At 37.1% G+C, this 62702-nt stretch overlaps 1 protein-coding gene across 1 annotated transcript; it reads left to right on the top strand.

Annotated features, from left to right (window-relative positions):
* The first annotated feature begins 4568 nt into the window (after positions 1-4568).
* Positions 4569-58572, top strand: DHX15 (DEAH (Asp-Glu-Ala-His) box helicase 15). Its single transcript, XM_010839916.1, has 14 exons — positions 4569-4820; positions 11676-12111; positions 16894-17087; positions 31542-31701; positions 33255-33473; positions 39109-39276; positions 47130-47216; positions 48180-48329; positions 48718-48826; positions 49343-49534; positions 52489-52611; positions 54029-54219; positions 56638-56807; positions 58005-58572. Exons 1-14 carry the CDS (start codon positions 4750-4752, stop codon positions 58120-58122), a joined length of 2388 nt encoding a protein of 795 aa, XP_010838218.1. The 5' UTR covers positions 4569-4749; the 3' UTR covers positions 58123-58572.
* Positions 58573-62702: the final 4130 nt, after the last annotated feature.

The following is a 62702-nucleotide window of genomic DNA, read 5'->3' as shown; positions in this document are numbered from 1 at the left end:
TCTTGAGCATCTTTTCATGTGTTTGTAAGCCATCTGTATGTCTTCTTTGGAGAAATGTCTGTTTAGTTCTTTGGCCCATTTTTTTATTGGGTCGTTTATTTTTCTGGAATTGAGCTGCAGGAGTTGCTTGTATATTTTTGAGATTAATTCTTTGTCAGTTGCTTCATTTGCTATTAGTTTCTCCCATTCTGAAGGCTGTCTTTTCACCTTGCTTATAGTTTCCTTTGTAGTGCAGAAGCTTTTAATTTTAATTAGGTCCCATCTATTTATTTTTGCTTTTATTTCCAATATACTGAGAGGTGGGTCATAGAGGATCCTGCTGTGATGTATGTCGGAGAGTGTTCTGCCTATGTTCTCCTCTAGAAGTTTTATAATTTCTGGTCTTACGTTTAGATCTTTAATCCATTTTGAGTTTATTTTTGTTTATTGTGTTAGAATGTGTTCTAGTTTCATTCTTTTACAAGTGGTTAACCAGTTTTCCAAGCACCACTTGTTAAAGAGATTGTCTTTTCTCCATTGTATATTCTTGCCTCCTTTGTCGAAGATAGCACCATCTTTTAGGATTTGAAATAGCTCAACTGGAATTCCATCACCTCCACTAGCTTTGTTTGCAGTGATGCTTCCTAAGGCCCACTTGACATCACAGTCCAGGATGTCTGGCTCTAGGTGAGTGATCACACCATCGTGATTATGTGAGTCATGAAGATCTTTTTTGTATAGTTCTTCTGTGTATTCTTGCCACCTCTTCTTAATATTTTCTGCTTCTGTTAGGTCCACACCATTTCTGTCCTTTATTGTGCCCATCTTTGCATGAAAAATGCCCTTGGTATCTTTATTTTTTAAAAAAGAGATCTCTAGTCTTTCCCATTCTATTGTTTTCCTCTATTTCTTTGCATTGATCAATGAGGAAGTCTTTCTTATCTCTCCCTGCTATTCTTTGAAACTCTGCATTGACAACAGAGGATGAGATGGTTGGATGGCATCACCTACTCAATGGACATGAGTTTGAGTAAACTCCAGGAATTGGTGATGGACAGGGGGAACTGGCGTGGCAGTCCATGGGGTTGCAAAGAGTCAGACACAACTGAGTGACTGAACTGAACTGATTCAAATTGGTATATCTTTCCTTTTCTCCTTTGCCTTTCACTTCTCTTCTTTTCATAGCTATTTGTAAGGCCTCTTCAGACAACCATTTTGCCTTTTTATATTTTCCTTGGGGATGGTCTTGATCACCACTTCCTGTACAATGTCATGAACCTCAGTTCATAGTTCTTTAGGCACTCTATCAGATCTAGTTCTTTGAATCTATTTGTCACTTCCACTGTATAATCGTAAGGGATTTGATTTAGGTCATATCTTAATGGTCTACTGGTTTTCCATACTTTCTTCAACTTAAGTCTGAATTTGGCAATAAGGAGTTCACGATCTGAGCCACAGTCAGCTCCTGGTCTTGTTTTTACTGATTGTATAGAGCTTCTCCATCTTTGGCTGCAAAGAATACAATCAATTTGATTTCAGTATTGACCATCTGGTGATGTCCATGTATAGAGTCTTCTCATGTGTTACTGGAAGAGGGTGTTTGCTATGACCAGTGTGTTTTCTTTAAGCCTTTGCCCTGCTTCATTTTGTACTCCAAGGCCAAATTTGTCTGTTACTCCAGATAGTTCTTGACTTCCTACTTTTGCATTCTAGTCCCCAATAATGGAAAGGACATCTTTTTTGGGTGTTAGTTCTAGAAGGTCTTGTAGGTCTTCATAGAACCATTCAACTTCAGCTTCTTCAGCATTACTGGTCAGGGCATAGACTTGGGTTACTGTGATATTGAATGGTTTGCCTTGGAAATGAACAGAGATCATTCTGCCGTTTTTGAGACTGCACCCAAATACTGCAGTTTGGACTCTTTTGTTGACTATGGACCTACAAGACCTTCTAGAACTAAACACAATCACAGAAAACTAACCAATCTGATCACATGGACCACAACCTTGTCTAACTCAACGAAACTATGAGCCATGCCATGTAGGGCCACCCAAGACGGATGGGTCATAGTGGAGAGTTCTGACAAAACATGGTCCACTGGAGAAGGGAATGGCAAATCACTTCAGTATTCTTGCCTTGAGAACCCCATAAACAGTATGAAAAGGCAAAAAATATAGGACACTGAAAGATGAACTCCCCAGGTTGGTAGGTGCCCAATATGCTACTCGAGATCAATAAACTAACTCCAGAAAGAATGAAGAGACTGAACCAAGGCAAAACCAACACCCAGTTGTGGATGTGACTGGTGATGGACATAATGCCTGATGCTGTAAAGAGCAATATTGCATAGGAACCTGGAATGTTAGGTCCCAGAATCAAGGCAAATTGGAAGCAGTCAAACAGGAGATGGCAAGAGTGAACATTGACATTTTAAAAATCAGCTAACTAAAATGGACGAGAGCGGGGGATGAGGGGGTCAAGCTGGTTTTCGAAAAGGCAGAGGAACCAGAGATCAAATTGCCAAAAATCCGCTGGATCATTGCAAAAGCAAGAGAGTTTCAGAAAAACATCTATTTCTGCTTTAGAGACTATGCCAAAGCCTTTGACTGTGTGGATCACAGTAAACTGTGGAAAATTCTGAAAGAGATGGGAATACCAGACTACCTAACCTGCCTTTTGAGAAACCTATATGCAGGTCAGGAAGCAACAGGTAGAACTGGACATGGAACAACAGACTGGTTCCAAATAGGAAAAGGAGTACATCAAGGCTGTATATTGTCACCCTGCTTATTTAACTTATATGCAGAGTACATCATGAGAAACGCTGGGCTGGAAGAAGCACAAGCTGTGATCAAGATTGTCGGGAGAAAGATCAATAACCTCAGATATGCAGATGACACCAGCCTTATGGCAGAAAGTGAAGAGGAACTAAAAAGCCTCTTGATGAAAGTGAAAGAGGAGAGTTAAAAAGTTGGCTTAAAGCTGAACATTCAGGAAACTAAGATCATGGCATCTGGTCCCATCATTTCATGGGAAATAGATGGGGAAACAGTGGAAACAGTGTCAGACTTTATTTTTCTGGGCTCCAAAATCACTGCAGATGGTGACTGCAGCCGTGAAATTAAAAGACGCTTACTCCTTGGAAGGAAAGTTATGACCAACCTAGATAGTATATTCAAAAGCAGAGACATTACTTTGCCAATAAAGGTCCGTCTAGTCAAGGCTATGGTTTTTCCAGTAGTCATGTATGGATGTGAGAGTTGGACTATGAAGAAGACTGAGCGCCGAAGAATTGATGCTTTTGAACTGTGGTGTTGGAGAAGACTCTTGAGAGTCCCTTGGACTGCAAAGAGATCCAACCAGTCCATTCTAAAGGAAATCAGTCCTGGATGTGCTTTGGAAGAAATGACGCTAAAACTGAAACTCCAGTACTTTGGCCACCTCATGCGAAGAGTTGACTCATTGGGAAAGACTCTGATGCTGGGAGGGATTGGGGGCAGGAGGAGAAAGGGACGACAGAGGATGAGATGGCTGGATGGCATCACCGACTCGATGGACGTGAGTTTGAGTGAACTCCGGGACTTGGTGATGTACAGGGAGGCCTTGCGTGCTGCAATCCATGGGGTCGCAAAGAGTCAGACACGACTGTGCGACTGAACTGAACTAAAATGGACTGGAATGGGTGAATTTAATTCAGATGACCATTATATCTACCACTGTGGGCAAGAATCCCTTGAGGTAGGTAAGTCGCTTCAGTCGTGTCTGACTCTGTGCGACCCCAAAGACGACAGCCCATCAGGCTCCACCTTCCCTGGGATTCTCCAGGCAAGAACACTGGAGTGGGTTGCCATTTCCTTCTCCAATGTATGAAAGCGAAAAGTGAAAGTGAAGTCGCTCAGTCTTCGACTTAGCGATCCCATGGACTGCAGCCTACCAGGCTCATCTGTCCATGGGATTTTCCAGGCAAGAGTACTGGAGTGGGGTGCCATTGCCTTCTCCATAATAGGCACGCAAGAAAAAGTTACACCTTTATTGCCAACTTTCCCTATTCCAGTAAAAACATCGATAGACTGAATGCATATTGTCCTTTTCTAAGACAAAATGTTAAATCAACTGTACTCTGATAGAAAAAAAATTTTTTTTAAAGGCAAAACTGATTACGGTAAGTCTTGAAATTTTCTCAATTCAGTTTCCTCACTGCAGCTGAGCTCAGCAGTTTCAAGTTCCAGACCTGGAGGTATAATTGGGTTCCAGTCCTAGCTCTGTCCCCCTAATGCCAGGGTAATACAGATGGATAGAACCACCTACCCAGGATTAGACTTTCTCTTTTCTCAATTTCCAAAATCAGAGGGGCATGAAAGACCCAAAGGCTCAACCCGCCTAGCACCCACCAAGAGGGCGGAAAGTGGTGGCAAGAGGGCGGAAAGTGGTGGCAAGAGGGCGGAAAGTGGTGGCAAGAGGGAGAAGACAGGCACGGAGGAATAAAGGCGGGCCCACGAGGCAGAGGGCGGGGCTGGAGTTCCCGCCTCCGCTGCGCGCGCGCGCACTACAGACGCACGCACGCACATCATACCGCGGAAGCGCGCGCGCAGGCCCAGCCCTCGTCGCCGCCGCCATTTTAGCTCCTGGTTCCGGCCGCACGGTGTAGGCTGTTGTAGCGGGAGGGGTGGGGGTCCTCCAGAGTTTAGTAGGTGCCCTCGACTGCGCCGATAGAGCCGCCAGGGTTTGTTTCTTCCTTCCTTCATAACCGCCTGCTCGAAGAGTTCGAAAATGTCTAAGCGACACCGGTTGGACCTGGGGGAGGATTACCCCTCCGGCAAGAAGCGTGCGGGGACCGATGGGTAAGCCAGGCCGGGGGCGCGAGGCAAGGGCTCGGGCTTTGTTGGGGTCCCGGCGGCGGACGGGCCAGGGAGGGCCAGGCCGAGCGGACTCCGGGGCCCGACGCTTTGTTTCCCTTTCGGCTTGGGTCATTGGCGGCGGGGCACGGGAGAGCGGTGCCACTCCCGGCGTTCGGCCCGGCAAGGGCGCGGGGAGCTGAGTGGCGCGGCCGCCGCCCGCCCAGTCGGGAGAGCGGAGAGGCCTGGCGTGGTCACTGGGCGCCTCCTCCCCGGGCGGAGTCGAGCGAGAGTCACTTCGAGGGGAGCGGACGGGAGGGAACCGCGGACCTCGTGGTCTGGGCTCCCGGTAAGGCCTGGATCCGGAGGAGAGAGTGGGGGAGGGCGCGGCAGGAGTAGTCGCTTCCAAGGGCACTAGGTACTTCTCGGGCAGCGGGGTCTGGAAGAGGGCCTTGGCGGGAGGTTGAGTGCCCAGCAAGGGGAGAAGCGGAGGCCGAAAAGTGAGAGAAGCGCGTGGATTCTGGTGTAGGCGGGGGTGGAGGTGGTGGAAGTTGAGTGAGGCGTGCAGACGAGGAGTTACCGGCGGGTGGGAGAGTAGAGGGCCCGCCTTGAGAATAGAAACTGTGGAATATACCTTTTGGGCAGCAGCTGGTGATTTGAGGCCGCTGAGTTTATACTTTGGCGGGAGAGCGCGTGCCTCGGTCCATTCAAACACTTCAAAGTAGGTACGAGGCAAACTTCCACTCTCTGCCCACGCTCCCGCCATCTCCTTTATTTCCTGCTTTGGCCGAAACAGTAGTTACAGGGTTATCCCTGGGATAGATACTAGAAGATAGTCTTTCTCTCTCTCTTTTTCCTGTGAGTTCTTGTTTTCTGTCCCTCTTCCCCGCCCTCCTTCGTAAGGAGCTTTTGAAACAAGACCCATTTCAAAAGTGTCTAGTAGTTAAAACGGCAAAATGTCGCCCTTGGGGAGATTGCTTGGGAGTTGAAATACACAGGTGTTTTCAGATTTCTTTCTACTCAGCCTTTTCTTCAAGATGCAGAGGAATTTAACAATTGACTTTCGCAATTGCATGAAAATAAGTTTTTGTTCAGTGTGTACTTTCTTCCCTGATGTACAGAGATTTATTTGAATAATTCAGGCAGAGACTTGAAAGTCTGGATACCTTCAATACTTTGCATAATTTTGCCTATTATTGTGTGTATACTTGTGCAGAATCGCTGTGTCAAGTGTGTATAACTTTTTTGAATTTCTCTTCACTCAGAGTCCTTCCTTTGGGTTGATTGAGGTGTCTGGGGAGTATAAGCCAGGATAGGGTGTACTTTTTGATATCTTTTCATGTATTGAATACGGGAAGTATAAGTATGTAAGATTTTAATCTGGTAAATTTTTTAGTTTGCAGTGTTACATGTCAACTTTGTCGTTTTCGGCAGTGGACCCTCACTCCCCCCAACACACACAGCAAAATTTTAGCTCCTTACACGTCACAAACTCTTTAGACCTGGAAGTGACTTGAAAGAGAGTATAATTGTTTACACTCAAGGGATGGGGAATGGAGATCCAGAGTTGTTAAGGTGGCTTGTGCAACCTTTCAGTTTACAGCTGAATTTAGAACCTTGATCTTTTGATTTGCCTCTTGCTTTTTCCAATACAGCACACAGACATGACTAGTTCAGAGTCATTACAGCCTATTTTAATGACATTTATATTGGGTTAGTAAAGTAGGGAACACTTGGTTCTTTGTTCCTGTGAAGCAACAATAAGTTGCTTGTCATCTGGTTAAGGAGCAACTTAGCATCTTAATCTCTCTCACAGAGTTGAAATTGGAAAACAAATACATTGTAAACGAATGAATTCACTTATATTATAATGTATGTGCACCATTCAAATGCTTGGAATTAGTGGTCCCATGATAGGGACACGGATTTGCGCCTTTTTTCTTGTAAATCTGGCCTCTTTAGTAAAAATATTAACTTTTCGGGTCTTTGATGGTGAACTTATGATTCACCCGGGTATTATAAGTGACATCTACCTTAGATGAAGGAGAGTTCATCTTTGAAATAAAGCTCAAGTTCTGAGATGTTTTGGTGGGGCATTTGTATAGTAATTACTATGTCACCTGAATGCCATTTCTCATAGAACTTTCTCTAGCAGTGAGTTTACAGTGTTTGTAAGTGCTTGGGATTCCCACCCCCTACCCCATTTAATAATTTTAAGTTACTTTTGTTACTGTCATGCAGCCTTGCGGGTTTTTTTTTTTTTTTAAGCCCTGCTAGTTACAGTTAACAGGTGGCTTTACCTGGGAGAGTAGGCTTGTCGGTCATGTGAACTCCACTGCCAAACATGAATGTCCCATTTTCCCCATTCCTGAGAAGTGAAGGTAATTTCAGTGAGAGATTGTACTCAGATTCATGCTCCTAACTATATTTGGCTTTGTTTACTCGTGCTATATTTTAGTTTTGGAGTCAGGTAGAGACGTTGAAGGTTTCTGTTACATATTGACTTTCTTTTTTCCATTATTCACAACATTTTCTGTGTAAAATTATTAACCAAGAGACAACTTACTGTTGAGGTATGGAAAAAATTTTTGAAAATAGGGACTTTTTCATCTTAATATTTGTTTTTGTTATTACTGCCTGATAAGTTTTTTCTGTTAAAAATGTGAAGCAAATATAGTGATAAAATAACATGTGTAGTTCCCAAAATATTTTAGGTACTATATGTGTGTGTGTGTATATATATATATGTGTGTGTGTGTATATGTTTTTTTCACTGAAGTTTTGCAATGTAGGTGAGGTTAAGTAATTTGCCCCAGGGAACACAAGAAATGTCCATTCATAAAAATGTAAAGTAAAAGTAAAGTAAAAGGCAAAAAATTCTCAGATGCCTTCATCCCCTTCTTTATTTAATCTCTTGATGAAAATTTGTTTTACTTATATGTCTGCATATTTATTCACAGGTATGAACTATAATATTTGATAGCCATAGGATCTTTTTCTTTTATTTCATTGGGAGGTACTTGCTTTACAGTATTGGGCTAATTTCTGTCATGCATCAACATGAATCAGCCACAGGTATACATATGTCCCCCACTCTTGAACCTCCCTCCCATCTCCCGTCCCATCCCACTCGTCTAGGTTGTCACAGAGCCCTGGGTTGAGTTCTTTGTGTCACAGCAAATACCTACTGGCTGGGTATTTTACATAGGGTAATGTATATGTTTTCACGCTACTCTCAGTTAATCCCAACTTCTCCCTCCCACACTGTATCTACAAGTCTGATTTCTACGTCTGCTTCTCCATTGCTGCCTTTTAATATGTATTATTTAGGCTTTGATTTTTTTTTTTTAATTCACCCAGAAATGTGTCATAAGCTGTGGAATAGATATACATTATTCTTTTCATTGGCTGCATAGTATTCCATTTGTAAAGGAGTATCATAATTTATTTAACTAGTTTCCTGTTCACTGATTTTTTTGGGTAGTTTTCCAATCTTTTAAGTAAAAAGTGCGATGAACATCCTTATGTGTACTTAGTAATATATCTTAAAAGTCCAGTATATCCTTGGAAAGTGAGAATGCCAGATTAAGAGCAGTGCTTATTTAAAATACTTGGATAAACAGGTTACATCTTTAGAGCGTTTCTGTTATTCTGTGTAGAATTTTAACCTGGTATTTTAAATTAAAAAATACGATAACCAATGTTATATTGGACATTTATTATGTTCCAGGCTCTATTTTAAGCACATTACGTATATTAACTCATTTAATCCTTGCATTACCCCATGAGATTTTTATCGATGAGGAAAGAAATATCTGATTATATAGTTAGCTTAAGTGCTGAGGCTGAGGATTAAGCTGAGATAGAATACTGAACCCTGTGCTCAACAACTGTGTCCTGTTGTGTCTCTTCCTGTCAGTATTGTGGCTAAGTGATTATAGTGCACTGCTTTGATAATTGGTTTTTTAAGCATTAGACCTCAATTAGTATATCTTCTAAATAACAAACTCCTTTATAGTAAGAGTACTTGTGTTAAAAAGGAAACATGCATATATACAATATCCTACATATATTTATGAAGCGGTGAGTTTGAGCCCTCCTTAACTGGCCCTTTTATCTTCCCTGTCCTGTTGAAGTTAGAGAGTTAGAATCATAGGCAACATTTCAAGGTGATTGAATTTGCTTTCTTGTTTTAAGACTCTTAATACTGTTCACTTTGCAGATTAGTACACCGAGGCTTATATATTTCCGGTGGATATGCAACTGTGATCTTGGTGCTCCTTTTACACTTACATCAGAGTTAAACCCCAGTATGTGGTCAGCAGTTAATCTTTGTGTCTTCAGAATGTATTTATTCCTTCCTCTGTTGTGGTTGTTTTTGGTAATAAAGTTTCTGGTGAAGAAGGCCCCTGAAAAACACGCCAGGCCGCCCTGTCCCTCACCAGTTCCTGGAGTTTACTCAAACTCACGTCCATTGAGTCGGTGATGCCATCCACCCTTCTCATCCTCTGTTGTCCCCTTCTCCTCCTGCCCTCAATCTTTCCTAGCATCAGGGTCTTTTCGAATGAGTCAGCTCTTCACATCAGGTAGCTGAAGTATTGGAGTTTCAGCTTCAACATCAGTCCTTCCAATGAACACACAGGATTGATCTCCTTTAGGATGGGCTGGCTGGATCTCCTTACAGTCCAAGGGACTGTTAAGAATCTTCTCCAACACCACAGTTCAAAAGCATCAATTCTTCTGCACTCAACTTTCTTTATAGTCCAGCTCACATCCATACATGACTACTGGAAAAACCATAGCCTTGACTAGACAGACCTTTGTTGACAAAGTAATGTCTCTGCTTTTGAATATGCTGTCTAGGTTGGTCATAACTTTCTTCCCAAGGAGTAAGCATCTTTTAATTTCATGGCTGCAGTCACCATCTGCAGTGATTTTGGAGCCCCCCAAAATAAAGTCAGCCACTGTTTCCCCATCTATTTGCCATGAAGTGATGGGACTGGATACAAATAAATGGCTGTCTGAGGAGCCCTTACAAACAGTTGTGAAAAGAAGAGAAGCGAAAAGCAAAGGAGAAAAGATATACCCATTTGAATACAGAGTTCCCAAGAAAGGATGGTTGGTGGTTTATTTTGAAGTTAGGCCAGGAAGCTTAAGTTCTGAACTGGTGGGGCTTCATTTTGTATGCTAGGTAGATTATCCTTTAGATTCCTTTGATTTCTTTCTTTTTATGCCAGATGGGATGAGAAGTTTCAGTTTTAGCTTGTATATCTTATAGTTCTGTAAAAGGTGAACACTGGGATGAGAGAAGGGAGAAATCACTTTTTATAGATACGTGTATGAAAAGATTTTGTGTGAAAAGTATGTGTGTGTGAATATTTGTGTACGTGTAATAAGATTTTTCTCTCTAGGCAAGTTTCTGTAGAATAGAATTTTATTTTCAAAAGGACAAGAACAAATAAAATTGGTCAGCTTATCATTTTTTGTAATTGGGGAACCATTGTAACTCATGCTGGGTTCAGCATTTTAGCTGTATTCTCCTAAGGGGAGTAACTGTTGCCCAGCCAATATGCTCTTACAGAGAGTGAATGGTTTTCCCTTGTCTGCTGCCGATAATTGGGGCATCAGAAATTCATGACTTTTGTGTGTTGTGGATAAGGAACAGTGACATATTTAGCAGCTTGTTTCATGGTTCCATGTTGCCTCACTGTTTCAAGTCTGAGTCCAAATACCTTGTACATTGTCTGCTGTAGAATTTGGTCTGAAGTAAACCAGATTAGTTCCCAAGAGTAGGAGATGGCAACCCACTCCAGTTATTTTTGCCTGAAAAATTCCATGGACAGAGGAGCCTGGCGGGCTACAGTCTATGGAGTCAAAGAGTGGGACACGACTGAGCACACACACATACACACACTAGATTTGTAGAATGAATAAACATAGATAACTTTAAAATTCTTACTGTATTAGGGATCGTCTCTAGTCAAAGAGTTGGACCCAAATTAGCGACTAAGACACAACAGTTAGTAATTAAAAGTAGATAATAGAATTGACTAAATGACCTAAGATTAATATACTGGTCATCTGCATGATTTTAAAATTTTAAATAACTTAATAGTAACCCATGATTTTTTTTTTAATGGGCTACTTTTCACTTTATGGATGATTAACGTATACATAGGTTCTACGGAGTATTTTCAATATTTTACTATTGCTGTTAATGACAGATGCAAGAGTAAACAGTGAAAACCAGAGTAAAAAGTTTTAGTTTTTCTTGTAGAGTAATATATGCTTTTTAAACAAAATCTGGAAACTATAACTTAAGAAAGCAAACTTACTTGTTCTTCAACTCATATTTGTGTGACTGTAATGTGAGGTGGAATTATCTTTGAGGCTGAAGCAACAAGATTTATTTCTTGTTAAGTTTTAAATACACTTTCAGTGCAAAAATACATTTTCACATAACCTGAAGGAGAGTTTGGGAAGGACTGATGCCATTCTCTTTGCCTAATTTGTCCCTGCCTTTTTCCCACATTGCCCTTTGTCTTTAACTTCTAAGAAGGTAAGGATTTTACTTGCAAAACGAATTCTTGTGTTACTTCAGCTGATGGGTAAAAGGTGGAGAGACACTGTTGTTACCAGAATTTGAATCATCATCAAAGAAGGGAAAGATGGTTATGAATGAGGCATGGAGAATCCTTGATTAAAAGTTCTTTCTCATTGTTTCTAATACTTTTGAGTTTTATATCAGTTTATTTATTTGGTTTTTGGACTTTTACTTTCTTGTGACTATAATGCTGCTGTGAACATTTTGCATAGAATTTGGAATCTGAATTGTAAGATTTTTTTTTCTTCTATTTTTAGGAAGGATCGGGATCGTGACCGTGACCGTGAAGATCGGTCTAAAGATCGAGACCGAGAAAGAGATAGAGGAGATAGAGAGCGGGAAAGGGAGAAAGAAAAGGAGAAGGAATTGCGAGCTTCGACAAATGCTATGCTTATCAGTGCTGGATTACCACCTTTAAAAGCTTCCCATTCAGCTCACTCAACCCACTCGGCACATTCAACACATTCGACACATTCTGCGCATTCAACACACACCGGACATGCAGGACACACGTCACTTCCACAGTGCATTAATCCATTTACCAACTTACCCCACACACCTCGATACTATGATATTCTGAAGAAACGACTTCAGCTCCCTGTTTGGGAATACAAAGATAGGTTTACAGATATTCTGGTTAGACATCAGTCCTTTGTACTTGTTGGTGAGACTGGGTCTGGTAAAACAACACAGGTGAGTTACTGCATACCATGGTACGTAGTTTATTAATGTTTGTGTTTACTAAGTGTTGTGAATTTGGTCCTGGCAGTTATTCTCATTGGCTGGGCTGTCAGAATATTTTGAGGCATAGCTGCTTTCTCTAGCACTTTTTAGTGACTTACAGGGTGGAGATTCTGTAGGGAGTACCTATTTTCCTGAGTCTCTTTGGGAAAACAGCAGTACTGGTTTTGATACCCACCCCCCCGTTTTATTATGTAAATTATGACAGTGACACTCTCCCACCCACTCTGAATTTGGGGTGGTACATACTTGGGGGTGCCAAGGTGAGGAGATCTGAACCATTGGAGTGATTTTTGTTTTTGTCATTTTCATTTGTTTTTATAATTGTTTTGAACTATGCGAATGATACCTATTCTTTTTAAAAAGAAGAAGAGCTAAGTAAAATCTCTTTACTTATGATCTCCATCCAGTAGTGTCCCCATCCTCCCCACTCCTGAACTAAACATACATATTAGTGTTGTGTTAGTAATTAGGATATTTCTCAAACATGGATGAGCCCTTATTTGCTAGGTCCATATCATAGACATCTAGGCTGTTTCTGATGATTGTTTTGCATGGGCAAGTATGTATTTAGGATAAATTTCCAGATATTGCTGGGTCAGAGGAGGATTAATTGTAATTTTGGTACATACAGCCAAATAGCCTTTCATAGGCAATAGGCAACATAGTTTACCCTTCCATGAGCATGTATTAGAACAGATGTGGGAAACCACTAGAGTGTGTTACTCAACTTTTGCAAATGTGATAGGTGGAAAGTGGTATTTCAGTGTAATTTTTAACTTGCATTCTCTTGAGAAGTGAGGTAACTGTATTTTCAGATGCTTGATCCTGACCTATCAGAACATTTCTTAGATTTTACAAAAATAGTAGTCCCTGGCTATTGTAGAAAATTTGGAAAATTCGGGAAAATGTTGGAATGAGTTTATTATTCCTCATGCTGAAATAATTACATTGTTTCCTACTGGCCTGTTTTTCCATATTTATCTATGATAGGTGTTCACATTTGAGTGTACTGCATTTGCAAGATAACATTTTTTTAAGGTTACATGACACAAATTATTAATTATTTCATGGAGACATTTTGAAGACTACAATAGCAACCCAAATTGAAAGTTTTTGTTATTTAAAAGACTGAGCTTTCGTTAATATGATATTTCTTTTAAAGTGGAGGAAATGCAGTGTTGATGTTAGAAACTAAAACTGTTGCTTTATTTTTATCACCTTATGGAAATGTAAAGAATTAAATACATGGAACGATATAACTCTGAACTTATTAGTTTAATGTTTTTAATAATTATTTCAGTGGTTTATGTAGTTTGTTTCATCAGCAGTTGAGTAAAGCCAGGCACTGTGTACTGTGTATTAATGCATTTTTTCAGCAGCCATGCAAGGAAGTTGTTAGTTACCATTTTACAGATGAGCAAAAGGAGATTGAGATTTATGAGAGGTTTAGTAGGTTGCCCTAAACTACATAGTAGGTATGATTGGGTTCAGTATTTAAAACTTTTTACCTTTGTCTCATAGCCAAAGTTACTTCATATTGCTCTTCTAGGGTCTTACATGGTTAACATTATTTCAGAGATGAGCTTATTTAGAAGCAGTTAGTAGAGAAGAAGGTCAGGTGAACTCAGAACAAGAGGTTTGTGATTATTTGGATTGTTACTTGGGATTTTTTGTTTGTTTTTAATACTTAAGATACTTGGATACTTAGGGTTGCAGGGCATTTGGGGGATTTGAAGGGAACTCTTCAAATAATGAATTTGATGCAAATACTTTTTTTGGCATACTTCTACTGAATTTTGACTCAAAACCGTTAAGAATTGTCAGCCATTTTGAGTAATTTTTGTGTGTGTGTGCCTGGCAGAAAATGAAATTCTCCAAACAAAATCTACCGTAGTTTAACTTTTGACTGAGATTGATAGTGAAGACATTGTACATTGCAATTTGGTATGCATATACTATAGCCAAATAAAAAACTAAAGCTAATTCAGCCAAAGGGACAGCATGAGAAAGGGCATATGTTTAGAGAGAAGAGAAAGCATATCCCCTGGCCAGAGTGTATAGTGTGTGTTTGGAGACGGAGGTGGGGCTGGGGAGACTGAAACAGTAGCTTTCTTGCTGTAGATCAAGGGGCCAGCAGAACCTTTAGGTTGAAGGGAAATGACAAGGAATTTTATAGAAATGTCCCGTCTAGTGAGAATTTTGATGACAGGCTTTGTAGGAAGTCATAAAATTTGATTTTGTATAGAGTGGTAGAATGGAGAATAAAGGACAGGTTGATGACTTCTGTCAGTCCAGTGGTTAAGACCCAATGCTTCCACTGCAGGGAGCATTGGTTCAGTCCCGCTTAGGGAACTAAGACCTCCCATGCTGTGTAGCCAGGAAAAAAAAGACAGATTGGAGTTAAGATGTTACTATTGTTGAGTAGGAGACATGGGAGGGATTTTTAAGTATTTGGAGAAAGGTGAGAAGTGGTGTTGGTTTTAAACTTGTTGGATTCAGGATACCAAAAAATCAGCCATTCTTCAAGTGAAATGATAAGGTCAGGTGTAGGACTAGGGTTGGGATTGACATTTATGTATGACAAGAATAAATAAATCACTCAGGATGATATATAAAACAAGGAGACTGAGGGCTATGGATCACTTTTTAGGTAGATGGTCACAATTGAAGGAAGGGAAGAAGCTTAGGGAAGGGATGGCTTAGAACTGATATCTGGCTTGAGCAAGTCAGTAGCATATTTCATGATGTACTTCCCTTCTTAATGCTATTCTTAGAAATATGGATAGGTATATTGATGGAGCCAGGTTCCAAATCTTGTCTAGAAACCTTGGAAGTTCCTGAAATCCTTTCAGAGTTCCTGAGATTTTTTTATATACTTAAAACAAATATTGTAGTACATTCAAAATAGAAGCAATTAACTGTCTTCTGTTAAGCCAGACATTAGAGATAAGCAGATCTAAAACAGTGTAGTCTCTTGCTAAATTTTGTTTTTTAGGATGTACTTTCTTCATAGAAACTGTTAAGGCTAACATAGAATGGGGTTTTACTGTTAAGGAATTAATAAATATTTTAACAAGTTTTCAGTTTTAATTTCCTAACACAAGGAATGTATTAGTTGTTGGGTATCCTGGGTTATTTTAAAAGTATAAAGAGGTCCTGAGATCAAAAGTTCAAAAACTGATGAATTAGCCAAAGTTGTTCCTATCTTATTTTTAAAGTGGGAGTAAGCTATTTGTTTCACTAGAGTGAATTTAAAAATCTGTGAATGTTCTTGCCTTGAGAGTTCTGAATTAAGTTTTAATAACTTTAATTGACCAATGAATGTTTATTTGAATTCCATTTTGTTTGATCATATGAAGTACATTTTGCCTTTGTAGGCAGTTTGCTGAAATGAAGATACATATAAAACTTTTCTGGAAAGCCACATAAACTTCGATCTGTTGGTTTACAAGTCCAGAGATGCCCTTCTATTTTAGTTTAGTATTTGTGTTCATTTTAAGTCCTTTAAAGATACGCATATTTACATTCCTAGAGAAGCAGCATAATCTCTCCTTTCCCCTTTCAGATACTTGTCAATGACAGCAGTTATCCCAAAATTGCAGAAAACCTGACTACAGTGCAATAATAGTACAACAGCCAGTGTTCTTCAAATATCACTGTACAAATTCTATACCAAAAAAATTCCCATGTTTCCTGTAACATTAAAACCAGATAGACTTGAGGGCTTTGATGGAGACCCATTGTGTCTTTGTAGCAGTGGGTTCCAGTTTAATGTAGTAAGCACTTAAGATTTTTCCCATGGTTCTTTTTCGGGTAGATGGGTGGAGAAAGAACCATTAAATTAGAGGATCTCTGAGCTTCTGTTGATAATGAAACAGCCAGGAAATGCACTGTCATCATGGCAACAACCAGCTGCTTATATCTGTTGGTCTCCCCCTCCCCTTCTGTACCCTTCATTGCACTCCTTCAGGGAAGTGCTATTGCTACTTCTCTAGGTTCTATTGAGTTTGAGATTGAGAGTTAATTTTAAGATCTTCCTAAAATTAACCTTTAGGATGTTACTGTTGTGTATACTTCTGAGGGGAAAAGGATAGGAGTTAGATTCTCTTGACTTAGCTGTTTTTTTTTTTTTTTTTTAACATTTTGAATGTGCTTCACAGCATGTAGGATCTTAGTTCCCCAACCAGGAATAGAGCCTGTGCTCCCTGCATTGGAATAGTGGAGTCTTAACCACTGGGCTGCCAGGGAAATCCCTAACATAACAAATTTGAATTGAATTGAAAGATGCAACTTTATAACTGCAAATAGATATTATTTCTACTTTTATGTGCATTACTTTGTAACTGAAATTGTATAAGAATTTAAGTTAACAGTTTCTTAGAATATTTTGGGGAACTAACATTTGTTAGAAACCTAGAATTTTCCTAAGTTGAATTTTTTCCCCCTGTGTATAGAAAAATGCTTGATGGTGGAACATTGATACCATACAGCATATTCAGCTTAGTGTACTTAGCTCACTGAGGTGTGGTTTACATCATATCAGTGTTGTCTATGACCTTTCCTTGCCTTGGAGAGCTCATGCTATTAAAAGTTGGAGTCGTAAATAATAACTGTGATGTGCCTAAATTGAATTTTGTCTTAAATTTTTAGAATGAGATAAAACACTTCATGTTAAACATACTCGATGTGTAGGCAGAGTAGAATTAATTGAAATGTGAAATTATTTGATAGATTCCACAGTGGTGTGTGGAGTACATGCGATCATTACCAGGACCCAAAAGAGGAGTTGCCTGTACCCAACCCAGGAGAGTGGCTGCAATGAGTGTGGCTCAGAGAGTTGCTGATGAAATGGATGTGATGTTGGGCCAGGAAGTTGGTTACTCCATTCGATTTGAAGACTGCAGTAGTGCAAAAACCATTCTTAAGTAAGTACTGTCTTTAAAAATGGACACTATTTCCCTTCTGCTTTTAGTTTTCTGCCACCAGATAGCAGACCTTGCTAGTGGAGTCTCAAGTTATCCAGTTTTAGAATAATCCAGATTAAACCTTCTTATGCTTACTAGATGACTTTTTAATATGGATTCTTTTTTTTTTTGTTAGTAATATATATAGCTGTTCAGTAGACACTGAAGTTCATAGGTCAGATTTTAGTTACTTGGTGCTATATCTTAGGTGAAGTGTATCATTTCAATATGACAGAAAGGTAGATGATATATCTTAGTAAAGGAAAAATATTTGTAGAAAGAAGGATGTATGGGAAGGGATATGATTTATTTGGGGTAGAGGGCTTTTGATACTAATTACACTGGTGTTACCATGGATGTGTTTTGAACTAAAAGGAGCAATCTTTTGTAATACACTCTTATTAGAGTCTCCTCAAAAACCTCTTCGTTATACCGTATTGAACTTCTTTCTAATATGATTGACAACCATATTGAGCTTCTTTCTAATACTTTAACTTCCCTGATTTCTCATCTTCATCTTCACACTTGCATTCAGCATAAATAGTGTGATGTTTGTTGCCTGATGGTAATTCTTTTGAAAATCTTTTGTTCATTCCGTGTGTATGTGTATGACAGTTCATTCATTTTTTTAAAATGAGTTCTTTGTCTTGATACAGTCTTCCCCCTGAGGTTGTTTTTAGAAGACAGTGGTGGGTAAGATGTTACATAGACAGTGACAGGAGTCTTTGATGGCAGACTTTGATACAGCGTTACAGGGGAAGCTATGTATTTTACAGAAAACTTCAAATGTATGTAAAAGTAGAATAATGCTGTAATAAACTTATATTTATTTGTCTTGCATCTTCAGAGTTGACTCATCTTATTTCATCCATATCTCAACCCATTTCTGTGTCCCCCAAAATAAGAAGCAAATCCTAGGCATCATATACTTTTGATCTGTAAATATTTCAGTGCATCTGTCTCAAAAATAAGATTTCTCTAAATGTAACTGTGCTATCACAACTTAAAATTTTTTTCCATAATCAAAACCTTGTTACCTTTAAGATTTCATCTCAGTTTCTTTGATTTATTATTTTATTATAATTTCCAATTAATTGCTTTATTAATTAGTTGTTAATAGTAATTGAACTTAAGTGTTTACTTCAGTCAGCTTGTCTTTATGACTTTATGAGGTGTGTTTTTGACTTAGACCTTAATCTTTACTGAATAAATTTTTAGTGACAGTCATGGTATTTATCAGTTGTAAATACAGTATAATTGACAAAAGTGTTACCTAAAATCTAAACTTATTTTTTATTACTTTAAGATTAGATAATGTCAAGGAATTGAGGATAATAAAGTGCAGATTTTGCTCACCTTTAGGAGAAACAATATGACATTTGATTTACTGTGTGTTGAATTTTTTTTTAAGTAAGCCATAGTTGAGCAGGGAGAGCAGAATTTAGGAATTGGGAGATGAGAAAGTTACATGCAATATTAGGGCAAAATGTATAAATGTTTATAATAGGAAGTGGTAGGCTTTCAAAAGATGCGTGCTTGGGAAAGATTTTAGTTCAGTTAATAGGGAAAGAATGACAACAGATTTGAGAGCTCTGTCTTTGGCATTGTGATGTTTTTTACGGAATGGTTTCTAGAGGCTTTATTTAAATTTAAAAAGAAACCTTAATTCTTATAGGGTAAGCTTATTGGAATTTCTTCTGGAATCTTCTGAAGAGCTAGAAGGTAACCTAGTATTGTCTTTAAGTGATATCACATCCTATTAGTATGGAGTGAGTGGTAGTTTTAACTAATGGGAGTGCTTTATTAAGTGCAGTGTCTTATGAATCCCTAGATATATTTTGTGTAGTCATCCATCAACTTGTTTCTTGAGAACCCAGATGTTCAAAATAGCTAAAGCTTTAACTTAGAATTAGTTATGTAGTTAATTGGGTAGGAAGAGTGAATACATCAGACAAGTATCAGATGACTATTTGAGCCCTCCATTGAGCCCTACATTAACTGTTTTCATGTGTAGATATAAAATGCCTGTGTATCTACTTTGTAGCCAGAAGAAGCCTTTAATCTTCACTGTAGAAGGATGGTGATGAGGACTAACTCATAAAGATTCTGCTTGAGGAGCTGAGAATTTAACCATATCCTTCCTGATTCATTGTGTACACTACATAAATGCTGGTTTACTAATTAATTTGTTTGAGACTACTTTAGCTTCATCTTTATACGCTAATGGTCCAAAGATAGTTTCTCCAGTGTTTGGGACACATAAGTGTCTACATTATAGGTCTTAATATTGCTCTACTTAGGATTGGATCTAGTGTAAATTTGTGTACACTGTGTTAAACTAGCCTTAAATAGCTATCCAGTCCCAGTAGGCAAGTTACTTTTCAAAACCACCACTGCTAAATGGTTTTTATAATTTGCTGTGTGTTTGCCTGCTCCCATCTTTTTTTTCTCCTAAAGTATTGCTTTTGCAATGTACGTATGTTCCTTTGGCCATCTTGGAATGGAAGTTATTGGGGCGGGGGGGGGTACCTCAATGAGGTAGTTAAAATATTTAATATTTACATTATTATTTTGGTAGCTAATTTCACTATTATTTTTGGTGATATGCTTCCTATTTGTTTTTTCCTCAAACTATAAAATTACTGAGAGATCGTGATACTGAGGGAACCTAGTAACTTTAACTTACGCAAGTAATGCTTAGTCATTCATTCAGTCAGCTAATAACTGAGTACCTTCTGTGTGTTGGGCAGTGCTAAGTATAGTAGTAAAAGTAAAACTGGCCCCGTCCACATTAAGCAAATACACAGTAAATATAAAATTTCAAATTGTGATTAGGCTTTGAAAGAATTTTGAAGTGTATTTGAAAGCATGATTTGAGAATTCACTTGAGGTTGGAAAAGAGAAGGCAGAATTTCAGTCAAGAACTGAAGTAAAAGTAATGGTTTGCCAGGAGTAGCAATAGGGGTACAGACTTTAGGCACATGGAACACCATTTTTAAAAACCCTTTTTGGAGTGGCATCAGTCCAATTCACTGTGCAGCAGCAGGAGCACACCCCAAATGCCTGGAACTTCTCATCCAGGCGGGAAAAAAAAATAAATAAATAAAAACCCTTTTTTTCTGAATGGAAAAAAAAGCATACTTTTTGCTTGAAGGCACTGTGGTCTTCATGTTACTTACACTGATTTGTGTAAGTCAGCATTTCTAAGGCAGAACAGTTTTGAGATGGTTCAGGACAGGTTTATAGACAGTATGGATAATCAAAGATAGGTTTGATTCTTTTTCTTAACGTGATTGGAACATAAACCCATTGGGAAGGGAGTTTGTATCTGTATACTTGTGCGTGGATCCTTTTTTAAAAAAAAAGTGACATGGAAGGGGCAGCAGAGGAGTGTGAAAATTTGTCACTACAGTGTACACTATCAGTGAACACTATCAGTGAACATAATTGTGGAAAGGGTAGAGTTTTCACAGAAAGACATTTTCCCTGATTGTTTAAACTTGCCTTGGTGGAGAAGGTACAGTGATAGGTTGATTTGGTGTATATAATTTGCCTTTTATTCTGAATTGTTTGCTTTTAAGTATCAGTTTCATTTCAGTTTTGGAATTTGTCAGAAGGCTAGGAACTCAATCTGGGATAATGTGTATGAAGCAGAAAGTGTTGCAGCTCTTTCTTGGAGGACACATGCTGTTAGCTCTGTAAGAGTAGGTAAGCATCTTGAGATGTTTATCTTTTATATAACTTAAGGACAAGCTGCTGGAAATCAGGAACAATTAAGATAGGACATAGTCTAGATCTAATTGAGTGATGGGGAAAATAAACAGCCTGGGTTTTAAGATATGATAAACCCTTTGTAAAACCTAAGGGAGAGATGTTTTGAACAAACCAACTAAAGAAGTACTATTTCACAGAACATGGTTCAGAAACTTGGGGAATTTTTTAATTTCCAAAAGGCAATCGAGGTGAGAAGATGAAAGAGAACCTAAAAGTACATAACAAATACAAGAGCCTAGTATAACAGAACCTCTAAGGTTGCTACTTGGGGAGGATTTACCAGCCATTGCCATAGCAGATTCTTTGGGACCTCAGGAAACAGTTTGAAGGACCAGCTGCATGACTACTTAGAGTTTCCAGAGTGAATTTCTACAAGGCAGTCTTGTTCTAAAAACTTGAGAAAAGAATCAAAAGGAAACAGATTGTAGAGCACAGACTCTAGGATCATAGTGCCTAGTTGTGTCCTAGTTCTGCCACTTACTGGCTGTGACTTTGTCCACGTTAATTAACCTCCTTGAGCTTACGGCTTTTTCAGAAGATGGAGCTGACAATAACAGCTACATCTTAGGATTGTTCTCAAATATGTAATTTTTGTGTGTCCCTTAGAATAATACCTGTAACACAGCAAGTGCTAAGTCAACGTTTCTTCTCTTGCTGCTGCTGATAGTGGTGGTAGATTTTCACTGTGAGAAATTGTTGTATTTTATTAACCAGTTAACCTGGTTAATTTAAAATGGACTTACAAAGCTAGTTTAATGAAGTCCCTTTTAATACAGTATTTGAATTACAATGTGAATTACAATTACAATGAATTAAACATTGATATTACTTGTCAATATGAAATGAATGAATGAATCCAAATATTCTTTTAGGGTTGAAGGTAAGATGTGGAAACAAATCTGGTCTTTAGAGATTATTATATAACCATCAATTATAAACTAATTTATTGAGCATCTGTTGTATGGTGGGCTTTGTTCTAATTCAAGTGCATCTCTGAATTAGGGAAAAGTAGTTTTACTGGATCTTCAGAAAGGAGTAGGTGTAAAGAATAAATGTGGTTATTTACCACTTCAGCAGTTCCTGTCATAGAAACTAAAAAAATCAGTTGTCACCTTAGAAAAAAAGTCTGTTGACTTTAAATTCATACAAAGCTAACTTGATTTCCTAAAGGTCTACATATAGTATTACATTTGACCTTTGTATTTAAAGCACTTGCAAGGGATTAGTTATAGAAGTTTCTCTTTGTTTATAGTGCCAACACCTTTTAAGAAAATACTAAGAACATACACGTCCATCCTAGCTTTCTGTAAATTCTGTTGTAAAGATAAGAGATCATTTCCTTCAAAAGTTATGAAAATGTGAGGAATAAGCAGTATATTTTGAAAAAATGATTTAATTTCCTTGTATGCTCAGTGGCTCAGTTGTGTCTGACGCTTTGCAACCCCATGAACTGTATAGCCTGCCAGGCTCCTCTGTCCATGGGATTTTCCAGGCAAGGATAGTAGAGTGGGTTGCCATATCGTTTCCTTATTTCTTGTTAATTTCTTAGGTGTTTCTTTAGCTTGATTAGATCTCTAATTCTGAAACACATACCAAATGTATTTTGGCTGTTTGCCAAAATAAAGCTGTATGCTTAGGCTGCTGATCTTCAGCATGTAAGTTAATAACTAGGAGGCTATGTATTTGATAAATAAGATGTGATGTTTTCTGTTTGGCTTTTTTTAAGTGTTGGAATTGCATTAAAACATTTTAGATTCCACATTATTCAGAATACCATATGGCACCTTTCCATATGACTGTTCACATTTGATGGTTTGTACTCATTGTAGCCAATATAATGCTACATAGTGTTGTGGCTATAGTAAGATTAGTGTTATTCATAAGGGGTAATGCTTTTGCTGAGAATGTCAAATTAAACTTCAACCTATATAAATCTTTATTCCTTTACAAATGAAAGGAGCATTATGTTTATTAAGGAGCTATGTCAGTGTCGTTGACTCTTTCCTGACTTGATAGAGAGGAGGTATGCTGTGAAGCAATTAAGGTAGTTTGAATGTCACATGAATTGTATAGATGATTTCACAAAAGAGGAAGTACTTCATTTGAGCTGAGAAGAATGGCGAGACCTAGATAGGCAAGTTAACTAGGTGGATAAGTTGGATTTTAAGTAGAGTAGACGTTCTCATGCTGCTTTGGTTTATAGCATGCTTAATGTCAGGAGTTTTTCATGGCACTCTAGGCCTAAAGAAATAACTCAAAATTTTAATAAGAATTTACGTTCTAACAATCTAATAGTCCATTAAACAAATGTTGGACATTGAAAGAAAAAGCTTAGTAATTGATTTCATTCTTATTCACCATTATTTATTAATGGATGTCTTTGCTATTGGAACACAGCAGTTTCTTACACTTTCGAATCAGATTGGATGCTGCCACCTTTATTTTTCTACACAGTAATGTAAACCTAGATTGTGCTAGGGAATTGTATGTGAGCTGTGTAAGTTAGAGGTGAGTCCGGAAATAGCCAGATCACTTGAAAGAGGTGTGTTAGTTGCTCAGTCGTGTCCAGCTCTTTGTGACCCCATGGACTGTAGTCCACCAGGCTCTGTCCATGAGATTCTCCAGGCAAAAGAATACTGGAGTGGATTGCCATTCCCTTCTTTAGGGATCTTCCCAATCCAGGGATTGAACCCAGGTCTCCCACGTGGCAGGCAGATTCTTTTCCGTCTGAGCCACCAGGGAAGCCCTATGAAAGAGGTAAAAAAAACTTTATTTTTTAAACTGATTTGTATATATACTTAAAATACATGATCAACTCTTTGTACCCATGTCATATGGAAGTACTAATTGACACAAGAAAACAGTTGTTTTGATGGATGAAGGTCATTTGATGAGTTTTATCAGTAGCTGTTCAGTAAGTATAATAGCTTTCACTCTAAACATGTTTAAAAATTGTTGACTTTTTGGGGGATGATCAACCATTTCATCAGAGAAGGCATTGGCACCCCACTCCAGTACTCTTGCCTGGAAAATCCCATGGACGGAGGAGCCTGGTAGGCTGCAGTCCGTGGGGTCTCTAAGAGTCGAACACGACTGAGCGACTTCCCTTTCAGTTTTCACTTTCATGCATTGGAGAAGGAAATGGCAACCCACTCCAGTGTTCTTGCCTGGAGAATCCCAGGGAACGGCGGAGGCTCGTGGGCTGCCATCTATGGGGTCGCACAGAGTTGGACACGACTGAAGCGACTTAGATCAGCAGCAGCAGCAACCATTACATAGTGTTGATATTGTGAAGGATGGGTAGGGTATTTAGACTCATCATATTTGGTGGTGAAAAGAACAATATTTTATAAAATCACTATGTATGGTTTTGTCTTCTAATATTATCCCTGATAAATGCAAGCTGTTTTAGCTTTGTCATTTGTTCCTTACAGTTGTCATTCAGAGAAGTATTCTGCTGATAGGGGCTTTGAACAAAAAGTAAGTTACATGTAGAAAATTGCATTAAGTACTACTTTTGGTCATGGTCTCTTTCAGAAGTCTTGATCCATTATAAGTTAGAAGAAATTACCACACACAAACCTGTTTGTGTAGGCGTTTTATCGTAGGTAGCTTTTCTTTAATAGAGACGTCACTTAACTGGATTGTAATGGATTAGTCTAAAAACTTAATGGTAAATAGAAATTTTATGTGAACTTTAAACATTTTATTTTAACCTAAAACTTAACACATTCATTTATCAATCTCTTAGTGTAGAACCAACACCATTTCCTTGAATATGAGCCCTTTGTAGTTCTATTACTTAGTAAAATGTCTAGTTGTTAAAGTGAGATTAAACTGAGACACTTGCAAAATACACAGGTGTTGCTTTTCTTGAATTTTAAGAGTTCAGTCTTCTGGAATTCCTTTTTCACTCTTCTATAGTTATCTCACATTTGATGGTTTTTTTGTGATTTATCTTTTTCAAGCTTTTCTGAAGCATATAACTTAGGATACATACATACAACTCTTTTCTACCCTAAAAGGTTATCACTGTGTAACATAAGATGATATTGGCCTAGTTGGTAGGGACAGAAGTGTGGTTATATTCTAATATGTTTGTAGAGTAAGATTGATTTTCCCAAGGATTCATTCATTAGGTTAGTTAAGAGTGTAGTGTGCAGTTCTGCTATATTGAATACTTACCAAGTGCCAGACAGTTGGTGCATTTAGGTGGTTTATATATATTGTTTTATTTAATTTGAACGATAGCCACCGTATTCTTATTTTTCAAATGGAGCATTAGAGGAAGTTGAACTTAGAACACCAGTAAGAAAGCAGGGACTTGACCAAGGTTTGTCTCGCAAAAAGCATATGTCCTGAATCACTGTATATGCTGTTATTTCTCTCTCATTCTTCAGCTCCATAGAATTATTTATGTGTAAGTATTTGTAAGGTAGTAAATCTAATTACTTAGGTTTTACTAGATCTGTGAAATAGATACCAGGAATTTCTTTTGGTCATGCTGAATGAATTTTGGATCCTCTAGAAACAGTTTTGATTTATCTGCATGTTTAGTCATGCCAGAATAAAGCCTATACTTTGAAAGGTAACCAAAACCCTAACAGGATTGGAATAGCAGCACACAACTAGGATTTTCAGAACATATTAAACTTCAGCTTTAATAGTAGGGCTGGTTCAAGACATATGGCTGCTAATTTCACTTATATTTTCCCTGGAGATTGTTCTAGAACAGTGTAAAGTTTTTTCATTCATTTTAATGACAGAATAGTTTAATTCCTTAGATGGACATTCAGAATTTACAGCTTCTTTTATTAAAATCAGTTGGTGTCCTTAGTATTCTCTTATAATCTTGTACACGCATTTTTTCACACGTGTTCAGGTGAGTATATCTGTGAAATGAGTTTCTTAAAAATGAAACTGGTTGGGTCAGAGGGTGAGTTGGAATTTTATTAGCTGTTGCCATATTTTAGCTACTCTGACTAAGGGATGAGCAAATGAGTATCTGTTTCTATGGCCTTGCCAACACTTTGTTGTGGAACATGTTTATCTTTGTCTATATTGTAAGTTAAAAAGTGAAATCTCAGTATGATTTTAATTTGCATTTATCTTTTATATGAAATTGAGCATCTTTACATGTACTTATGAGCCATTTGTATTTCTTTTTGGAATCTAAGATGCTTCTGTCAGCTTTCCAGACATATTGCTACCTGGTTGACAGTCATTTTTATGGTGCTGTTTTAAAATGCATATCTTAAACAAGGTCCTACTGTATAACACAGAGAACTATGTTCAGTATCCTGTGGTAAACCATAATGGAGAATATATATTTTAAAAATATATGTAAGTGAATCTCTTTACTATGCAGCAGAAATAAACATAACATTATAAATCAGCTATGTGTCTGTCAGTCTCTCATTCGTGTCTGACTCTTTGCGATCCCATGGACTGTAGCCTGCAAGGCTCCTCTGTTTATGAGATTCTCCAGGCAAGAATACTGGAGTGGGAAAGTATTTCCTTCTTCAGGAGATCTTCCCGATCCAGGGATTGAACCTGGGTCTTCTGCAGTGCAGGCAGATGCTTTTACCATCTCAGCTCCTGTAGTTCAGTTCAGTTCAGTCACTCAGTCGTGTCTGACTCTTTGAGACCCTATGAACCGCAGCATGCCAGGCCTCCCTGTCCATCACCAACTCCCGGAGATTACCCAAACGCATGTCCATTGAGTCAGTGATGCCATCTAACCATCTCATCCTCTGTCGTCCCCATCTCCTCCTGCCTTCAGTCTTTCCCAACATCGGGGTCTTTTCAAATGAGTCAGCTCTGCGCATCAGGTGGCCAAAATATTGGAATTTCAGCTTCAACATCAGTCCTTCCAATGAATACCCAGGACTGATCTCCTTTAGGGTGGACTGGTTGGATGTCCTTGCAGTCCAAGGGACTCTCAAGAGTCTTCTCCAACACCACAGTTCAAAAGCATCCATTCTCCTGTGCTCGGCTTTCTTTATACTCCAACTCTCACATCCATATATGACTACTGGAAAAATCATAGCCTTGACTAGACAGACCTTTGTTGAGAAAGTAATGTCTCTGCTTTTTAATATGCTGTCTAGGTTGATTATAACTTTCCTTCCGAGGAGTAAGTGTCTTTTAATTTCATGGCTGCAATCACCATCTGCAGTGATTTTGGAGCCCCCAAAAATAAAGTCAGCCACTGTTTCCACTGTTTCCTCATCTATTTGCTATGAAGTGATGAGCTCTGAGGGAAGCCCTAAATTGACTATACCTCAATTTAAAAGATCATGAGTGGAAAAAATAATAATTTTAAAAATACCATTGCAGTTTCAGACAATGAAGTTTAAGTCATTGCAACTAGGCTCAAACACATCTTTATTAATAAATTTTTGCCCACGAGAAGTAAGTTTGTTTATTCCTGTAGTATAAAAAAAAATCCATGCTTCAACTCTTGGAAGGCACTTTTTGCCTCCCTGCTGTGGGAGCATTTTCCCTGCAAAGAGTTGTCGAGATGCTTGAAGAAGTACTGGTTGGTTGGTGAGAGGTTAGGTGAATATGGCGGATGAGGCAAGACTTCATAGACCAATTTGTTCAACTTTTGAAGTGTTGGTTGTGCAACGTGCGTGCAGTCGTGCGTTGTGGCAAAGAATTTAGCCTTTTCTGTTGACTAATAGTTGCAGGCATTGCAGTTTTCAGTGCATCTCATTTTGAGTTGCCAAGCATACTTCTCAGACGTAATGGTATCTCAGGATTCCATGAAGGCTGTAGTGGATCAGATGGGCAGAGACCAAACAGTGGCCATGACCTTTTTTGGTACAAATTTGGCTTTGGGAAATTTCAGCGCTTTGAAGCTGCTTCTTGGTCTAACCACTGAGCTAGTCATTGGTGGTTGTAGTATAAAATCCACTTTTTGTTGCATGTCACAATACGATTGAGAAATGGTTCACTGTTGTTGCATAGAATAAGAGAAGACAACACTTCAGAACAATTTTTTTGATTTGTGGTCAGCTCATGAGGTACCCATTTACTGAGCTTTTTCAGCAAACCTTTCCAGTTTGCTTCAAATGCTGAACGACCATAGAATGGTCGTAGTTGAGTTCTTCGACAGCTTCTCGTGTAGTTATGAGAGGATCAGCTTCAGTGATTACTCTCATTTGGTCGTTGTCAACTTCCGATGGCTGGCCACTGTGCTCCTCGTCTTCAAGGCTTTGTCTCCTGTGCAAAACTACTTGAACCACTACTGCATTATATGTTCTTCAGTGGTTCTGAGTGAAACACATTGTTGATGTTGCAAGTTGTCTTTTCAGCTTTACAACCCATTTTGTACTTGAATAAAAAATTGCTCGAATTTGCTTTTTGTCTAACTTCATTTCTGTAGTCTTAAGTAAATAAAAAATAAACAGCAGGTAATAAGTCGGATGGTAAAGAATCTGCCTGCAGTGCAGGAAACTCGGGTTGGATACCTGGGTCAGGAAGGTCCCCTGGAAAAGGGAATGGCTTCTTGCCTAGAGAAATCCATGGATGGGAGAGCCTGGTGTGCAGTTGTTAACGGGGTCACAAGAGTGTCACGACTGAGTGACTAACACTTTTCCGCAGCTTAGCAAGCATCAAAATGTGAAAACGTGAAAGCAAACACAGGTTGCTATCTATGCAAATTTTTTGATCAAGTAGATCCCAAATGAAGCCAGTTCTGTATTTCTAACAAGTTCCTAGATGATACTGATGACTTTTTAAGCTAGTATTTTCCCAAGACAGTTAGAGAAACATTGTGGATAATAGGATACCCAGTAAAATGTAGAGTTTGGCTGCCCTGGGAAATTTTGGTTACTAGTCCATTACTAAAACGTCAAAATTATGTAATTACAGCTTATTATTGTGACACCCTATTTTTATGGCTCACCCCTGAGTCTGGGTAAATATTTAATTGCTACTGTGGAAGGTAGTAAAACTTGATCTAGGTAAAAGAAAATAGTTAGGGTCTTTGTAGGGCTATCAGAACCTGGTTCTGCCTTTTTTGTCAGGTTACTTTGGTTTTTGGGGAAGGGGTTTCATATATCTAGCAAATCATCAGGTGATAGCTTTCTACGTTTTTTTTCTGGGCTTGTTTAAAATTTTTCTTCATTGTGCACGAGAGCTTTCTTTCTAGTTGTGAGTGAGGGCTTAGCTACTCTTTGTTGCGGTGCTCTGGCTTCTCGTTGCAGCTGCTTCTCGTTGTGGATTAAGGGCTCTAGGGTGTTCAGGCTTCAGTAGTTGCAGGTTTGGGGCTCTGGAGCAAGGCTCACTAGTTGTGCTTGGGTTTATTTGCCCCTGGGCATGTTGGAATCTTCCCGGACCAGAAATCAAACTTGTGTTTCCTGCATTGGCAGGCGAATTCTCAATCTTTGGACCACCAGGGAAGTCGTGGGACTTTGAGGAGAGTATGTCAGTGTCTGAGGGGCCTGGGATTGGGAATTGGTATACTGATGCCTAGTCTTAGCAGGCTATTCCACTGATTTTAAAGCCCTGGAAAAGTTAACTGCTAATACTCCCTGGGAAAGCAGCAAATTTAACTATGTTAATTCTGATTGGATTCTAGAATCTGGAAGTCTGAGGATTTGGGTTTAGTTGACCATTTAACTTGGTACAGGTGATAATGCATAATTGTTAATAAAGAGCAAATAATAGTTCATTAATTATAACTGTAAGCTGCCATTTGTAATCGTTACCTTCTTCTCAGAAAAATAAAGAATGAGTATTTGGGTCAGCTCGGCTTTTAGATGCCATCATCACATTGTGGTGGTCTGAAGCTTGTTGAGGAAAGATCAGAATAAAGGGGTATTGTTTTTTAAAGGGGTTTTCAAGTGAAAGTTTAATACTTAGTGACTTTTTAATCACAATTTAATATGTAACAACGCATTTTACAGTCTTTTGAGGGTATTACAGGTCGAAGTTAGATGGTTGTCAGTGATTGAACTTGATCTAGCTGTACATATCGTCACTTCACATAAGTAATACATATTTCTGGAACTACATATGTTGAGTTCGTTAATTACAGTATTTTCAAAAATAACTACACTAAAATTCCGTGTTGAATTGAGTAGGCTTGGAAACTGAGCAACAGGGTATAAATTTGATAGTGTTTAAGCAGATATTGTTCAAAGAGTGACCAATCCATGTTTTTTGCCTTGCAAAGCAAAAGAGTATTGTTGAAACTAAGGAAATTATCCACAAGTAGATGAAACTGTATTAATGTTTTGCTACTGAGATAATGTGCAAAAGGACTGCCGAGCTTGTGTCAGTAATACCTGCAGGCAGGAGAAATTACCAAGTGTCCTCATAGATCAAGATATTTCAAAACATCTAGAGACTAGAGTAGCTGATTCATGCACTGTGGTTAAGGCATTGAGTCATAGTTTAATTGGCTCTGTTTTTGCTTTCATGGTCTTCATATAAAATAATTTTGCAGGTAGTGCTGTGCCAGTGTCAAGAATGTGATTGTTTCCTTTTTAAAATAGGACCAAAGAAGAAAGAAGCATAAAATATATCAAGTAAAGATGTATTTCTTTGCTAAAAGTCTTAATCTACAACTAAGTTTAGGCAGAATAAAGAGAAGGCTTCACTTGGGTTGTACACTGTCATTTTGTTGAACTTGGTGCTTCAACAGATGGTTTTGGCTAAAAATACAAAGTTGGTCCTTGAAAGATTAGATTAATTTGTGAAAAATAGAGCCAGAATAGTGAAGTCATAAATGATGACTTCAGATTTTTATACTTGTTTTAATTATGTAAATAAAACCATGGATTTATATTTAACTGAATGGCCTGTGACTTCAGCATTTGCAAGCAGACTTCATTTTGTCCAAGTGCCAAATGCAGGATGTTTTGTATTAGTGACAGTAGCAGCCAGAAGGGAACAGACAGGAGATTCACTGACCCATACAAATTATTCCTCACACCACCTTTCATCTGAGTGCCTGGATTCTCTCAAACCATCCCTAAACCTAGTTTTCCTCTTTGGTTCATTGATACAGATAATGCTGTATGCCTTGTCTTTCCGTAATTCATCAGCATTTCCACAGCGTAATGTTGCTCCTCATTTCATGCATGTATTCCTTTTTCTGATTCTTCACCATCATTTTATTGAATTAGATGGGACTGAGGAAAAAAAGATGGTAGACTCATGCTGTCTCAGCCCTTTTGAACCTATTAGCTTAAGTGGGAAGTTAGTGAAGTTTTAAAGAAATAACAAGTTTAGTGCTGTAATGTGATAAAGCAATTTAAAATGGTTTCTTGGTTTTGTTTTTGCAAGTTGAATATTTTAAATTTTATTTTGTTTTTAAGAAATTTATTTAAGTGACCATTTTCACTTTGGCATTTGTGTGAAATGTGTTTAATTCTGTCATCAGATTAACATTGTTTCTCAGTGCATTTTGGTATTACAGTCTCATTTGACAGAATTTGATAATGTATAACTTGTTTGATACATTCAATAAAATGTTTTTATGGAAGCTTAATTTTGTAATTGATTATGAAATAATAACATTTGTTTTGAACAAGGGTTAATTTATATTTATCTGATGTCTTTGCATTTCATATTTATGTCTTAAACTTTAAACGCACTAAATAACCAACATGTTATTTGTCAATATAGGTATATGACTGATGGGATGCTACTTCGTGAAGCAATGAATGACCCTCTCTTGGAGCGTTATGGTGTAATAATTCTTGATGAGGCTCATGAAAGGACATTGGCTACAGATATTCTCATGGGTGTTCTGAAGGAGGTTGTTAGACAGAGATCAGATTTAAAGGTGAATTAGTTTATTTGTTTGGTTCTTTAAAAATCCTATATGTGAATATATATGTATATTTAAAAGGGAGTACATGCTGATCACTACAACTACAAAAATAATCACCTATAAAAGCAAATATGGAGAGTACCAGCAGTGGTTTATACTTTCTTTTTAATTTTTCTTGCTGTCTTTGTTTTAGATTTTAAATATACTTCTTCTTAGTAATATGTTTATAGTCATTTCATTATATAGTCCATCCAGTTTTTTGTTTCATTTTAAATGATTTTATGTCATGGTGTTTTTAAACCTTGTGCTCACCCTGCCTTTTATTCAGTACAGGGGATACCTTCATTAAGGATCAAATCTCTGTTCTTGTCCTAACACAAACTCACTCATTCTAACTCATAATGCTGGAGAGTGGAATAACTGTATCCAGAACATACTGCTCCTCAGAAATGCCTTCCCTTAACCTAGGGTCTTGGTTCTTCCCTCTCCCACCCCCGCCTGCCATCCGTTGTACCATTTAAACCCTGGCCAGTGTTACTGTATTGATAAGGGCTTAAAACTGACTGACTGTGTGGACATTGTTGTCTCCCAAATTTTCTGAAGTTCCCTTTTTGCATTGTATGTGTGCAGTTCATTGGAACTTAGTATTGAGTGTTATTGTATGTGTTACAGAGGTTTGTACACTGGGGAGAAAGATTCTGGGTCTTAAAAGAATTGATACTGAGTTTGTTTGACTATAAAATTAAATGTATACTTTAAAGAATATATTTGAATAACTATGAGTACTATTACTGGTTAAACATTATGAGCTATTGAAATTTCGAGGGAGGAACTCAAAGTAGAAATTAAGAACTCTATAGTGGAATGTTTAATGGGAGAGCTTTCTATTTAATGGGTTTTGTCATGTGTAATTTAAATAAAGAGAGGATGATCACACAGTCATGCAGCCGGCACCTGAACAACCTTTTGCTGTGGCTTTTTTGGTAGTATAGAAAACCTCTGTTTGTTTTAGAAAATTTTCTGAAGAACTTATGCTTAGTAAAGATGATTTGGAAGAATGGAGAAATATTTGTACCACTGATTTATTTTATTTTATTTTTTGCTTTCTTTATTTTTCCCTGTGTGCAAGGTTGTCATTTTTTTTTAATAGCATAGTAGCAATCATATTACATATTGATGTCTTATATCAATTCCTTTTATGTAATTTTATAAACTTTGGTTGTTAAGGTGTTGCTTCATGAAAACATATGGTAGTTTATTTATGAAGAGTGAAAGTGTTAGTTGCTTAGTCATGTCTTGACTGTTTGTGACCCCATAGACTAGCCCGCCTTGCTCCTCTGTCCTTGGAATTCTCCAGGAAACAACACTGGAGTGGGTAGCCCTTCTTTTCTCCAGGGGATCTTACTGACCCAGGGACAGAACCACAATCTCCTGCATTGCAGGCCGATTCTTTACTCTCTGAGCCACTAGAGACACCGTAGTTGATATATATGGAGCAGTAAACATTACTCGTCTCTTTACAATCTTTGAAGACAGCTTCAAATAATTTACTGTTTTCTTTTCAGGTTATAGTTATGAGTGCTACTCTGGATGCAGGAAAATTCCAGATTTACTTTGATAACTGTCCTCTCTTAACCATTCCTGGGCGTACACATCCTGTTGAGATCTTTTATACTCCCGAACCAGAGAGAGATTATCTTGAAGCGGCAATTCGAACCGTGATCCAAATTCATATGTGTGAAGAGGAAGAAGGAGATCTGCTACTTTTCTTAACTGGTCAAGAGGTATTGTCATTATTTGCTTCCTTATTTATATTATTTCTATTAGACAACAATTTAAAACTTAAGAACCCAACATATATTAACCATGTATTTCTCATCCCAATGTCTATAAAGTTTTTCTTCAGCATGATTGTATTTATATGTGAAGTATATAACTCCCTTTATCTATGTACTCTAGGAATATACCCTTTTATGCCGTTAGTCTTTGTGTTCTAGTTGATATCCTGAGAATATTAAATGCTTTTAGAATTTCAAGATTTAGCAGTTTTAATCTCAACTTTGGAGAGACCTGAGTGGCAAGTGGTTTTGTGCTAATTTGCCATTCTGCTGAGGCATGAATGAAATCTGGTTACTCTAGGCAGTAATTTAGTTTGTAAGGGAATTTGGGTAACTCAGGTGCCCATCTACCATCAAAACAAGTGTTTGTGTTTTGTTTTTGTCTTCTTGCATGTGTCTATTGAGAATTGGAAGGAATCGCTGAAATTCTTTAGACTTTACATCATTTTTAAAATAGGAATTTTACTCTCACATGCAGCATTTTCTAAACTCATTTCTATCAGGATGTTTACAGGTGTGCTATGAAATTCTTGATGGCTTAAGTAAGCTCAGTGAGTTATCTGGGTGAAATAAATTCTTTTAGAGGTTTTCTGAAAGTTTGTCATTTGTTGTAATAGGCTTTGTGAATTTTCTACAGTGTCCTTCTCAAACTAATATACATGCCAGTCATTTGGAAATCTTGCAGATTTTTATTTGCTAGGTCAGGTGTAGGGTCTGATCTAAGAGTGTGTTCTGAGTAAGTGTCTAGAACAGTGCTACTCCATTAGAACTTCCTTTACATCTGGAAATGTTTTTATATCTATAGTGTTCAATATAGTTGTTGCTGTTCAGTTGTTCAATCATGTCTGATTCTTTGCAACCCATTGGAATGCAGCACACCAGTCTTCTCTGTCCTTTACTATCTCCCTGAGTTTGCTCAAACTCATGTCCATTGAGTCAATGATGCCATCCAACCATCTCATCCTCTGTTGCCCCCCTCTCCTGCTCTCAAGTCTTTTGCAAGCATTAGGGTCTTTTCCAATGACTTAGCTCCTCTTCATATCAGGAGGCCAAAGTTGGAGCTTCAGCATCAGCCCTTCCAGTGAAAATTGAGGATTGATTTCCTTTAGGATTGACTCGTTTGATCTCCTTGCAGTCCAAGGGACTCTTAAGAGTCTTCTCCAACACCACAGTTCAAAAGCATCAATTCTTTGGCACTCAGCTTTCTTTATACTCCCAACTCTCACATCCATACATGACTAGTGGAAAAACCATAGCTTTGACTAGATGGACCTTTGTCAGCAAAGTAATGTCTCTGCTTTTTAGTATGCTGTCTAGGTTTGTCATAGCTTTTCTTCCAAGGAGCAAGCATTTTTTAATTTCATGGCTGTAGTCACCATCTGCAGTGATTTTGGAGTCCCCCAAAATAAAGTCTGTCACTGTTTTCATGGTTTCCCCATCTATTTGCCATGAAGTGATGAAACCAGATGCCACACTACTAGTTTTTGTAGCCACAACAATATAATGGACTTGAATATTTGCATTGCAGCTAGTGAGAGGAGGAACTAAAATTTAATTTTATAGAAGTTTAATTAATTTAGTTACATGTGTTTGACCGCCTTGTTTTAGTTTTTGTGTGGTCTGCTAGTTACGAACTGTTTTTACATATTTTAAGGGTTTACATGAAAACAAAGAATGTGCTTCAGAGGTGGTATATGGATGCAAAGCCTAAAAAATTTTGGCCCTTTATAGTAAGAAATCTGATCCCTGCTCTAGAACATTTTTTTCTCAAGTGTGGTCAGTGGATTGCCTGCCTTGGTAGGGGAATTTGTTAAAGCAAGTTCTTGGCCCTGTTTCAGGCTTGCTGAAACAGATGAAATTTACAGATGAAATACTGTAAGAATCTGCATCCTTGCTGCTGCTGCTGCTGCTGCTAAGTTGCTTCAGTCGTGTCCAACTGTGTGCGACCCCATAGGCGGCAGCCCACCAGGCTCCCCCATCCCTGGGATTCTCCAGGCAAGAACACTGGAGTGGGTTGCCATTCATTTCCTTTCCCAATGCATGAAAGTGAAAAGTGAAAGTGAAACTGCTCAGTCATGTCAGCAGTCCCATGGACTGGAGCCTACCAGGGTCCTCCATCCATGGGGTTTTCCAGGCAAGAGTACTGGAGTGGGGTACCATTGCCTTCTCTGCATCCTTAACAAGCTCTAAAGGCCATTTTTCTGTTCCCTTAGGTTAAAAGTCACTGTTCCAGGTGAATGTTTTAGCTATTTTAATGCCCGTGGTACATTAGTGACACCACCCTAAATAATATAGTGAGAAATTGCCCTAGTTCTTTAACATAATCAAAATCAGTGGTCTGCTGTGTGACCGCCTAAGCTCCAGGAGAATGTGAACTGTAACTAGTGTTCAAATTCTACAGGGATGCTTGATATATAATATTTAATTAAATATGGTTGCATTAAGAACTATAATTGTTTAGTAATTTTTTTATCCTTGAATTTTTTTTCCAGTACTATTTCTGTTTTTTCCAGCACTATTTATGTTGTGAAGTGAAGTTGCTTAGTCGTGTCCGACTCTTTGCGACCCCTTGGACTGTAGCCTACCAGGCTCCTCGGTCCCTGGGATTTTCCAGGCAATAGTACTAGAGTGGATTGCCATTTCCTTCTCCAGGGGATCTTCCTGACCCAGGGATTGAACCCAGGTCTCCCGCATTGTAGACAGAGGCTTAACCGTCTGAGCCACCAGGGAAGTCCTTATTTATGTTGTAGGCTGATTAATTCTTTGCTGTGGGAACCCCATGCGTAGTAGGGTGCTTATTGTGTCTCTGGCCTTTACCCATTAGATGTAGGTACACTCCCCCAGTTTGCAAACATTCCCAGTAAAGAATCATACTTGTTCTTTTGGGAAATACAGTGTGTTGCAAATTAACTTTTACAGATAAACCTCTCTATTAGTCTGTGTATGCATTTTGAATGGAAGAATTTTTTAATATTTTGCAGTGTTGAGGCATTTGTGTTCATTTTGTTCTTTGGTGTCTGGTCCCTAGTTTCTCATTTTCTCTAGAATGAGTAGCATGTTTTTTTTAAACGGCTGTTCAAATAATCATCATGTTTAGATAGTCAAGCACATTAGAATTCTATAAGAAATATCAGATGGCCTTCTGTTGGGGACCTGAAATGCTTTTCTGTGAGTTGAATTTCTGTGGCTGATACTTTGGCAGCTCTCCCACAGCTGGGGAACGGAAAGGAATAAGCTCCAATTACCTCATGTATCCTGTTGAATTTTTAAGTTTCTTTTATACGACTAGCTAGTCTTGAGGAATATGAAGACCTTTGAGGAGAAAGTAGCAATTCTACTATTTTCCTCATGTCTGTGAGCCTGTTATTTTTATTTGGTCAGTTAAGTGATAGATTTTGGGAGTTCTGTACCCCATCTCCATAAATTTGAATAGTACCCATAAAATTTATCTATCTCAAAACTTAAAAATGACAACCATATTACCATTTTAACCATGTAAACAATAGTGTTTCTATAGTCCCTTGAATTAATTTGGGAGGGGAAAGACCAGTTTTAATTAGTGAAGGTTTGGAAAACGTGAATGTTGATTTTTTTCGTTGTTGTTAATCTGTTAAACCAGGTGTTCCTAGTAGAACTCCCTAGAGGAGCTGTGCTACCAAGTTTGGTAACACTGATTGTAATTAAAATATGAATTGTTTTAAGTAAATACTTGAAGATGTTGAACTCTTCATTCTTTAAGCAATACATTCTTTCATCTTTAATTTCATTGAGTGAAATTAGTCTTTTCAACATGTAGGAGTTTAGATTCTTTAGTAGGGTCTAAATTAATTTGCTAATATATATATTGATGCTTTTGGAGCTGAAAGTCTTGCTCAATTCAGAAACTCTTGAACTTTTGTCTCAGTTCATGACTAAGCAGAAGATTGCATTGTGCTGATGAATGTCAATGAGCTTTCTGGTCTTTCAGAACTGTCAATGTTGATTCTGAAAGTTCAGTTAAATTTAGGGAAAATTTTGTTGCCAAGTTTAAAAAAATAATGTTTAGAACTTTGTCTACATAAAAACAAACAGTGTGGGATTTTTTTTTCCTCACTCTTTAGCGTTGTCATTATATCACATGCAGTAGTGATTTTGTTTCAGCTCCATACATGCTTAGCAGATAGTTTCAAATAAATTTGGAATAATCTTGTTAAAATTTCTAGAGTCTGCAAATGCACAATTTGGGGCTTTTAACTTTATATATAAAATCTGGTATTTGGTGACTTCTGAATTAACAGAATTGAAAAATAACTCTGAATTTGGCATCAGTTTTCCTATACAAGATATATATATATGTTTTTAAGAACTATGTGTGTGTGTATATATGTATATATATATATATAGTTTGGGGTTTATATTGTGTTTGTGTTTTTTTTTTTTAAGATCTAATTTTGTTTTTGTATACCAGCAGGGGGCATTCTAATCTAGATACAGCATTTGAAAGCAATTTTTGGGTAAAAATATTTCTTTCTTTTTTCTTTTTTTTCAATGAATAGCAAACTTTCATTTCTTTTGGAAATTGTATACCTCAAAGGAAATTGGTATATAAGATCTTTAGTAATTTTCTTTGTCACAGTTTTTAAGACCTTATCAATACTCCAGAAAGCTGGTATGTTTTAAATTGGTTTAAAATCTGTTTTTGTTCTTACATATATTCTTTTAACACGGAAACAAAGTTGCATTTTAGTTAAATCATTTTAAGGAAAATTATTCTAGCTTGATTATAATATATAATAAGTTTACTTGGTAAATTTTTAAAAATTGTTCTGTCTTTTGAATAAAGGATAATTTGTCAATAAGGGTAACTTCTGATTGATACTGGCCATACTGCCAAATCATTTAGCGTACTTCTGAGTTTAACTGAATTAAAGCTTCTGTAAAATTTTAAATATAGCTCCCTTCCCATGTTAAAGTCCCTTTCTCATCCCCTAGAGCCTTCACCTACCTCTCTGTCTCTCACACCCTCCCAGTATTCATTGTGTCCTCTCTTGAAACCTGGAATTGAATGCAAATGTGTTGGAATTGTTTTGTGTATTAGGGAAATTTTTGAAGAGGCTTTAAGATATTTGGGTTAACCTAGTTCTTAAATATCTATGTTGATACTGTAGAGGTGTGTGTTCTCATTAGGCACAATGAAGCAAATCTTCCATATAATTGCATTAGTGATACGTGACATTAAAGCCTAATTGGCTTATTTAAAATATCTTGCACATCAATTTCCTGTAGATTGTGAAAATTGAAAAGGTTATGAGTACAGTTAAATATTCCTGGGTGAGAAATTTCAATTTTAGTACAATTTGTTGAGAATTAATTAGGACATTGACTCTTAAGAAAAAAGGGTATGGAATGTCAATAAGGCAATTGTGTGTTTATGTGACTAGAGAAATCAAAGTTTCTTGGATTATTTCTGAAATCCCAATGAAATCTGCTGAATTAATTGTGATGACTAAAATAAGATGCATAGAACTAGGATTATGGTAAATCCTTAAAATGTTTCAGTGTGTATTCATTCTGTTTGCACACTTAAACTTTTATTTTGTAGGAAATTGATGAAGCCTGTAAGAGAATAAAGCGTGAGGTTGATGATTTGGGCCCTGAAGTCGGTGACATCAAAATCATTCCATTATACTCCACACTCCCACCTCAGCAGCAACAACGCATCTTTGAGCCTCCACCTCCAAAAAAACAGAATGGAGCGATTGGAAGAAAGGTAACACTGAAATGTTCTCTGTAAACATTGCACTGATACTGAAAGATTTGTCTGTGAGATATCAAATTGTATTGAATTATAATTCAAGGAATAAGTTACAGGTGATTGTGGTCTGAATTGTATGCTACATAGTTATCTGTATTTCCAAAGTAAATAGAAGGAAATGTATTTGTGTAGAGTTCTGCATATCTTTTGACAGGTACTGCTACCATGTCCCTGGGAAATTCTTCCTTAGCAAATGGAAGGTTGCTTAGGGTGAGGAAGGTGGCCACATGTCTTTCTCCTGATTAAATCACTTGGCACAAAGTACTTTTTTCTTCAGTTTCTTGGCTTCTCCCCAGAATTTTTGCTCAGTTGCTCAGTCGTGTCCTGCTCCTTGCAACCCAATGGACTGCAGCATGCCAGGCTTCCCTGTCCATCAGTAACTCCCGAAGTTTGCTCAGACTCATGTCCATCGAGTTGGCGATGGCATCCAACCATCTCATCCTCTGTCATCCCCTTCTCCTGCCTTTAATCATTCTCAGCATCAGGGTCTTTTCCAATGAGTCAGTTCTTTGCACCAGGTGGCCAAAGTATTGGAGTTTCACTTTAAGCATCAGTCCTTCTCCTTTAGGATTGACTGGTTGGATCTCCTTGCAGTCCAAGGGACTCTCAAGAGTCTTCTTCCCCACCGCAGTTCAAAAGCATCTATTCTTTGGCACTCAGCTTTCTTTATAGTTCAACTCTCACATGCATACATGACTACTGGAAAAACCATGGTTTTGACCAGATGGACCTTGGTCAGCAAAGTAATGTCTCTGCTTTTTAATATTCTGCCTAGGTTGGTCATAGCTTTTCTTCCAAGAAGCAAGCGTTTTTAAATTTCATGGCTGCAGTCACCATCTGCAGTGATTTTGGAGCCCCCCAAAATGAAAGTCTCTCACTGTTTCCATTGTTTCCCCATCTATTTGCCATGAAGTGATGGGACCAGATACCATGATCTAACTTTTTCACTCTCCTCTCTTACTTTCATCAAGAGGCTCTGGTTCTTCTTTGCTTTCTCCCATAAGGGGGGGTGTCATCTGCTTATCTGAGGTTATTGATATTTCTCCCAGCAATCTTGATTCCAACTTGTGCTTCTTCCAGCCCAGCGTTTCTCATGATGTACTCTGCATATAAGTTAAATAAGCAGGGTGACAATATACAGCCTTGACGTACTCCTTTTCCTATTTGGAACCACTCTGTTGCTCCATGTCCATTTCTAACTGTTGCTTCCTGACCTGCATATAGATTTCTCAAGAGGCAGGTCAGGTGGTCTGATATTCCCATCTCTTTCAGAATTTTCCACAGTTCATTATGATCCACACAATCAAAGGCTTTGGCATGGTCAATAAGCAGAAATAGATGTTTTACTGGAACTGTCTTGCTTTTTCGATGATCCAGCGGATGTTGGCAATTTGATCTCTGGTTCCTCTGCCTTTTCTAAAACCTGCTTGAACATCTGGAAGTTTATAGTTCATGTATTGCTGAAGCCTGGCTTGGAGAATTTTGAGCATTACTTTCCTAGCGTGTGAGATGAGTACAATCGTGTGGTAGTTTGAGCATTCTTTGGCATTGCCTTTCTTTGGGATTGGAATGAACACTGACCTTTTCCAGTCCTGTGGCCACTGCTGAGTTTTCCAAATTTGCTGGCATATTGAGTGCAGCACTTTCACAGCATCATCTTTCAGGATTTGAAATAGCTCAACTGGAATTCCATCACCTCCACTAGCTTTGTTCGTAGTGGTGCTTTCCAAGGCCCATTTGACTTCACATTCCAGGATGTCTGGCTCTAGGTAAGTGATCACACCGTGATTATCTTGGCCGTGAAGATCTTTTTTGTACAGTTCTTCTGTGTATTCTTTCCACCTCTTCTTAATATCTTCTGTTTCTGTTAGGTCCATACCATTTCTGTCCTTTGTCAAGCCCATCTTTGCATGAGCCTGCTGCTGCTGCTGCTAAGTCGCTTCAGTCGTGTCCGACTCTGTGCGACCCCATAGATGGCAGTCCACCAGGCTCCCCTGTCCCTGGGGTTCTCCAGGCAAGAACACTGGAGTGGGTTGCCATTTTCTTCTCCAATGCGTGAAAGTGAAAGTGAAGTCGGTCAGTCCTGTCCAATTCTTTGCGACCCCATGGACTGCAGCCTACCAGGCTCCTCCGTTCATGGGAGTTTACAGGCAAGAGTACTGGAGTGGGTTGCCATTGCATGAGCCTAGTGGAGTATAAATTAACAGGAGATTGATTGGTGGTGGGGGGGGGTCAGGTTTAGAGTTAATCAAATCAAAAACTGTGAACATGACTTTAAAAAAAGTCTGATCCTAGCTTCATTACGTTGAATGCTGCAACTAGAACATGTTAAAATATTTTCTGTTACTTTATTTGCATTCAGAATTTGGGGGGGAACTTTTGAAATTTTAAGTGATAAATTTAGTATATAATTTTGAAGGTGATTTGTTGACTGAAAAGTACTCATTCTCTGTAGTATTTTTTTACTTCATTCTTTGTCAGTTGATGGGTATAAAAATAGTTGTTTCTTAAACGTTTCTATAATAAAGTGGAGTTAGTGCATCTTCCATGCAGATGGTTTAATTTTTCTTGAAATCATGGGTACTTTGTGTATCTGCTTTTAATTTTAAAATGGTGATTTTATTTATCTTGGAGTAAATACAGCAAGGTTTACCATGTTTGTCTTTTCATGTAGTTCTCTTCATTCTGTTTTGAGTTAACTTTGATGGGGCCCACCTTAACTTCATATTTGAGCTCTTCTTTTCTCTGTTAATACTAGTATACTAGAAATTTAGGTTCAGTCTGGTGCCGGTTCTGTACACGGTACATTTTGTAGACTCTTCAACAGTTTAAGCCCATGGAATAGAATTAATTGTTGTTTTGTTCTGTTTTTTAAGCTATTGCTTTTCATGTTCTTGTAAATCCTAGAATATTGAGAGGAATTTTGTCTTTCTAAAAAGAGTGATTTAGCAGCAGTTGTGTATGTATAATGTTGAGGCCACTGGAGTTTCCAGGGCTTTGGTTTACCTTGGGATATCTCCAGCTTGTAATTCAGAATCAAAACTAAGAGCCACAGTGCTACTTCATCATCCACTAATTATGTTTTTCGTTCGGCTAAAGCTATAGGATCTCTTGCTGGGAAATCATGTTATCTCCTGGCATGAGTCAGCTTCATCTTAGAAGTTGAAGGAGCACTCTCATAGCCTCCCTGGATTGACCCCAGTGGGAGGGGGAACTTCCCTTGCAGTGGTGCATCATACTCTATGAGGGAAAACACTTTGAAGCCCCGCGTGTTTAAGGGATAATGAACGATTTTTATAGAAGTTTATAGAGAAGGGTTTACTCATCCAGTCATATATTTTGAAGCTGGTTATGGGAGATAGTACTAGTTGAAAACCTGAGACCATTGAAATGCACTATGGCCAAGCACTGACTGGCTGGCAAGATGAGTAAGTGACCATCAGACCCAGGGCCTGGCAGGTCCAGTTAAAGTAGGAGAAAGGATTGATGGGATTGTGGGGAAAGAGGAAAGGTAATGAAGATGCACACAGGTTATATGAGGGTATGGTAAAGAGGAAAAACTGGTATTCAGTTGCTGCTTTCCTGTCCTCTTTTTTTAAATGCTGTAACTTTGGTAATATTCTATTTGTAAAGGCCAAGGCTTAATTCTTCTATCATGAATTCATTAATTAAACATTACTGTGCCACTTACTGGAATGGGACTTTTCATTCAGGAATGCTATCACTGATTGATATTCACAAGTAATTTAAAACTACAGGAAGGGATAGATTGGGAGATTGGGATTGACATATACACACTACTATATATAAAATAGGTAGCTAATAATGTCCTACTGAATAGCACAGGGAACTCAGTACTCTGTAATAACCTGTATTGGAAAAGAATCTTAAAAAGAGCGGATATATGTATATTATGGAGAAGGCAATGGCAGCCCACTCCAGTACTCTTGCCTAGAAAATCCTATGGATGGAGGAGCCTGGCAGGCTACAGTTCATGGGGTCACTACGAGTCAGATACAACTAAGCGACTTCACTTTCAGTTTTCACTTTCATGCGTTGGAGAAGGAAATGGCAACCCACTCCAGTGTTCTTGCCTGGAGAACCCCAGGGATGGGAGAGACTGGTGGGCTGCCGTCTGTGGGGTCACACAGAGTTGGACCTGACTGAAGCGACCTAGCAGCAGCAACAGCATGCATATATTATAACTGATTCACTTTGCTGTACAGCAGAAAGTAAGACAACATTGTAAAAAAAAAAAAATGATAACTGACCAAAAGCACAAAAATAAATAAAATTATGTAGAAAGAGTTAGGGATTTAAGGTCTCCTTCCAATTACTTAAAATACTATTTGATTCATACTTCTGTTAAATTATATTGGATCACATTTTGTAATGTAGTACTTCATTTGTTGTCTTACTCCTCATTGTATTTATGCAAAATAGTTTCTAATTGATAGTGATGAAACTAACAAAACAGCCTTTGAAACTAAAGTTTTAAAATGTAGGCTATATTAAAGGTAAACTTCTATGGGCATTGGGTACTTAACTGGCATTCCTTTTACAAATAATTGAGATCTTTTTGCATGGTGCTCTAACATAGCATCAGTGGTATACTTTCAAGCTTTCTAATAGTCAAGAAAAGTTGAGAATGCAGTTCATAAATTTTTGAGGGTGGGTACTTTACCTCTTTTAATCATCGTTGATATTTGTTCAGGTATTTGACTTTAAGCTAAAGCTTCTGTTGCTTTCTACATGCATTAACATTTACTCATAAATTATGCATTTTTTTTGACTAAGACTTATATTTGCTATTTTATAGATTTGGTGTTATTAAATCCAGCAACTATGTTTATTTTTATTTCATTTTCATTAATTTTGTCCATACAGATAGCTGATTTTTCTGTATCTTATCTCAGAGTTTACTAATTAACATGGCTCAGAGCATACATTGCTCAATAAAAAAGAGAAATGGCCCTTGTGGAGATGTCTCTCTAATTTTAAAGAGAGGCTTAATGATCCACTATCTGAAGATAACTTAGTGTGGTACTGCTGGAATATTTACAAACAAATAAGCTAATGTCCTCACTGAATTAGAGACCCCACCGAGTTCCCTAGGGACTAAAAACCCACACTTTTTAACCTAAATGCATTATTGTGTCCAAATAGAATTCAAGTAGAGCATCTCAAGTACTTTGAAATGGAATTATTGAAATAAATCAACGTGAATTCCATTAAAAAGCAGATTATTGAGGGGAAAGGAGATAAATCTACATGAGAGTTTATTCTTAACACATTTAATATAAAAAGATTAGAATTGGCATTGTCTTGATTTTTTTTATCATAGAGTTTATTCTATATATTGGGCTCTTTATCTGAAATAATTCCTTTGTCGTTGAGGTTTGAACACTCTTTAAGGCTCTTTGAGCACTATTGCCAAGCTATAGTCTAGAAGGCTTTGTAGCATATGTACTCTGACAAATTCAGGACCACTTTGTGTTGTGACCGCTTCCTACATAGATCATGTGCCACTTAATACATCTAGAAAATACTTAGGGCTTGCCTCACCCCACTGTTAAGGTTCCAAGGCAGCTAGATAACTTGTATCATTTATTTGTCTGTTGGTTTTTTTTTGCTGAGTATGTGTGCATGTTTTATTTAGCCTTAGTGAGTATTATATCTGCAGCTCAAAGTTGTACAGTTTAAGAGTTTTTCCCTTTTTTTGTCCCAAAACCCACTTCTCATGGGGCAGGGAGGTCCTACTAAAGAAATTATTTTATTGTCTTAAAGCTTTCTAGCCCATTAATTTTTTTAATTAAAAAAATCAGAAAAAACCTAAAAGCCGTGCTTCTCTAGGTCTTTGTTAACACTTTGGATTTCAGAGTTTAACTTCGGGTGGCAGTTGACTCAACAGTAGACACAGAGGTTGCCGAAGTCGGTGTGAACATCACCTGATTCTTAATATCTGTGGAATCACAGATCCACACCTCCTTACAGATGTTGTACAGTTTGTCACACAGACCCAGAGAGAACATGTGAACACCAATTTTTATGGACAAAAATTATTTTTAAATTTAAAGAGTTTGCACCAGTACATTTTTATTACATTGACTGTATTTTGTTCTAGAAGAAATAGATGAAGTGTATTTTTCCCTCAAAATATATGTTTTATACTTCTATTTATATGTACATTTTCAAGAACTACAGTTTTTACCCCAGAATTCCAGAAAGCCACAAGACCTCTTATATAATAACAAGCATGTGGTTTGTGATTCTGTATAGTTTATAAGGGCTCTGTCTCAGCTGACTAGTATGCAAGAGTTATAAAAGGAAATTGAAGTTTGAGTGTGTTAAAACCGCTCCACTCTTTTAGCTACTAGATTTGATTCCTGGCTTTGATACCTACCTTTCCACTGCAACACACTGACTTTGTAGAAGAATATTAAACTCTGGTTATACTTATTGAAGTTTACTTCCTGACCTTGTTTATGCTTGCTTCAGCTCTAATTATTGAATGTTCATGTCTTTGAAATGTTCTGGAAAATATATTTCATTAGCATCAGACCACTTAGTTTACTGTTCATTTGCTAGTTAGTATGCTTTTCAGCTGGTCAGTGCAAAAAGGGAGCATTTTGGTTTTAGATATATAAGTAATTGTATAATAATATCATCCGGTTAATGATGTTCTAGTAGCCTTTTAAACCTCCAACATTACCTGGCAATGTGCCTAAGGGCATCCTTATCCACATGCTCTTGTTTAAGCAGAACCTTCCACAATGCTCTTCACTTGTCCCTTGTGGGTTGATCCCACCTTATCTTCAACAGCTCTCCTAAATGCCATTTTCTGAGTAAGTTTTCCTTGTCTTTGCTTGGGCAATAAATCCTTTAAAAATCTTATGGCATGTTTTTTATGTCATTGTACTTCCATTCCACCTCTAATCTTTCTTTGCGGATTTTAAAAGCTTTAAGAGCAGACTCTGATTCATCTTCTGTGTCAACTGCTTGCATATTCAGGCATCTCCACCTTAATGGCAGTAATCTTCCTCAGATCAGATGCTCTGAGAAAAATACTAATGAAGATCCCATTTTTCCATTGCTTAAAAAGAAAAATTGTGACATGTCATTCTTAGGTCCCTAATTTTCTAAAGCATATTTAAAATACAGTAAAACACCCACATGAAAAAACAATCATGTTAGTATATAAATACTTTGAACCTTATTCACTTTCAATAAAAAGTTCAAATCATTCCTTAAGATTCCTTGTATGCTGTGACACCCCCTCTGAGATTTCCAGAACATCTATGTTCAATTCTGATGATACACCAATTCTTACTGGATTCTAAGTTGAGATTTTCACCACCATGTGCCATTTCATTTAAAATATTTAGTTGACTTTTGGTGATATAGTTTTCCTTTGTAAATGTTGCCTGAAAGTATTGAAACATGTACGTGTTGTACAGTTTGAATATTAACCAAGGAGTGTTTTCTCAGGGAGACTCTCTGTGAGATAAACTTATTGCTTTATCAGTTATTTTCTTTTGATTTTGTTCTGCTATTTGAATAATTAAAACCTAATGTAGTCAAGTAATAACCTGAAGATTTTTTGTTGAAAAATAAAGGTGCTATGATGAACTAAATGAAACTTTGAATTCTTAAATATTAATTTGTCTTTATATAGCATTGGTTATTAAAGATTAAACCTAATTCCTGTTTATTTACTGGTTTGTAATTGTTTAGTATAAGTTAAAGACTAATTATTTGAATTGTACTTGGCTTGTAGTTTAAGTTAAATACTGTTCATATCTTAACAGGTAGTTGTGTCAACTAACATTGCAGAGACATCTTTGACAATAGATGGTGTGGTGTTTGTAATTGATCCTGGATTTGCAAAACAAAAGGTACATATTTTAGTACTATAGTACTTTATAAATTAGTGTTCATTTAATAGTACTTATTGCTTATTTGTTTCATGAGTGAAGTTTACTTTTTAGAATTATTTTCTAGTTTGTGTTTCATTTTCAGAAGTCTGTGATTTGAGCCTTTGGTTCTAGCTGGCTTTCACATACTAAGCCCATGTTTATAATCCTGTTTTTCTTTTCATTGGTTTCTTTGTTTCTGTGTGGTGATCCTGAGTGTTTCATATGTGAGTGTATATTCATGTAAGGAGTACTAAAAAGTACAGGATTATCATCCCTGCCTATTAGTCACTCAGTCAGCTAAATTAGTTTCTGTTATGTACCAGTCATAGTACTTGGGGGGGAAAAAAAAGTATTATGTTAACCTCTAGTTCAGCAGTACTGAATACCCAAGCACTTTAGCCAAATTAAGGGATTACTCAGTTAATAAATAAAACTGTTTTCTTACCTAAGATCTTTGATTGCATTTGATTATGTTTTATAATTGGGAGAATTTGTTGTACATAGTATTCATGTTTTTGATGGAAAACAATTCTTTAAATTGGCAGCATATAACTTGACTTCTGGACTGAGTTCAAAATATTTTCTTGGTGTCCACACTGAACATTGGGTGTTGAAATTGACAAGTTTTTTTTTTCAGGCAAAAACCTTCAGCACTATCCACCATATAAGAGTAAGGTAAAACTGAAAGTATTTTAAATTAGGAAGAGTAGAGCTACTTCTGTGTTAAGTGACTTTTCATTTAGTCTTAGAATGCTGGAGTCAGAATACCTGAAAGAAAGTTAAGGAATGATGAATTCTGTTTCTGCCCCAGCATGATTTATGCTGGTCGTCAATACTACTTTGTTTATTTTGGGGTTAACTTTGGGCTTTGGATACTTTTGTTAGATCACAGTTTTGTGTTTAACTGGAGGATGAATTGTAATGTTATTTACGTTCCAATAGGTGTATAATCCTCGAATCAGAGTTGAGTCCCTTTTAGTGACAGCCATTAGTAAAGCTTCAGCTCAGCAAAGGGCTGGTCGAGCAGGACGAACCAGACCTGGAAAGTGCTTCCGACTTTATACAGAGAAAGCTTACAAAACAGAGATGCAGGTAAGGGTTTTACTGTGTCCTTACTCTGTTTTTGGAAGGTTAGGTTAAACTTGTTACCAGAAGAAAATTACTTTACTTACTTTATCTTATCTTTTGGCACTATAAGCTGTTCAGGTTTTCCCTGAAGTTTATGGTGTAGTCTACCAGTACAACCCTTTGTTATAGTTCTAAGTTGAATTGGGCAGCAGTGGTAACCTTTCAAACCCTATAGTTTACAGGAAGTATCTGATTCCTTTTTAGTCCACAAATACTTTTCTCCTGTTTAAGTCAGTCGTTTAGAAGAAATGCCAAAGGAAATAGCTAAGGACGAGAACAGATATGTTTTTTCCCCCTGGAGCAAGAAGATTATGGGATATTTAACAAAACAAATGTTTTTGTATTTTTCTAGGATAATACCTATCCTGAGATTTTGCGTTCTAATTTAGGATCAGTTGTGTTACAGTTGAAGAAACTTGGTATTGATGATTTGGTGCATTTTGATTTTATGGATCCACCAGGTATAAATTCTCAAAGCATGTTTTGTCAATCTTTTTAACCAAAACTGACTATCCTATTCCTTATATACGTTGAATACATTTTACCTTTCCCTTACAATACATCAAGAGGAATTTTGTGTGTTGGCATTAAATCTAAAAGAGTGGGAAAATAGCGAATACTCTTTTTTTCCTTATCTTTCAGGGTAACTAAATTATTTTAGGAGTTATTAGCAGGGCATGAAAAGGGAAAATTTTTTTTTTTTTTTTTTTTTTTGAGGCAAAATAATTTGATAAACACATTGTTGAGTTAACAGTTCCTGTACTTAAGAGGTGACGTTTAACTGCCGTACAGGCAAGTTTTGCAGCTTTGTATGAGTCATAGTTTGCTAGATCTCTGTAACTGAATTTGATGGCAGTTTGAGTTTTACGTTTGGTCCACTGTAGAATGAAAAATGAGATTGCTTCTAACAGTGTGTGCTTTGTCACGTTTTTGCTTATTAAGGCAGCTTGTCTTAATAGATTGCCTTTTCCTCCTAGCTCCTGAAACTCTGATGAGAGCCCTAGAACTTTTGAATTATCTGGCTGCTTTAAATGATGATGGAGATCTGACTGAATTGGGATCCATGATGGCCGAGTTTCCTCTAGATCCACAGCTCGCTAAAATGGTTATTGCAAGTTGTGACTACAACTGTTCTAATGAGGTCCTATCTATTACTGCTATGTTGTCAGGTAATAGAGGGAAAGGAACTAAAAAAAGCCCAGCTCTTCAAAGTTTGGGTGGACTTCACTTTTGGGTTTGTTTTTTAATTTTTAGTATGATAGTGAATTTTATAGATGTTTTTAAGGGACTTATTTTGTTTGCTAAATATTTTGAAAAATTGCTTCATAATAATATAGTGTTTACAAAAGTAAAGCACTGTGCATAAAATGTAGTAAAAAACATTGGCTCAGATTAAAATATCAGTAAGAAAAGAATAGGTCCAGGACTGCCTGGTGGTCCAGTACTTAAGAATCTGTGCTTCCACTGCAGGGGGTGTGGGTTCCATCCCACAAGCCTCACATTATAGCCAAAAAATTAAAGAATTTAAGTCTGAAGATACTATAACTGAGTTCTTTGGTAGGTCCATCAGTTTTGGAGTTTATTGCTGAAAGTTCAGGAAGAACGTTGTTCTAGTAGCTGGCACTATTTAAGTGAGCCTGAGACAAACCAAGCTATCATTTAAAGAGTAAGCTTTTTCTTCATGTGTAAATTGTATTGCAGTGGCAGTCAAATAATTATTTTAAACTTAGTATCAAATAAATAGAAGTAGTAATGTATAATTTTAGGTTTAAAATCTAATCTGATGGTAATTCTTTTACAGTGGCAGGGAAACACTTGATAAAAGAAATATGTTTAATAGGTAAAATTGCTTAATTTTAAAAATCGAAACATTGAGCTGAACAAATACTACTGTTTTTTATTAATAGCTATAACATTTAATTCACAAATAGTAACTTGGAATTTAGATTTTCCAAAACAGAGAAATATTAACGTAGAAATGTACACTGAATCTTACAGCTAAAAATAGAAAGTGTATTAAGGTTTTACTGACTGGCAAAGTACTCTATAATACTAATTTCAGTACTGGGGAAAATTGACTTCCAGTCACAGAGTGGCTTATTGGTCTTATTTATACCTCAAATAATTCAAACTCTTACATGAAAGTAAAGGAAGAAATTTTTTAAATTTCTAAATATAAAATTTTTGGCTTAGTTTAGATGTATGTTTTAATGATGTGAATTTTTAATTTAAGAACTAGCGAAAATGTTTTTTTTTTGCAGTTATGATTGATCAGACTCAGAGCAGATGGGCAGGGCAGTACTGAATCATTTTAATGAAATTGTAGTTTCTTGCGGAGGTGGTGGTAGGTTGTTGTCTGCCTTTTCTTATATATGTGATTTTTGTTAGATTCTCCTGGTTGTAGTTAACCCAACATTTTAGCTTGAGAGAGTGTGGGGTAAGAGTTAACAGACTGTGTTTGTTACCTACCTAGTTTTTATATTTCTAGCTTCTCTTTTATTGGGAATACTATAGAGTTAGCATTGTTCGAATTTAGAAAACTAGCTAGCCCTTTAAAAAATTGGTCATTATGATGCAGTTGAGATCTCCCATCTACATCTCTTACTTGTGGTGGTTCTGCAAAGCATGGGGATAACTGGTTGTCTTTAGCACATCAAGAGAGTGAACATTTTTGTACATTAGTTATTAAGCAAGGCATTTGTTAGCGGGAGGAATGTTAAAGGATTAAGAAGAAGTCATGCAACTAAAACAGTTTACTTAGTTTGTAATGCTTTGTTTACCATTTAAGGAGTTTCTGGAGTTTGGGGGTCCTGATATAAATAGTAAAAAATCAGGGGCCTTAATTGAGTGCTTCTTAAACCCAATTATTTAACTCTGGTAGCTAGTTCACATTAATGTTCACAGCTATGAGATTTCTGTATTTATGTCTTGTTACCTTGCTTCAGTTACATTAAGCAAGACTTAATATTTACTGTGATCATGTGTCATTGTTTCTATTTGGCTTCTTTGGAATCATTTTAAAGGGGAAACTGTATGGATGGCAAAGAGTAATTTGATACTGTATTTGATCTTATTGATTATTCCTATTATCTTTTATCTGAACTGATGATATATAATTTTTTAATTGACAAGGTTTTAAGAGCTTTAAAAATGTGTTGACAAAGTCCCAAGCTGTTAAGTATTTTTCATACTGCTTTTATAACTATGGAATTGCTAAAGTGAATTAAGGAAAGTTGTATTTGAAAAAATGTAGAACATACTTTGTAACAACTTCAAGTTTTATGTGATTTAAAATTGAGGCTCTAAAAAAATATTGTAGTTCATTTTGATGACCCTGACATAATGACTGTTTCAGACTAATTGTCAACGTTTAAAATATTGGATTCTGCTTTTATATGAGGACTTCGAGTCAAATATCAATTTTTAAAAAGAACTTGGGACTTTATTTGCTAATCTTTTTCTTAAAATGCTGGAAAACTAGGCTGAATATTCCTAGCCTTTTTGAATTTTCTTAATTCAAAGGCGGTTTAACCTTCCACCACTACTGCTATCATCAAAACCCAAGATTTCATGATATTTTTTATGTTACATATGCTTCTGCTCACCAGTGCTAATAGTGATACCCACCAGCTGGTAATAGCCACAGCACTAGGGAAGAATTACGATAGAAATGTGGCAATAGACTGGTTGGAAAGTTGTTTTTAGTCCTTCAGTGGGGAATTCAGCGAATTAAATGGATGAACTTTTGAAAAATTTTTGTTTAGCTAAAAGGCTATTGACACCATAATTCTGGTTATTGGTAGAGCTATCGGCACTGGTTTTTTCAATAAGTTGAGCTTTTAGTATCTTGATGGCCTTCAGAATAGCTGTTTTTGATGCCTACTTTTAGATTTAGTTAAAAATAATCAGGTACTCTGTAGCTTTGAAACCCTCTTGTCTTACAGATGTGGTTAGGTGTTGATGTACCAAATCAAGGTAGTAAACAGTCCAAGATGCAGTTGGAGGCCATCCTGCCCTGCCCTATGCTCTGTGAACTGACCTAGCTAGGCCTTGTTCCTCTGTCTGTGAATGCGTGACTCATCGATATGGGCGTTTGTGTTGGGCCCATACCAACCTTGTTTAGTCCCACAGTGTTTTGTTCGTCCCACGGAGGCCAAGAAAGCTGCAGATGAGGCCAAGATGAGATTTGCCCACATAGATGGAGATCATCTGACACTGCTGAATGTCTACCATGCTTTTAAACAAAGTAAGTATAAATTAGATTGAAGGCAATCTTTTGTCTAAACGTCACTTGCAGCATATAAGGTATTTCTTCATCTCCCTTTCATTTATTATCTGTGACAACTTTACATTAGAAACCCAGAGGTACTTGAGAAAAAACTCCTGACTAGCATTTAAAATAAAAATTGCCCATCTTTTCCAAAGTTGTTTATTTTTATAATCAGGAGGAAAGCACTAGAAAGCTGGAAAATACAGAGCAGTAAAAATGAAATGCTGGTATAAAATTTACCACAAACATACAGCTTTTGATAGTTCTTTTAAAAACTTTGCCTTTTATTTGAATAGTTTTGTATTACTTACAGAATTATTACTAATATTTTTCCTAATAAATAGCTCTTATGTAAAAGTAAACTAACGAAATAGGGAAATAGGCTACAAATGTCAATGACCATGTGGTAAGTGGTTCATAAACTCAAGTGGGGGGCTATTCAGCATTACTTGCAGTTCAGTAAATGTGCATTATTATTTGAGAGGTACCATTTCTTCACCTATAAAATTGGCAAAGGCTAAAGAAAAATAGTCTTTAGCTGTGTAGGAGTGGGTCTAGTGCAGTGCAGCAGTCTTAACACCAGAGGTGGGAATAGAAATACATGTTATCTTTATGAAGAGCAGTAGATTTGATATTACCAAGACCCTTATCAAATTCATATGATTTGACTTATAGATAATCTGTGAAATTTTCTTTTAGTATTCTTTGGACAGAGATACGATTCAAGTTTTTTATCTCACAGTTATTTATGATAGTAAAGAAAAATGAAAAATACCTAGATGCCCACCAATAGAAAGATGGTTCAATGTGATGCTATCGCTACATGATGACATATTCTTCTAGCTTTATATCATATTTTCAGAGAGTATTTAACAACATGAAAAAACATTTTCCAATTATTTGAAAACAAGGAAACAGTGATAATGAAGAATGCCCTATTTATAAAAATTAAATGAGAGGAAAATGTGACAATAGTCTCTTGAGGTTCATTTTTATAACTTTTAAGTTGTATTTGATAGTCTTAATCTAAGCCTATTTTTCTTTGAAAATGAGAAAGACGTGGCATTTTTCCAGATTCTCTGAATCTTCCCCTGTTAAGACTATCTATTGAAAACAGCCAGGTAGATTTTCATGGGTAAAATAACTTAAAAATAGTTTTTCCAAAATCATTGTTTTGTCATTCAGTAGCCAAAAACCTTAGTGCTGTTTTTAATTTTGACTCCAGATTTTTAGTAAAGTTGATTAAGACTATGATTAATTTATAAAAATGATGTGATTTAGTTCCCTTGTTGATTTAGCTTGCTATTTATATGGATTTTATTTTTTAATTAGATAATACACCTATTTGGATGATTCATGTCCCCTCTTAATTTCCCTCTTTCCAACTTTGTAGATCATGAGTCGGTTCAGTGGTGTTATGACAACTTCATTAACTACAGGTCCCTGATGTCAGCAGATAATGTACGCCAGCAGCTATCAAGAATTATGGACAGATTTAATTTGCCTCGTCGAAGTACTGACTTTACAAGCAGGGACTATTATATTAATATAAGAAAAGCTTTGGTTACTGGGTATTTTATGCAGGTATGTGGACTGTATAGGAGTACATAATTAAATGCTTACTTAATATTTGTTTTCTATAAGCAGTGCTTGGATTCCACTTAAACACAAAATTCAGTTAAAGAATGCCTATAAATAATCTTTAATTTTTTGTCCAGATTCTTGAATGAACTAATATACTGAGAAGTTTTTACATGTGTTAAGTTTACCAAATGGCATAGTTAGGGATCCAGTTATGTAGAAATCAACTTTACAAGCACTTTTAAAATAATGGAGTCTTTTTATACTAAATAGATATATTGACTATTTTCAGGTGAGTTTTATTAGTTATTTTTTCAATGCAAATTTTGACTTTGGATAAATGTATCAAAGAATTTCTTTGAATCTTGATCTTAATTGGAGATGTATAATTGTACTGGAATGCTGAAAGGAAGCAGTTTTCTGGATGGATCCAGAAGTACAATTCACTTTGTTCTCTTTGTGGAAGCTAATCACCCTAAAATTCAAATAAGCAACTGTTTTATGCACAATCCTGTAGCGCGATCTTTGGTATTTATAATAAGACACGTGGGTGCTAGGAAAGTCAGCTATGGAATAATGATTTAAGATGAAAAATAATTTTTAAATGTTTCTTTTGGTTTTAAGTGTTTTATATTGGAGGCTGAAGTTAAAACTTATCTGGTAATTCTTATAGTTTAAGGGACATGAAGCCAATTAGGTTTTTCAAAATGAAAGTGTTTGTGGTGAAAAAATGAAAACACGTCAGTCCCTTATTTGAGATGAGATTGATTTTAGTTATCTTTTAAATATCCCACTTGTTCTTTGATGCTCTCCTTTGGCTATGTATAATAAGTAAGATGTCGCCTGCCTTAAGGCCAAATGAGCCCAATACATAGAGTGGCCATTAAGTGCATGGAGGCAGAATGAAAGGAGATCGGTGCCTGTCTGTGTTTGAGATCGGAATAACAATGTTTATTGTGGCATCTTATTCTGAAGTTTCAGTGCTTATCAGAGTTAGGATTTTCACTATTACCCAAGCATTATGGATTTCTAATTCTCTCTTAAAGCTAAAGTCCATTAGAAATGGGACTTTCTAAGTGTAGTGCCTGGCACCTAGTAGGTGCTTAGTAAATATTTATTGATTGAAATTGAGTTTATTTTCTACTATATGTTAGTAATTATGAATTGCTCATTTCTGTTCTTCATACATGCTCTTTGTTACTAGAGTTCTAGAATTGGAAAGGGCATGTTGTCATCTGCTTTGATACTTGTTAATTGTTAGATGATATTGATCCAATTGATATATTTGATTATAGATAGAAATATAGGACAAGAAACCCATGCATCTCCTCTCTCCTCTCCCCACCCTCCAATTCCTTTTCTTATTAAATCTCTCATTGTGGGTTACTTTTGCTCTATTTTTCTATCTTAAACATGAATTTTCATCTTTTAGTAATTGTTCATCTGCTACATAGTTCCCACCTGGTATTAAAGAACCAGTCTCAGGCAATAAGACCAAATAGTATATATTAGGCTTTGTGGGCTCATTCAGTTCAGTTCAGTCACTCAGTCCTGTCCGACTCTTTCAATGAGTCAGCTCTTCGCGTGAGGTGGCCAAAGTCCTGGAGTTTCAGCTTTAGCATCATTCCTTCCAAAGAACACCCAGGACTGATCTCCTTTAGAATGGAATGGTTGGATCTCCTTGCAGTCCAAGGGACTCTCAAGAGTCTTCTCCAACACCACAGTTCCAAAGCATCAATTCTTCAGCGCTCAGCTTTCTTCACAGTCCAACTCTCACATCCATACATGACCACAGGAAAAACCATAGCCTTGCCTAGACGGACCTTTGTTGGCAAAGTAATGTCTCTGCTTTTGAATATGCTATCTAGGTTGGTCATAACTTTCTTCCAAGGAGTAAGCGTCTTAATTTCATGGCTGCAAGTCACCATCTGCAGTGATTTTGGAGCCCAAAGAAGTCTGACACTGTTTCCCCATCTATTTCCCATGAAGTGATGGGACCAGATTTAGGTCCCTTATTGAAACCATTCAATTCTGCTTCCTCTTGTGTACAAAAGCAACCTTGGACAAATGGGCATACTTTGTTTCAAAAAACTTTACTTACCATTTTGAATTTCATGTGATTTTCACTCCAGCATCACCAAGTGTTTCTCTTTTGTTATTTTTCCCCAGTCATTTAAAGGTGTATAAACTGTTCTTGGCTAAGAAGCTTTAAAGATGTAGGCAGTGAGTTGGATTTAGCCTGCTGTAGTTTGCTGATTGCTGCTTTTATTGGGCAGTGGTAAATAAGTCTAGCCATCAGATTAAAAGCAACAGGTGAGGCTTGCCTTTCCCTGATTATATAGGTATAGATATATAGGCTTTATATCACTTTTGTATAGCACGTCAGAAGCATTGTATTAATTTACTGGGTTTCGGTTTCAGGTGGCACATTTAGAACGAACAGGGCATTACTTAACTGTGAAAGATAACCAAGTGGTTCAGTTGCATCCCTCTACTGTTCTTGACCACAAGCCTGAATGGGTGCTTTATAATGAGTTTGTTCTTACAACAAAGAATTACATCCGGACGTGTACAGACATCAAGCCCGAATGGTAAGCTTTGTGTCTTTAATTCTAAAAGTTTTCGTTACCATTTTGCTCAGAATGGAATCTGAAAAGTCTTGTCTTGTTCTTCTATTCACTCAGGGGAACTCGGATGTTCCCCAGCTAGGGTGTATACTCCTGTGTATAGATTTGGGGCACAAAATGGTGTGATTATCTCTTAAGAATAATTGCTTTGTGAAGAGGATGGTAGAATTGTTAGTATGGGCATGGGCAATTTGGAGACAAAGTTATACTTGACTAACATGAGAAGTATCTTTGAAGCCATTCTCTTGCTGTTGTGATTAACTTGGTCTCCAGGTTCCAGTAGTCAATCAGTCTTTGTATTTCAGCTCTCAATGATTGTTTATTTGTATGTTGGTGCTCTAAAAGCAAAGCAGGCATTAAAAACTGCACCTCTTTTTGTACCATTGCATATTTGATCACAAAATGTGATCAGAACTGACTGACTTTAAGCAAAATTACCCACCCACTGCAGTCCCCCTTTGTGACTTTTTTTTAGGGGGCAGAATCTATTCTGTAACTTAAGATAGAAAATGTCAGTCAAGAATGGGGGGACTGAAAGCACTTACTTTAGTTGATGTCACTTGCTATATATTTTGGGACTTCTTTCCTCCACTGATTTGTGACTTTTGACACTTAAATTGTGTAGGGCATTACCATTTTATCTTAAATGCTTTGTTGAGAAAAAAATTATATGGCTAAATGTTTAAAAAGATTCAGTCAGGTGTATTCTTTGGGGTATAGAGTTACATTTATGGTTATTAAAACTTAGAAAATGAGAAGATCCAGTCATTTGAATATCAGGGTGTTTCTTGTATGGAACTTGTAATATTGTAACTTTAAAGAGGTAGATCAAAATAGTGTTCCAGAGTGAAGAAACTTATGACCTTATGTTACTGTCTGTGTAAAAGAAAGGGGTATTTTTTTTTTACAAGAATTTATCTTGAGTGGTTTTTTGTTTTGTTTTTCAAGTTTATGAAAAGTCCACCATCAGAAAATCTGCAGCTTACTGAGAAGTGCACATTTCTAAAAGTGGTGTTTATAAGGATTAGGCATTTGTAATTTTAACATTGGCTTGGATTATAGGTTTGCATTTATCAGTGTATTAATGAATAATGCCTATCCTATCTGAAGCTCCAGTACTCTAATTGTTAATTTGGTGATTTTTCCCCTCCTTCTGGACAGGTTGGTGAAAATTGCCCCTCAATATTATGACATGAGCAATTTCCCACAGTGTGAAGCAAAGAGACAGTTGGACCGCATCATTGCCAAACTGCAATCCAAGGAATATTCACAGTACTGAAATTCAATGCTTGGAACTGAAATTATTCAGAGGACAGCTTTAAAAGATGAACGAACTGAAAAGTTCAAGTTGTGCTCTTCATGTTGGTTCAATAATGGCCTTTATTTGAAAGCTTTTTAATTTTTCTTTACAGTAAATATTCCATTCTGATTTCATAAATTAAACATTTATGCCTCCCTTTTGTGTTGACACTGTAGCTCATACTGGAAAAGTCGATCAATGTTTTGCAGTTTATTGAAAGTAGTTCTATATATAACAATGTTATAAGCATTTCTTTAGAAATGGTTGAAAATGCTTCTAAAATGTGATTATCGACCATGGTATGCATGATCGTTGTAATTGTTGACATTCCTTTTAGAAGTTGTGAAATGTTACAACTTGTGCTTATGTAGACACAATCTTCTGTCTCGGTACAGAGGCACTGACTTCAATAAAGTCTATTTATACTAATTTCGGCCACAGCACTTTAATATTTTTGTTCTAGTCTAAGTATGGCTTCTTTTCTTCCCAAGTGTGGGGCTTTTTTTTTTGTTTCCTTAAATTGTAAGCATACTATGACTCCATATTCAGCATCTTTCCACAGGGGCTGCTCTTGAACGTAGTCTTTAAAGTGGTATGTTTTAAAGAACATACTGTAGCACTTTGTTAGGCTAGTTAGGATATGATCTAGTGGGATGAAGTATGTCATTTTTAACTCAGAATTGGATCCCCAAAGACAGAGTAATGATAGTTTTCATCATAAAGTTCATTCTATAAGACTGATTATTTATTTTGTTACCAAATTTTTAGCAGATCTTTTTGTTTTACTTAGACATTCTATGTACTCTAGTCACTGAAACAAATGTTTGTATTAAATAGACAATAGGAAGTGATACTGTAGATCTTGGTCAGTTTATTGAATTCTTAATGTTGGATGTTTTGTGCAGTGTACAAAGTCATTAGTATAGTGTGTTAAAATGTGAATTTCCTTCCCTGTGACAGGCATAGACTATTTTATCTACAAATGACCCATCAGAGGGTAGGTGTGACCATCTTTAGGGTCAGGTGTATTCTTCAGGGTGAGTCCTATCAAAGGGTCCCTAGTAAATCAGTTCCTTATACTTAAAGCATGCATACTGTACTCATTAATGCCCGGACTCACCTCTTCTACTTTTCCCACTCAACAAATATTAAATGTTAAAGTAAATTGTAGGTGTACATAGTTGGAATTTAAATACTACTTTGAGGCATATATCTAGTATGGTTTAAGGGAATTAACTGGGAAAGTTAAGAGTTTTTCACACTACTGGGATATTTCTATTAAGTGCCTAGTTTTGTTCCTATGGAGTAATCTATGTGCTGAAATAATATTTTAGGTTTTGTTTAAATTTTTCCTGGGTTTAACTGTTGGCAACATTATATGCTTACGTTGTCTGTTAATCAAATTATACCACAGTATACAGTTGGTGAATCAGTTGCATATCTTTATAAATCTATCTGATTTTATAATAGATAGGTTTCTAGTGTATGTACTGTTTAACCTTGTGCTTTTTAAAATCTGGAGTTTGACCATTATGTTTTCTTACAGAGACAAGTTATAGAGCAATGTGTAGAACAGTGTTGGTTATTTATTTGGCAGAGTTTCTAGGAATGGCTCGTATTCTTTGTATCGTGTAAGTGGTGAATATGTGTTGGTAGTGGCTACATGGAATCATTAGAGCAAACTGAGTTTTTATTCTTTATTGTCATGCCTACCAAAAGATTAAAATTCCCCCCATAATATTCAGAAAAATCTTTTTTGAAGATTTCTTAAGAGATCTCCTTATCTCTCAAAATAGTAAAATAGAACTATTTTTTGTTGTGAATATAGTTCTCAGTATCTGCGAGGGATTGGTTCTAGGGCCCCTTGTGGATACCAAAATCCATGGTTGCTCAAGTCCCTTGTATTAAATGGCATGATACAGTTGGCCCTCTGTTAACCCAGGTCCCACATCCCTGGATTCAGCCAACAATGGATTCAGAACCCCTAGATACAGTGCAGACTGTGTAGCATAAGGAAGCAAGACCAGCAGCAAATGGAGCCTTTGCTTGTAAATGGTGAGGGAATTAAGACAGCTTGGGTATAGGACAGGATAAAATAAACATAACCCTGTAATCAATCCATTTAGCTAGAATCCCCCAAAATAAAAGCTATATGATTTAGTCCTAGGATTTTTAGATTTGTATGGTACCTGCAAACAATTTCACTTCTCTTCTCAATAATTTTAACGGTCATCCCTTCTGCTCAGATACTTTAGAGACACCATTACTTTAGAAGACATCTTAATAGTTGTGTTTGAAATGCTGAGCTGAATACTGTTTCTTTGTAACTTTTTAATTCTTCTAGAGTAAAGTTTGGCACCCCACTCCAGTACTCTTGCCTGGAAAATCCCATGGACAGAGGAGCCTGGTAGGCTGCAGTCCATGGGGTCGCTTAGAGTCGGAAACGACTCAGCGTCTTCACTTTCACCTTTCACTTTCATGCATTGGAGAAGGAAATGGCAACCCACTCCAGTGTTCTTGCCTGGAGAATCCCAGGGACTGGGGAGCCTGGTGGGCTGCTGTCTATGGGGTCGCACAGAGTCGGACACGCCTGAAGCGACTTAGCAGCAGCAGCAGAGTAAAGTTAAATATGTCTGGCTGTTCTGCATGATGCCATTTAGTTATTTGAGTTAACTGTCATCTTTATTATTTGGCTGAATAGTCTGTTTCCCCTGAGCTGCCATCTTTGAACAGCTTTGAACATTCCTGCTTAACTTCTGATAGGTGTTTTCTGGATTATAGTCAGTACTATGGTCTAAACTGGGCAGAGTGTAATGGAATCTGTATTTTCCAGGGTACCAGACATGCCATTGCTTCTGTTAATGCAACTTAAAATTGTTACCCTTTCATGCAACCATTACCTTCTAGCTTCTGTGAATCTCACTATAAATTTACGGTGTCTAGTTATTACATGATAGTTTTGGATGTGGCTCAGGGTTCACAATGTTAATATTTGGAGACCTCACCCCACGTTAAATGCATTTATAGCCCATTAAATAACCTTTTAAGGTTAGACATTTTAAAAATTGCTTCTTAAATACTGCTATCAGTCATATGCTAAGTTTAACCCAAATCTGGGAGTTACTTGTATTTGGCAAGTTTCTTGCATCCTTTTAATGTGTGGGCCTATTTTATTCTGTTTGAAAAGATGCTGGGTTTTTTGTGTGTGTGGAGTCTTTATTTATAATTAAAAATAGACTGTAGTAAGTGGAACCAGATTGAGAATTCATGATAAAAATGGGAAGACTACATTTATAACTTTTTTTTTTTAACATTTCTCCGTAATAGACATTTTTGTGGTATTCCTTCAGAGAATTTCTATATTAATTGCTTAGGAATACTGATCATGTTCATTTTGTTAAGTACCAACTCTGGAAGGTATTGTGTGAGTCTATAAAAATAGATTGGTAATTCAAATGTCTCAAATAATGGTTTGGTTGGAGTTTTAAAAATGTGTTCAAAGATCTGTAATATAAAAGCAAGGTATAATGAATATGGTAAAGATGAAAGAGCTAATAGGTATCAGAAAGAAAATATGGTTAAAGGATTAGTTGAGTATTGAGGAAAGAGAGGTAAATAAGCAGCCCAGTAAGTTAAATGGTTAAGTGTGAGTCACTGGAAGTGGTGAAGGCCTGGGATAAATAAGCTCACATCCCTGGCTTTGTCTTGGACAGTGCCTTAATGATATTTTAAATCAAGCTGGAAATTCAAATTTATATGCTAAATCTCCCTTTTAGAAGTTTTAGATTTTTTTTGTTTTGTTTTCCTGCTCAAAGCTGGCTTCTAGGAAGCCAATCATAACTTTGGAGTTAATAATCAAAACTTTGTGGTGGACATTTCGTTGTGTGTCAGACAAATAGTAGGATTTCAACAGGCACTGAGTATTTCGTAGACAGATTTACATACAGTAAGTTTTCTTTTTTAGCTGTAGTTTGATGAAGCTTAACAACTCTATGCAGTTGTATAACCATCACCACAATCAATGACACTTTGATCACTCCGAACGTGTTTCCCCTGTCCCTTTGTTCACTAATCCCCTTACTCAACTCCCCAAGAGTTTTGCAAACCAACAGACTTTCTGTCCTTTTAGTTTATTAGCCTCTTCCAGAAGGTCATAAACTGGTTGCCGTTTTGGAGCCTGGCAGGCTACAAGTCCATGGGGTCGCAAAGAGTGGTATACAACATTAACACTCTCCTTCATTGGGCATAATGTTCTTAAGGTTCATCCATGTTGCGTATATTAGTATATTCAGTAGTCCCTTATGTATGTATCATATTTGTTTATGCATTCACCTGTTGCTGGAATGTTGGGTTATTTCCAGCCTTTGTATTGTGAGTAAAGCTGTTTGCAAATAGGTATTTGTATGGCTGTGTGTGTGTGTGTGTGCTGAGTTGCTTCAGTCATGTCCAACTCTTTGCGAGCCCATGAACTGTAGCCCACCAGGCTCCTCTCTCCATGGAGATTCTCCAGGCAAGAATACTGGAGTGGGTTTGCCATGCCCTCCTTCAGGGGATCTTCC

Source organism: Bison bison, unplaced genomic scaffold (genome assembly GCF_000754665.1).
Source record: "Bison bison bison isolate TAMUID 2011002044 unplaced genomic scaffold, Bison_UMD1.0 scf7180017864136, whole genome shotgun sequence".
Taxonomy (NCBI): Eukaryota; Metazoa; Chordata; class Mammalia; order Artiodactyla; family Bovidae; genus Bison; species Bison bison.
The sequence above is the reverse complement of the archived record's forward strand: the minus strand, read 5'-3'. Positions and strand labels throughout refer to the sequence as shown.

What these genes read in the sequence shown, in the direction of transcription:
- DHX15 (XM_010839916.1), top strand. Translation starts at nt 4,750, where the DNA reads ATGTCTAAGCGACACCGGTTGGACCTGGGGGAGGATTACCCCTCCGGC. An exon ending in AGTGCAAAAACCATTCTTAA is followed by an intron (nt 17,088 to 31,541) that starts GTAAGTACTGTC and finishes TTGTCAATATAG; the next exon opens with GTATATGACTGATGGGATGC. An exon ending in TATTACTGCTATGTTGTCAG is followed by an intron (nt 49,535 to 52,488) that starts GTAATAGAGGGA and finishes AACCTTGTTTAG; the next exon opens with TCCCACAGTGTTTTGTTCGT.